The sequence below is a fragment of the Loxodonta africana genome, chromosome 18 (assembly GCF_030014295.1).
Source record: "Loxodonta africana isolate mLoxAfr1 chromosome 18, mLoxAfr1.hap2, whole genome shotgun sequence".
NCBI classification, from domain to species: Eukaryota; Metazoa; Chordata; class Mammalia; order Proboscidea; family Elephantidae; genus Loxodonta; species Loxodonta africana.
This window is the reverse complement of record NC_087359.1, coordinates 25,038,989-25,109,585: the sequence shown is the minus strand read 5'-3', so window position 1 is coordinate 25,109,585 and position 70,597 is coordinate 25,038,989. Positions and strand designations below refer to the sequence as shown.

The 70,597-nt window shown below is 49.1% G+C and overlaps 1 protein-coding gene across 4 annotated transcripts; it reads left to right on the top strand.

Moving 5' to 3' along the window:
• The first annotated feature begins 28,294 nt into the window (after window positions 1-28,294).
• On the top strand, window positions 28,295-60,657 carry AXIN2 (axin 2). 4 transcript variants are annotated; one of them, XM_064270856.1, is made up of 11 exons: window positions 28,295-28,378; window positions 30,391-31,316; window positions 39,458-39,598; window positions 47,968-48,070; window positions 50,876-51,016; window positions 51,162-51,667; window positions 51,906-52,100; window positions 52,424-52,657; window positions 53,817-53,912; window positions 54,969-55,136; window positions 59,334-60,657. In XM_064270856.1, exons 2-11 carry the CDS (start codon window positions 30,502-30,504, stop codon window positions 59,458-59,460), a joined length of 2,526 nt encoding a protein of 841 aa, XP_064126926.1. In that variant the 5' UTR covers window positions 28,295-28,378; window positions 30,391-30,501; the 3' UTR covers window positions 59,461-60,657. The 4 variants fall into 4 exon arrangements, with proteins under 4 accessions (XP_064126926.1, XP_064126927.1, XP_064126925.1 ...); XM_064270857.1 differs by lacking the exon at window positions 28,295-28,378 and adding an exon at window positions 29,037-29,202; XM_064270855.1 differs by lacking the exon at window positions 28,295-28,378 and having other exon boundaries at window positions 29,661-31,316.
• The last annotated feature ends 9,940 nt before the right edge of the window (window positions 60,658-70,597 follow it).

Below are 70,597 nucleotides of genomic sequence, written 5' to 3'. Positions count from 1 at the left end.
TGCTTTCAAATTGATTCCACCTCATAGCGACCCTATAGGACAGAGTAGAACTGCACCATTTGATTTACAAGGAGCGACTGATGGATTCGAACTGCTGATCTTTTGGTTAGCAGCAAAGATCTTAACCACAGGTGAGGTTAGGATTTACAACACATATTTGGGGAGGGACACAAATCAATCCATAACGAGTACCGTGGAGGCTGGCCTGGCCCTGGATGGTGGGGGCGGGACTCAGGGCTGACATGCTGGGTGTACCTGGGTGGCACAGAACTGGATGGGGAGCTGGTTCTGGGCCTGGTTAAAGGCCTGTTGTAGTCTCATTGATTGTTCTCTTTTTATCCTCAAGTCTGAAGAGGTAACTCAAGTGCGCTGTGACTAACTGCATTTTGGGTGGAGATTGCATGCCTTAGTGTTATCTGTGGATAGGCAGATGAATCAAGGTCTCTGGCAGATGAATCAAGGTCTCTGGCAGATGAATCAAGGTCTCTGTCAGTATCCCGCCTTGAGGTTCAAAGTTCCTCATGTGCAGGAAGCCTGCAAGGGCAGCCGCTGGCGTGTAGAGCACGTTCAGTGCGTGGAACTTTCCTCTCTGCTCACCCCTATCTAGCATTACTCACCATTTCGGAAGTGGAGTCTACTTGGTATTTACAACATGCCTTGAGCGTTCTTGGAGAACTTTCCCAGGCTGGAAATCCATTTTTAGACTCATAACAACCCTCAGAGATGGGTAGGGCAGGTAGAAGCATCCTGATTGTGGAGATAAGGGCGCTGAGTCACCTTGGGGACTTCACCTTCCCCCACATTGCCAAAGCAAGTCAGTGGCAGCACCTGGACAGGCTCTGGGCCCCAGATTCTTGCTCCAAAGCCCTGCTGTAGCCATGGATGTGGTTGAATGCCGATTCATGGCATAGGGCCTTCTAGGCTGTCATCTTAACGGAAGCAGATTGCCGGGCCTTTCTCCCATGGTACCCCAAGCAGGTTCAAACCACCAACCTTTAGGTTAGCAGTCAAGTGCAAACTGTTAGGTCCCTATAATCCTGGAAATGGAGCTGATACTGCCCTGTTTGGGGCTTCCCTTGACATTCTGGATTCTTTCTGAGAACTAATTCTTAGCTGGGCCAGGCAGAGACCCTCCAACCTGTACACCCTGGGGCCTGACTTCAGCATGTTTTCACTTCCAGCTTTCTCCCCTGCCTCTCTTGTGGAGGCTGCTAGAACATGCTGTGCCTGCCAGCTCGGGGAACAGGAAGTGTTAGCCTCACCCAGTACCCCCCATCAGCACTGACAAGTGCTGGGACATAAACATTCCAGCTCCCTTGCCTCCAAGCCAGGGTGACACCGAGGGGTGGTCTACACTGTCTCCAGATTCCCCTCTAGGTTGAACTAAAGTTACCCTCTGTGGGATGGTGCTTGATGTCATGCCCTTACTTGGCTTCCTACAGTTTCCCCGAGAATGTTGTCGTTAGCTGCCATCAAGTCAGTCGCCAAGTCATGCCAGCCCGTGCACAACGGAACAAAATGCTGCCCAGCTCTGTGCCATCTCCATGATCAGCTGCAGATCAGTTATTGTGATCCACAGGGTTTTCATTGGCTGACTTTCAGAAGCAGATCACCAGGCCTTTCTTCTTAGTCTATCTTAGTCTGGAAGCTCCGCTGAAACCTGTTTTGCATCATAGCAGCATACAAGCCTCCACAGACAGACGGGTGGTGGCTGTGTATGAGGTACACTGGCCGGGAGTAGAACCCCGTGTGCAAGGAAGGTGAGAATCTACCACTGAACCACCACTGGCCCCTCGCTTGACTATTACCATATCACTGTTACACTGTGTCTTCTTACATATCTCTTCCCCACAGCCAGGGCTCCTGGAGAATAAAGCGTGTCTGGCCATCTCCGGACACTGCCCCTGAGCCTGGGGCACCTGTAGATGTGGGTCCATTTGACCCAGTGACGCCCCTGAGGAGAGCTGTGAAACACGGGTACTGTGAACCCAAGTATGTACATTTCTGAGTGAATGCCAAAACACCTACACTGGAATCCTGGGCCGAGACCTGCCAAAAGTATAAACAACCACGGGAGAAAGAATTGAGGCATTCCTGATTGTCAGTTTTATCTGCTTGTAAAGGCAGTGTCAGTTGCTCACCCAAAGGTTGGAGGTTCACATCTGCCCAGAGAGCCTTGGTAGAAAGGCCTGGCGATCTACTTCTGCAAAACCAGCCATCGAAAACCCTGTGGAGCACAGTTCTACTCTGACACGCATGGGTTCACCATAAGTCAGAATTAACTTCATGGCAACTGGTTTGGGTTTTGGTTTTTAATGACAAGGTTACCATTAGCCAACTTGATCCAGGTTAGTCCAGGACTCAGTGGGCTGGGCCATTAGCCCCTAAGCCTGACCTGTAAGCCTCTGGAGCAGAGCCCTGGGACCACCCTGATGCAGGTAGCAGGTGCAGGCCTCAGTGGCTGTCTAAGCACCCCAGGCTCCATGGGCCAGGCCGAATATCAGACTGATGAATGCGCTCACTCCGTGTGTGTCCACCTTATTTTTAAACTTTGTGTATTATTTGCTTGTCATCCGTGGGACTGAGAGGGAAGGAGGTATCTTCAATGCCAAAACTCAGGTTTCACTTGGGGCTGACAGCAGGGAGGCCGCCCCAGGGGGAGTCATCCTGACCAGGTCGAGGCACATGGACGTTCACGTCACCTTCTGAAGCCCAAAGTAACCCCCATTCCTGGTCATTTCTCTGGGGGTCAGCAAGCGAGTTGGGTGCCCACTTTCACTGTCTTCAGTGGGGAGATGGGATGAAAAGCGGCTCCAGCCCTTGGCCTGCTCCCATCTGCACCCTCTCCCGGGGCGCAGTGCTCAGAGCCTCCCGGGGCCTGTGAACTCCCAGTGGCACCACCCGCTGGCCCGCCTCCCAGCACCGGCACATTGGCCTTGGCCTTTCCACCTCTGCCAGCAGCCAGGGCTGCCTTTGCCAGGGACTTTTAACTGGGGTCCCGTGGCCAAGGCTTTGTAGACTCCTCAGGAAGAAGGAGAGAGAGGCTCGTAGCTTCCTCTCCTGCCATCCAGGCTGGTGGGGCTCCCTCCTTTTGGGTTACCATCCTTCAAGAAACAGACAGTCCTTCTCTGGTGCTCCTCGCAGGGGGGGTCCCCCAGGGCCATGGGGAAGGGCTTAGAGGGGCAGAGACCCAGCGCACAGGAAACTTCCTCAGCCTTCCATGCTGAAAGACTTTGGGACTGGGGCACGAGAAGAGTTAAGTTCTGGGCTGAGGCTTCAGTGTTCAATTCCTCTATTTCCTGTTGATGACATTATTGCCTTCCTACAACCATTGACACATGTTGCTTTCATCTGTTTCATTTCAAGACATGAGTACACTTGCTGGAAACTATGCTTAATAGCTAAACTCAAAACATTTGGATTTCCTTTCCTCCTGTGACTCTTTGCTGGTATGCTGCATTCTCTGGTGGGTTGGTTTTTTGGGTGGTGGTGTTTGTTTTTCTTTTTTTCAGCCACCATTTTTAACCCAGCAAAGAGAAGTCAGTGGCTCCCAGGCCAACGGTCTCAGGCCCAAATGCTCCATATGGGATATTTTACTTCCCAGGGTCAGGTCAATGGCTCATCCAACCCACGTTGTGGTGGTTGACAGCATCCCTCAGCCCTCGTCCTTACCAGCTCCTTCCACTGCCTCTCAGGGAGAGGACTGGCCTTGCTTAGCTACGGGTTGGGCAGATGGGTTCTCCCGGATGTGGCTATGTCCTTGAGCCTGAACCTACCCTTCCTAACCTTCTCTGGCGCCGCCCATGACTCATGGTTTGGACTTTCTGAAAGGAGCCTCTGGAGGAGAGAGGTGAGCTTGTCAGTCTGGACCCAAGGACTCTGGGGAACAAACAGGCCTGGCTGCTTGTGGAGGGACCTGGGCCAAGCTCCCCATGGCCAGGGCTCTGATGGAAACCGGCCGTGGGATGCAGGCCAGCCTCATCTGGTTAGAATTGGGCTTGACGTGTGTTTCCAAACCTGGTTGCAGAACCGTGGTCGCAGCCACTCACTTTTCCCTGGGCCAGGACAACAGCGCCTGTTGACACAGTCTGCAAAGTGAGCCATCCATTTGCTCATGGAAGAGTCAGAAAGGTGGCCGCCCACCTGAGGTGACCGCCCTGCGCTCCGGAGTGTCCAGCCCCCACCAGGCTCCCCAGAGGATCTTGGGCATTTTCCTGTGAAGAGTCCAGAGAGAGGAAGCGGAGGGCAGCCACAGCCTGGTTCCCCAAGGTGAAAGGAGGTGGACATTTAGAGGACACTGGTAGCACAGTGGTTAAGAGCTCAGCTACTAACCAAAAGGTTGGCAGTTCGAATCCACCAGCCACTCCTTGGAAACCATATAGGGCAGTTCTACCCTGTGCTGTAGGGTCGCTATGAGCTGGAATCGACTCGACAGCAATGGTTTTTTTTTTTTTTTTTTTTTTCACTGCGTTCATAGGAGTCCCTGGGTGGTGCAAACAGTTAAGTGCTTGGCACTGACTGAAAGGTTGGTGGTTCAGGCCAACCCAGAGGGCCTGGCAATCTACTTTCAAAAAAATCACAGCCATTAAAAACCCTATGGAGCACAGTTCTACTCTGATACACATGTGGTCACCATGACTCAGAATTGACTCTGTGGCAACTGGCTTCTTTGTTTTGTTTTGTTTTTTTACTGTATGCACGGATCTTTAGGTACACTTTCTCATTTTACCCACACCTTGTCGTTATGGTCCATCGATTCAATTCCAACCCATAACGACCCTATAGGACAGGGAAGAACGGCCCCACAGGGTTTCCAAGGCTGTAATCTTGATGGGAGCAGGTGGCCAGGTAAAAGGGAGGAAATTGAGGTGCAGGAAAGGTGAAAAAAAATTGTCCACTTTCACACAGCTTCTGAGTGGTGAGATTGGGGTACGAGCCTGGGTTTGAGGTCTCCAGAGACAGGTGCCCCACACCTGTCTTCCTCCTGGAAGCCTGGTGGCTCTGAGGAAGAGTCCACACTCTCTCCACCCCCCACCCCCCACTGGCCCACCCTGCAATCCATCCGTGTGTCAAGCAGCTAGGAAGAAAGTTCACAAATGCTGAGAGAGAGTTAAGCGTGGTTGTGTGTGTTTCATCCGTGAGGAAGGAACGTTGGAGGCCACTCAGCCGCCTCTTTCAAGTTGGCAGATCTGGCCAAGTGTCTGCGATAGCAGGAAGTGTGGAGAACAAACACTTCAAGGGGAAAAGCCAGTGTGGGCAATGGAAATGCTAAGGGGACCGCTGGGCCAGGAAATGTATCACTCTTATCTGTGCAGACCCGGTAACAAAAGGCCCCTGGCTGAGGAAATGAACTTCAAATCTATAGAACTAATTATGTATTTTCTTGCCTGCTATTTTCAGGTGGCTCATTCTCTGGGGTGTGTGTGTGTGTGTGTTTGACAGTCTGTGGGAAGCAGTACAGAGACGCATATCTGAGTTCAGACTCACCCACCTTTGTCAAGAATGTGGCCGTGTGACACAAATGATGCCCCACTGCTTTTCAAGGGGAGCCCTGGTGGCGCCATCTGCTTAACCCATGCTATTGAGTTGATTCTGACTCATAGTGTCCCTATAAAGACTCCTGTATAGACTGCAGCCTTAGGAAGAGTTTCTACTCTGTCCTAAAGAGTTGTTATGAGTTGGAATCAACTTTACAGCAACAGGTTTGGTTTGGTTTTGGCCTTTCAAAGATGACGTTTCTGAGGAGGAGAAAGCCCTGTCAGCCTGTTGGGTTGCCTCCCACAGGCCCTGGCTGGGAGCCACAGATGCTGATGCCCTAAATGGAAAGCCTGGGTTGCCTGGCATCCAAATTGCCTTGAATTGCAGCTCTTCTCTAGCTTCATTAATAAGATCCAAGACCATGCTCATTTAGAATACTTGACAAGGGTATGAGAAGGCATTCCAAAATGACCCTATCACTTGAGATTGCAGTGGGTTCCCCGCTTTGGTAGTTCTTTTTTATTAAAAGTAATGTAAAAACCAAACCAGCTGTCATCGAGTCGACTCCTACTCATGGCGACCCCGTGTGTGTCAGAGTAGAACTGTGCTCCACAGAGTTTTCAATGAATGATTTTTCAGGAGTAGATTGCCAAGCCTTCCTTTGAAGGTGCGTCAGGGCGGACTCAAACTGCCAACCTTTTGATTAGCAGCCAAGCACTTAACTGTTTACACCACCCAGGGATTCCAAAAGTAACATAAAGTCATAGAAATTTTGGAAACTGCAAGATGCAAAGACCAAAGACTCATTTAGTCATTCAGTTGACCTCAAGAGAAAATGGGGGTGTGCTGTGAGAACACAAGTATCTGGGAGGGAGGGACAGCTGGAAGCCCACAGAGGCAGCTGCCCACAGCTTCTCTCTCCTTTGTAGTGTGGCTCTTTCCTCTGCTTCCTGCTTCCTCAGCTTGCCTCTGGTCCCTGCTTCCTCATAACTTCAACAAGCCCCTGACACATGGCGGCCATTGCCCAGTCTCACTCCAGTCCCCTTCTACAACTTCAGCTCCCATGGAGCGTATTTCTTCTTCTTTTTTTAATACTTCATTGTGCTTTTGGTGAAAGTTTACATAGGAATTAGATTCTCTATACATTTTGTTCAGTGACATTGGTTACATTCTTCAAAATGTATCAACATTCTCATTATTTCCATTTTGGTTATTCTGTTTCCATTAATCTAGCTTTCCTGTCCTCCCCTGCCTTCTCATCTTTGTTCTAAGGTAAATGTTAACCATTTGGTTTCATCTAGACAATTATTTTGAGGAGCACAGCACTCACGGGGGATATTATTTTATGGGCCACATTTGTGGAGCACATTTCTTTTCAGTTCAAATTTCTGAGCTCAAGAGAAAAGCAGAATGATCCAGCTCATCTTTCTCAGCCCACTACTCAAGTCATGCTGCTGGCCAGCCTGTGATTGGCTGCCCATGAATGACAAGACCAAACTTAGTCCAATCAGCTCCTCTGATTGGGTAAGCTAGTGTGGTTTAAAATACAGATATCCAGGCCCGCCCTTTAGAAAAGGATGGGGATGGAACACAACCCAAGCATGCTAACCCAAGTATGAAAAGCAAGAAAATGTATCCATAATCCCACCACCTGCTACCAGTTGTCATCAAGTCAATGCTGATCCATGGCAACCTGATGTGTGCAAATTAGAACTGTACTCCATACGGTTTTCAATGGCGGTGACCTTTCCTAAGCAAATGGCCAGACATTTCTTCTGAAGTACCTCTAGGTGGATTCGAACCGCCAACCTTTAAGTTAGTAGCTGAGCACTTAACTATTTGCACCACCCAGGGCTCCTCACCATCTGTTAGTCAAGTCTTGTTTTCTGCACATTTTACCTGGTTGAGAGCATCTTATATATAATTTTGCATCTTGCTTTTTGGAGTTAACATAGATCATAAGCATCTCCAATGTCATTTACAACTCTACCTCCTAAATGACAATACAATATTCTAATGTATTGCCTAGGTATTGTATGTGATTTACTTAATTAACCAACCTTGCTGGGAGGACAGTGAGAACTTCTAGTCCCTTGTAAGTGATCAACTGTTCTCTGTTTTTAGGACCTCTGAACCAGTATAGGGAGTCCCTGGCTGACATAAACGCTTAAGCACTGGGCTACTAACTGAAAGGTTGGTGGTTCGAACCCAGAGGGGCCTTGGAAGACAGGCCTGGAGATCTGCCTCTGAAAGACCACAGCCTTGAAAACCCTATGGAGCACAGTTCTACTCTGACACACATGGGGTGGCCATGAGTCAGCTGACTTGATGGCAACTAACAGCAACAAATGTAGGAGTCACGGAGGCAGAGACACTTGCACCCAAGCCTTTCGTTGTTCGGTTGAGGACCTCGGGCAGTCCAGAGTGGCCAGGTCACAGAGCGAGTTGGAGTCAGGGCCAGAGCTGGGATGCAGCCTCTGGGCTCCGTCTGGGTGCTCCCCACCGAGCCCTGGTTGTGCATTCAGTTAGTAAGGACGCGTCACTGTACACCTAGCCAACTGGACAATGAGTAAACTGGCTCTTTAGTTTGATGATTCTGGTCCTTAACGATAGCGGCGCAGACTAGATGCCCTCAGATGTTTAGGCATGTGAGCACTGACGTCTGTCACTCAGAAATGGCTAATTCTGAAGCAGGGCTTTTGCAAGATGCTACCCACGGAAGAGAGGGCACAAGATGGGCAGGCGGAGTCCACATACCCATCCTGTAGGGATGCTTATGGTGGTGGCAGCTCCCTCCAGTCCTAGCCCCTTTTGCCACCCCAGGAAGATGTCAGAGCGAGCGGAGGTTGACATCTTCCAAGACCCACCTCAAACTCCCTGCCTTATCAGGAGGGAATCGACCTCTCAGGAAGCTGATCTTGGCCTGTTTCTTGCCTGAGCCTTCTCTTGTGGCTGCTGGTAGCACTGCCCATCTTGCAGAATGGCTGGGACGAGTGGAGACCAACCCAAGGCCTTGTTTCCCACTATGCTGTGTTCATGCCCGGGCTGTATCGGTACTTACTGCAGTGTGACCTTGGTCAGGTGACTCCACCTCTTCAAGCACAGCCAGCTTCGCGGGCGTGCAACCTGTGTAGTCATCAAACCAAAAAACCCACTGCCATGGAGTTGATTCCCACTCAGAGACCCCGTAAGACAGAGTAGATGTGCCCCTTAGGGTTTCCAAGGCTGTAAATCTCTGCAGAAGCAGACTGCCACATCTTTCTCCCACAGAGCAGTTGGTGGGTTCCAGCCACTGACCTTTTGGTTAGCAGCTGAGTGCTTTAACCACCACGCCACCAAGGCAGGGCCTGAATTTGGTTGAATGCTCTGCTGTTGCTGCCTTGGCATTCCTCATAGTGGAAGAACAAGGGGCCCACATTTGCGTTTTGTACTGGGATCCTGGAATTATGCCTCCAGGCCGTTTCTTGTAAAATAGGTGGGTAATAGTGATGCCTCCCTCCAGGAGGAGGAGCCCTGGTGGCACAGTGGTTAAAGTGCTCCTGGTAGAAAGATGTGAGTCGGCTTCGGTAAAGATTTACAGCCTTGGAAACCCTACCGGGCAGTTCTACTCTGTACTGTAGGTTCATGATGAGTCAGAATCAACTTGAGGGCAACGGGCTTCCCTCCAGGAGGGGGAGTTAGTGAGAGGGTTTACCCTCTGTAGAGGGCCTGGCCCATGGGAAGTGCCATTAATTGTCACCTGGACCCTCCCGCAACTTCTTGCCCTCTGCAGGTGCACCTTCCAGCTCTTTCTGTCCTCTCTGACTGTTCCTCTTCCTTGGCCTTCTTCCCTCTTCGGACTCTGAACCAAGGATTCAGGGCACAAAGACCCAGACTTGGAAATCAGAGCTGTCTCCTCAGAACCCTTGAAGCCCTTATCAGAAAGGAAACTGCTAATGACTCTGTCTCTGGTTTATGGTGGCTTCTCCCTTTATGGCCCTTTTACTGCCCCTCAGCCCTGGGGGTTCAGACAGCATTGGTCTCTGTGAGGGAAGATGGCGCCAAGGACGGGATAAGTACAGCACTATTGCTGGTGGATGTGGCCATGGCCCCAGGTCTACACTCCTTCCTGGGGCTGGGCAGGTCAGCCTAGAAGGACCAGCCACCATGCCTCATTTAGCCCCAGAGCCCACACTTACACGATGGCGTTTGATTACCTTGCCCCGTCCTACATCTGCTTCTTGGGATCTGATAAACCCCTGAGGAAGATAATGACAATAGCAATCACCATTTTCTCCTTCTTTCTGTGCTGGCAACTGCTGTAGGCACTTTGCATACATTATCTGATACTCGTCACATCCTGGGCTTGTTATGTAGGCTGCACTGGCAAGTGGGAAATAGATAAGAAAGGACTACTTAAAATTATTTCAGTTATAAACAACGCTTAAGAAGTAGGTATTTATCCTTAAACTCCATCCCACCCAGTCTATTCCTACTCATAGCAACCTTCTAGGACAGAGGTGAACTGCCCAGTAGGGATTCCAAGGAGCAGCTAGTAGATTCATACTACCAGCCTTTTTGTTAGCAGCCTGTGCTCTTAACAACTGTGTCAGCAGGACTCCAAAACCAAACCCGTTGCCACCAAGTCAATTCTGACTCATACTGATCCTATAGGACCCAGTAATAGTGAATTCCCCATAGGGTCTCCAAGGAGCAGCTGGTGAATTCAAACTTCTGCCCTTTTGAGTAGCAGCCATAGCTGTTAACCATTGTGCCACAAGGACTCCATTTTTTTTTTTTTCTTGTGCTTTAGGTGAAAGTTTACGGTTCAAGTTAGTTTCTCATATAAAAATTTATACACACATTGTTACGTGACCCTAGTTGCTATCCCTATAATGTGACCACACATTCCTCCTTTCCACCTCATATCTCACCTGTCCATCCAAGCAGCTTCTGTCCCCTTCTGCCTTCTTATCTTGTCCCCGGACAGGAGCTGCCCATTTAGTCTCATGTATCTACTTGAACTAAGATGCACACTCTTCACAAGTATCATTTTATGTCTTATAGTCCAATCTATTCTTTGTCTGAAGAGTTGGCTTCAGGAATGGTTTTAGTTCTGGGTTAACAGAGTCCAGGGGCCATGTCTTCTGGGGTTCCTACAGTCTCAGACCATTAAGTCTGGTCTTTTTACTAGAATTTGAGTTCTTTACCCCACTTTTCTCTTGCTCCTTCAGGGACTCTCTGTTGTGTTCCCTGTCAGGGTGGTCATTGGTGGTAGCTGGGCACCATGTAGTTCTTCTGGTCTCAGGCTGATGGAGTCTCTGGTTTATATGGCCCCTTTTGTCTCTTGGGCTAATATTTTCCTTGTGCCTTTGGTGTTCTTTATTCTCCTTTGCTTCAGGGGGGTTGGGACCAACTGATGTATCTTAGATGGCCGCTCACTAGCTTTTAAGACCCCAGACACCACTCACCAACGGGGATGCAGAACATTTTCTTAATAAACTTTGTTATGCCAATTGACCTAGATGTCCCTTGAAACCATGGTTCCCAGATGCCCACTCCTGCTACACTGTCCCTCAAAGTGTTTGGTTGCGGTCAGGAAACTTCTTAGCTTTTCATTTAGTTCAGTGGTGCTGACTTCCCCTGTATTGTGTGTTGCCCTTCCCTTCACCTAAGATAATTCTTATCTACTATCTACTTAGTGAATTCCCCTCTCCCTCCCTCCACACCCTCGTAACCATCAAAGAATGTTCTCTTCTATGTTTAAACCTTTTCTTGAGTTACAAGGGCTCCGTTTTATGGATGGGGATGTTCAGGCTTAAAGACGATACACAGCTTTCACGAGGTCATGGCTAGTCCAAAGCGTGCTGCTGCTCTGTGTGCATTAACTCCTTTGCTCGTTTCTCCATTACACTAGGTTGGATACAAAAGAAATGTAAGGCTCGTCCCAGCACCTCTGATGGCTTAGTATCAGTTAAGTTGTCCAGACAGGCATCTCTGGAAAAATCTACCAGTTGCCTTCAAATTGATCCTGATTCATGGTGACCCCATGTGTGTCAAAGTAGAACTTGCTCCGTAGGGTTTTCAGTGGCTGGTTTTCCAGAAGTAGATCACCAGGTCTTTCTTCCAAGGTGCCTCTACGTGGACTCGAATATCCTTTAGGTTAGTGGCCGAGTACATTAACCGTTTGCACCACATAAGGACTCCTGGAAAAACCCTCCACTACAAAAACATTGCTGTGGAGTCAATTCTGACTTACAGGAGAGAGTAGAACTGCCCCATAGGATTTCCAAGGCTGTAGCCCTGGTGGTACAGTGGTTAAGGGTTTGGCTGCTAACCAAAAGGTTGGCAGTTCGAATCCACCAGGTGCTCCTTAGAAACCCTATGGGGCAGTTCTGCTCTGCCGTATATGCTCGCTGTGAGTTGGAATTTACTCCACAGCAACTGGTTTGGTTTAGTCTTTATGGAAGCAAACTGCGACATCTTTCTCCCACTGAGTGACTGGTGGGTTTGAACCACCAACCCTTCGTTTAGCGTCCAAGTGCTTAATCACTGTGCTACCAGGGCTCCTTTGGAAAAACCTAGTACCTTTATACATGCAATATAAGACATGTGCAGAAGTGAGAAGAAAATTCTCCTGGGTGTTGGACGTCAGCCTCCTGCCTCCACTTGTCTTCCTGCGTTCCCTCTCCCCTCAGCCCTGGATGCACCTGAGGAAGACCCAGCTCAATAAAATAATTTAATAAAGGGGACAACTCCAAATTGGGGCTCTGAGATGTTTGGGGGCTAATAAACAGCACCCCTTTCCTCTGCCCAAGGGCAGAACAAACTGAGAGCAGACACAAGATTCAGGCTGATGGAGAAGAAAACATCAACTCTGTTGCTGAGTAAGCATTGGAGAAATGGCTGGGGTGTGCGCAGTCAGGGGCAGTAATTGCCTCTTTCACGTTGGATCCCAATTTAGGTGTGCTTACCTACGTATGAGTCGGAAGCAACTCCACGGCAGTGGGTTTGGTTTTTTGGTTTACCTACTTGTCGGGGTTTAAAGGGGCAACCCCGGGTCTTCCCAGCAGGGCCTACCCTATGAAAGGCTGTGGGGCTGGGAGGAGCAGAGGAGAAAAGGTGTTTACCTCAGGCCAACCTCAAAACACGTGAGGGGCAGAGCTACGCACACCCTGCTTAGTCTCTGAACTCACCACTATCCTAGGATAGCTCACTCCTCCTCTTCCAGGCCAGGGCCCCTCTTTCACGTGGAAGCTAGATGACAAGGGGTGGGTAGGGGTCAAGCATTCCCCCACCCAGGGCGAGTGGATAGGGACGCACCCCTGGCTGGCCAGTGAAGGATGGCGTGGTCTGCTTCCCTGAGGGTGGCTGAAGATGCTGTCATTGCAGGGACCATCTGCACTCCATACCATAAGCCCTTGGGAGGCTCTGAGACTCTGCACTTCACTGAAGTGGGCAAGGCCAAGCACGGAAGGTCTGGCTGGCAAAGTTTCCTGTGCTCTCCCCTGCTCGTGAGCGTTTGTTAGTGTAAGGGAGGCAGGACTAGGAACCCCTGTGCTTCTTGCTCCACACACCTAGGGAGGCCATCTGCCTCCTCACCACTCTCCCTCCACTAGCCCGGTCAGAGAGGGATGGCTTGAGAGGTTTTCTTGAAATGGCCATCAGTCACTGCAAATGCGGCCAAACACATTGTCAGTTTCAAACAGAATGAACAAACCCACTTCTCTCTCCACACTGAGCGTCCACCCTGGACGGTGCCCACAGTTAATGTGCTCAGCTGCCTACCAAAAGGTTGACAGTTAGAGTCCACCTAGAGGTGCCTCAGAAGAAAGGCCTGGCAATCTACTGCTGAAAAATCAGCCATTGAAAACCCCATGGGGCACAGTTCTGCTCTGACACACATGGAGTCGCCATGAGTTGGAGTCGATTCCATGACAGCTAGTTTGGGTTTTTTTGGTCCGCCCTGTCAGGAGCTGTGCTGCCTTCAAAGCAGTGGACATACAGATGTATGAGCACACTCCTCGATTGCCCTTTGATGAGGCTCTGCCAAGAGCGTCCTGGCAGCCAGGGCGAGGAACCTCCAGAAGGTGTAGACCTGCACCAGACACATGGGGCAAGAGGACAGCCCAGGCAGGGGCAAAGAGCCAGGGAGCAACCAGGGCATCAGAGGAAACGAGTCAATCATCCCATGTGCAGAGAGGCTGGAGAGATGCCAGGAGAGGCTGGACTCTGAAGTCAGGCTCCTGTCTGCATCTTCGAAACCTCTCATCCACTTCAGAGAGTGGCCCTGTTGCCACCACAGTCAACCATCTCTCAGAAGCACTCAGAGGCCGTGTTCCTGGATGAGACCCCGCCCAGCCTTGGGGAGCCGTTCCTGGATCTTGCACCCCATGGCTCTGTAGGAGCCCTGGGCCAGCCGCAGAACATGCACCCTGGCAGGAAGGTTTGAAATGTCTCTGGCCACCCTAACATTCACCCTGAGAATTCTTTTTGAACGAGTCTTCTTCTGATGCAGAGTATGAATGAGTAATGGGATCTATACTGGGAAGAATCGATGCAACCCGGCGTCTTGCAGGATTTACGAAGGGAGGTACAAATGTGCGGGAAGAAGGCATCATAAACTTGGTAATAATCCCCGCCATCATTAAAAATATCTTTCAAAGAGAACCGACGCACTGCGGCATGTGTCTGTTGCCAATTTTGCAACACTCTGTGGACGGTGTGTGAGCGGGGGGAACAGGCCCTGCCGTGAGTTCTGAGGGGTAACGGCCCAGGATGGGCACTCTGGCTTCCCTAACCTCACCCCATAAGGCCCGATCTTAGAGCTCTGAGAATTATACAAGTCAGCGCTGCTAATACTGGAGCAGGTGAAAAGGTCTGGAGGGCAGGGAGGTGGTGGTGATGGGGGAAACCAGTCCAGCTGAGGGTACCAATGATGTACATGGCTTCAAAAGTCCTAAAAACAGAACATTGACCATTTGCAAGGACCTAGAAGTCCTCACTGTCCTCCCAGCAAGACTTGGGGGGTGGGCGTGCATTCTGAGGGAGACTCACAGTGATGTCAGGCTGGTGGTGACCCCCTACCTCTAACCCTCAGCTGAAGACTGATAGTGAGCAAAGAAAAGATTAAATATAGGCCAGGTCTTGGCTGCCCTTTGAGCCAAAGAGCTGAGCACTCACGTCTTTCTGAATTTGAGTTTACTATTTCTATTCTAACCCCACCTTAAATATGCCCATTATTTTACTCCCCCTTTAGAGCAAAGGAGCCATTGTGGCACAGTGTTTAAGAGCTCAGCTGCTAACCAAAAGGTGAGCAGTTCAAATCTACCAGCCTCTCCTTGGGAACCCAATGGGGCAGTTCTACTCTGTCCTATAGGGTCACTATGAGTTGGAATTAACTCGACTGCAATGGGTTTGGCTTTAGGGTTTTAGAGCAAAGGGAAAGGACTCTCAAAAGCCCCAGCGACTTGCAGGTGGTCCTCAGCAAGGGAGCCAGGCCCGGAGCCCCGGTTGTTCGCTTCAGTTTTTAGCTAAGACATGAAGTGTCCTTACCAAGTTCTCACAAGTACCTGGTGGGGTTCTACCCACTTTAGACGTATTACCTTATTTAATCTTCACAACAGCCCCTGAGGCAGGCATTGCCATTCTTCTCATTTTACAGTTGAGGAAACTGAGGCGTAGAGAGGCAACAGATTCTTGTTGGGGGCCAGGCCAGGGCACAGAGCCTCCACATTTAACCACTGAGCCACACTCCCCTGGCTCATAACTATGTTGTTAGGTGCCATAGAATCGACTCCAAATCTTGGCAATCCTATGTATAACAGAACAAAAAGCTGCCTGGTTTTGCACCATCCTCACTGTAGTATGTTTGAACCCATCGTTGCAGCCACTATGTCAGTCTACCTCACTGAGGGTCTTCCTCTTTTTCAGGGACTTTCTACTTTACCAAGCATGATGTCCTTCTCCAGGGACTGGTCCCTCTTGATAACATGACTGTACTTCCTCCAAGTCAGATTTGTTCATAAATATAGTTGAGGATAAAGAAAAAAAAACCTACCCATGGCCCCCAAGGCTCTGCCAAGCCGGCCTCAGCAGGTCCTCCCCACCTCCCACTCTCCCTGGCTCAGTTTCTGTGCATTTCTGGGAAGAGCAGAGCCTCCTCCTGCCTGGGGCCTTTGCAGATCCAGTTCCCAGTAGCCTACAGCCCCAGCCCACCCCCTAGGCTGTGCCCTTACACCAATTCCAGCTTAGAGCACTGATTCCAGGTTTTTCCTCCGACCTTGCTTTTTGACCCCCAGGTGATCGGAGCCCCATCCTCCTTCTAGTCCATTTCACTCTCCTTCCAGTGGATGGCTACAAAAAAAAGTATTAAAATTGCCACCGCAGAACTGTTTGGTGTCTTCCTCCCCACCCCTACAGTGGAAGCTGCCTGAGGGCAGGCACTCTGCCCTTCCATTCCACTTTGGGGCCCTGGAGCCCAGTCCAGGCTGTGGCACACAGTGGGCTGCAAGAAAGCTGGGGAGCCAGCCAGCAGCGTTCCCCTGCCGGTGTGGAGGAAAAGCAGGGAAAAACCCAACATCGGATGCCCTGCCTTCCTCCCCACTAGGGAAAAAAAAGTTTCCAAGGAAAAAGGCTCCAGGAAAAAGCCCAGGCCCTGTCCCAGGAAACACACGGGACCCTCCATTGTCTTGTAGAGTTTAAAGTTGACACTTTTTCAGAGGGAAATTTGGATGGGGACCCCCTGGAGATGGTTGCAGAGGGAAAGGATGGCAGCCTTTGTGGGGGTAGAAGAGGTCAAAACTCAAGGGGTGGGGGATGGGAAGCTCAGGTCAGTTAAACATGAGCCAAGTTCGGGTGAAGCAGCTGCTCGACCCTATACAAGGTGGGTGGCCGCCTGGGAAAGCGGAAGCGGGCAAACGGCCTCCTTGCCATCCCACACCCCTGCCCCCCTCCTGGGTGGCGGCCTCCTTGCCATCCCACACCCCTGCCCCCCTCCTGGGTGGCGGAGCTCACGAGGCCTTTCTTGGTCTTGAACTCTGCAGCTGGGGCTTCCCCAGGGAGCCCTCTGGCCTCCACCACCCTGACGCCATCTTTCCCCCTCCAGGCAGGCTGCAGTCTCTCACCTGCTCCTTATACCTTCTACATCTCTCCTTCCCATTGCCACGACCGCATTATCTAACCCCCGAGTCAGCCCTCCAAGTCTTGACCATTTTCTGATTTGTGAATTAACTGATGCAAGTTTCACAAAGGTAGGCAGTTTTAAACAAAGCAAACACATTGATCTTCTTGATAATAATTACATTCTGCAAAAAGAAAGACTCAATTGCGGGGGAGGAGGAACAGCCATCGACTAAAAAGATTTGCCTTCTTGTCCTTGTCATTGTTGAAGTTAGCAAATTGCCCCAGTCCTCCTTGTCTGGAGAGCTTGGCTGCTTGGCTAGTCGATAATTGCTTATTCCACTTTACTTTTTTCCCAAACATCCCCTAAGTGTCTGGGCGATTCATTGAGATTATCGAGACAGATTTTGCGGTTTCAATAGTTATTTTATCTTTTCCTGTGCTTAGACTTTATTGGCAAACGTATTTATCAAGACACCCTTAGTACCAGGAAATGAGAGTTGATCCACACATTTTAATCTGTGTTTGAGATCCTGATGCTTTTGCTAAGAAAACCATTATGTTCAACCATATCTAATCTGCAGACAATTCCTCCTTGTTCCTTCAGGGGATATACTTCTACCACACCCCGTCATTAAAATGGTCATCGGGTAACAAAATGGGAAGAACAGTTTTCCAAAGGCTTTCAGTGTCTTCCCACTGGGGAATTTTTTCCCTCCATATAAATTTGTGGGCGGAGACTTTGCCTTCCAAAGATTATCACTCAAAGAATTAACCCCAAGCCCTCATTACTTTTGGTACCACATCCAAATCTAATGATACTCTAGTAGCATTTTTCTTCCAGGTTCTCCAACACTGCAAAGGGAAGCTCCATTTCCTGTTTCTAAACTTGGTTGCAAAAGGTAATATTATTCACATTTGCGTTTTAGACCAATAGGTTTTGTCTCTGTTTAGAAAAAAAAGCAGGCTTGGATAAAGGTGATAGCAAAGCAAATACTGTTTTTGCATACAAATATCTCTGTACTATAATTCAGTAAAGTCTCAAAATGATTTTGGTTTTCCTTTCATAACCTATTTGGAGAAATGTTTTAGCGACTTGGTTTTTAGCTTTAGCAATATTAGCTGACAGGCAGAAGTCTTACTGTCTCAGTTTCTTAGTACTGTTACAACAGAAATACCACAAGTGGGTGGCTTTAGCAAACAGAAATTTATTTTCTCACAGTTTAGGAGGCTAGAAGTCTGAATTCAGGGAGCTGGCTCTAGGGGAAGGCTTTCTCTGTGTCAGCTCTGAGGAAAGGTCCTTGTCTCTTTTCAGCTTCTGTTCTTGGCTCCTTGGTAATCTTCAAGTGGCATGGCATCTATCTTCCCCTATCTCTGCTTGCCTCTTTGTGCCTAATCTGCTCTTTTTATATTTCAAAGGTAATTGGCTTAAAATATACCCTACACTGGTATGGTCTCTTAACGTAACAAAGAAAACCCATTCCCAAATGGGATTATAACCACAGGTATAGGGGTTAGGATTTGCAACACATATTTTGGGGGGACACAATTCAATCCATAACACTTATCTACAGGTCTGTTTTATCCACTCCCCTCCTCAAAGGATGCATTGCCATCTATGGGTCTGGAATCTGGAAGGGCTCAGCTGGGTGCCTCTGGCTTTAAGTCTTTCAGGAGTTTGTAGCCAAGCTATTGGCAGGGGCTGCTGCTAACTAAAGGCTCAACTGGCTAGTCAATAACTACTGATTCTACTTACTTTGGAAGGGGTCAGCTTCCAAGGTCACTCACTCGGTTGTTGGCAGGCCTTGGTGCCTCACCACATGGGCCTTTCTACAAGGCTGCCTCACAATCCTGGAGAAAGGGCACACAATGGAATTTGTGGTCTTTTTATAACCTAATCTCAGAAGGCACATCCCATCACATCTACCATATTCACCTCATTTGAAGCAAGTCAGTAAGTCCTGCCCACGCCCAAGGGGAGGAAATTACAGAAGGGCATGAACGCCTGGAGGGGGGTCACTGGGGACCAACTAAAATGCAGCTTCCCTGGTGCAGGGGCACGCCAGAGGCTTGGTGCAGGCAGCGCACGCCAAGACCCTGCTCTGTGTTGAGGATGGTGTTGGTTTTGATTAGCCAGTGCACGTATTTTACCAGTTGTTAAGTATTTCAAATGTCATCCTTGTCCACAACCCTGCTCAACCGTTTATTGAGTCCCTACCTTGTGCCAGGTACTTGGCTAAGGGACACAAGTGCATTTGATGCTCTTTATTTGTGGATTCCATATTTCTGAATTTGCCTACACACTAAAATTTATTTGTAACCCCAAAATCCACACTCACTGTACTTTTTGCAGTCATTCATGGACATGTGTATGCAACCGAGTGGTGAAAAATTTGAGTTCTCTGCCTTCTGGTTTCAGTTCTCATATTGTAAACAAGTGTCTTTTTTGTGGTGTATTTAATGCCACATTTTTCACATTTTTGAGCTTTTTGTTGGTGATTTTGCTTTTTAAAAAGGCCTTCAAGTGTAGTGCTGAAGGGCCATCTAGCATTGCTAAGCACAAGAAGACCGCCATGTGCCTTACAGAACATACATGTGGTGGATATGCTTCATCAGGCTTGAGTTGTAGTGTTGTCGGCCACCAGTTTAGTGTTAATGAATCAATGATGCATTTTATTTTATTTTTATTGTGCTTTAAAGTTTACAGAGCCAGTTAGTTTCGATAGTTTGCACATAAAGCGTTCCATGACATTGTTTTCGTTCCCCACAATGTGTCAGCACTCTCTCCATTTCTGCCCTGGTTTTCCTGCTTCCTTTTGCCCTGATTTTCTCCCCCTTCCCGCCTTCTCATCTTTGCTTTTGGGCAAATGTTGCCCTTTTGATCTTGTAGAATTGATTATTCTAAGGAACACATTCATCTCAGGTGTTATTGTTTATTGTATGGACCTGTCTATGGTTTGGCTGAAATGTGGTCTCCTGGAATGGCTTCAGTTACAGGCCAGAAGGGTTTCTTAGAGACACAGTCTCAGGGGTTCCTTATGTCTCTGTCGGACCAGTAAGTCCGCTCTTTTTTGTGGATTTGATTTTTTGTTCTACTTTTTTTTTCTCCTGCTCTGTTCAGGACTCTATGTTGTGATCCCAGTCAGAGTGGTCGGTAATGGTAGCCAGGTACCATCTAATTCTTCTGGTCTCAGGATCGCGTAGGTTGTGGTTCATGAGGTCCATTAGTCCTTTGGACTAACCACTCCCTTGGATCTTTGGTTTTCTTCCCTCTCCTTTGTTCCAGACGGGAAAAGACCAATAGATGTATCTTAGATGGCTGCTCACAAGCTTTTAAGACCCCAGATGTTACTTACCAAAGTAGGATGCAGAGCATTGTCTCTGTGAACTGTGTTGAACTGATTGACGTAGATGTCCCCTGAATCTATGATCCTTCACCTTTGAGCCTAGGAACTTTGTTCCATGAGGTGTTTGGTTATGTCTAAAAAGTTTCCATGACTGTACCCCTCATGTGCCCTATTGCCTATATTAATATACATGCAGCATCTACAATTACGTATGCAGAAATATCCACAACCAAACCTATATCTGCAGGTGGGTGTGCTCCCTTACACCCTCTCACACCTCTTCAGCATACCTACCTACCTATGTATCCTTTCATAGATCATTGTTTGTTAATACTATTGTTGCAGGATTGCTTCTTATAGTAATTACCGTAGTTGCCCTTTATTCTTTCGTTCCTCTCAGTGTCTTCCTTTGCATTAGTCATGTTGCCCCGACTTCCCCATATTCAACAATGTATTTTTAATAAGGCGTTTTTAGACAGAAACACACATAAAACAAAGTTATGTATGTATTTTTATTTGTCTTTAGACAGAAACACACATAAAACAAAGTTATGTATTGATAGGTTGATGAAAATGTTGTGACTAGAGGCTCGAAGGAACCTAAACCTGTATTTCCCCTAGGAGCAATGGTTCAGTATTCGCTAACTCAGTGTTCACAGCAATTTTATAGACCATAGCTGCAGTGAATAACGAGAATAACCCGTTGCCTAGAGTCAATTCTGATTCATAGTGACCCTGTATGACAGAGTAGAACTGCCCCATAGGGTTTCCAGGGCTGTAATATTTACAGAAGTTGACTGCTACATTTTTCTCCCATGGAGTGGCTGGTGAGTTTGAACTGCTGACCTTTTGCTTAGGAGTTGTGCGCTTAACCACTGAGCTGCCGGAGTTCCTTAACAAGAATAGACTGCATCATAAAACAGGGTTTCATTCTCAGAGGGTCCATGGTTGAGAGGGTGGGACACACAAGTAGATCAACCTAATTCTTTTGCTAGAGGTGAGGCCCAGGTGCCATGGGAGTATGGAGGGAGTTGCCTATTCCAGTCCATGGGGGACAAGGCAGGCTTCACCGAGGGGGACAGGAACTAACAGGAGTGAGGAAGTTAAGGACAAAGGCACAGAGGAACTGGAAGATGGGAGCCACCAAGCAGAGATGCACCTTGCAGGGGGAGGAGGTGGCAGCAAAAGAGAACTGGAGATCAGCCCAGGCCTACCACCTTTTGTTACATTTGAGGCACCTGTGGCCAGCCCATTACTGTGTGAAGATGATGAACAATGATTATGAAAGACTCGAGGGCTATAGCTTTGGGAGGTTCTGGTCTCTAGAGGGAATCCCTGGGTGGGGAGTCCCCACGTGGTGCAAATTTTTAAGTGCTTGGCTGTTGTTCTTGTTGTGTGCCATCAAGTGGGTTTTGACTCATAGTGACCCTACAGGACAGAGTAGAACTGCCCCATAGAGTTTCCAAGGCTATAATCTTTTCAGAAGCAGATTGCCAGGTCTTTTCTCCCTCAGAGCCACTGGTAGTTTTGAACTGCCTACTTATTGGTTAGCAGCCGAGCACGTAACCATCACGCCACCAGGACTCTTTAAGTGTATGGTGCTTGACTACTAACCAAAAGGTTAGTGGTTCGAGTCCACCCAGAGGTGCCTCAGAAGAAAGACCTGGCAATCTACTTCTGAAAGATCACAGCCATTGAAAACCCTATGGAACACAGCTCTACTCTGAAATACATGGGGTTGCCATGAGTTGGAGCTGACTTGACCATAACTGTTTTGTTTGTTTGTTTGTTTTTGTTTTTGGTCTCTAGAGAGTAAAGCTTGAAATGATGGGCGGGGGGGGGGGGGAGCAGAAGATTGCCCAGAAAACAGTTCAGAAGGAAGAAAACCAGGGAAAGAACAACACTTGAGGGATGGGAGGAGGGGAGGCAAGGCAATGATTAGGAGAAAGTCTTGTCAAATAAGTTGGGGAGAGAGAGACTTTAAGAAGGAGAAGATAAGCCAATCAGCCAAGCAACATACAGATGAAAATGGGCCTGTTTGACTTAGTAATTGTTGTTATTAGTTGCTGTCTCGTTGGCTCTGACTCATGGCAACCCCATGTACAACAGAACACCCTACCCCATCTTCATACTCGTCTATATGCTCCAGTCGATTATTGTGGTCACTGTGTCTTCCAGCCTAGGGGTTCATCTTCTAGCACTATGTCTATTGAACAATATTCTGCTGTGATCCATAGGGCTTTCACTGAGTGATTTTCAGAAGTAGATCACCAGGCCTGTCTTCCTAGTCCATCTTAGTCTGTCAGCACCACTGAAACCTGTCCACTATGGGTGACCCTGCTGGTATTTGAAATACTGGTAGCATAGCTTCCAGCATCATAGCAACACAGAAGCCACTACAGTAGGACAAACTGACGGATGGGTGGTGGGACTTGGCAATTAAGATGTCTTTTACCTAGCTGTGAATGGCTTCCCTGGAGTTGTGGAAGAGAAAGAGAGACTGCAATGGGTGGAGAAGACAAGGAGAGGAGAGGAAATATAAATAGCAAGTGTGGACTCCTCTTGAAAGAAGTTTGCCAGCCACTACCTGATCGCTCTGAATCCAATAAGGTCAGGGATGGGGGCATTGCTACTGCACTGGCAGGTTATCTGATAAAGTGGCACATTGAGGACTTGATGTAGGGAAGGTTCTGTAACATGGAGCAAAATCCAGAACCTCCCCAGATGTTCTGAGGGCATCTCACCCCACTGTGGCAAACCCTTTACAGCCTGGGAAAGCAATCAGTTAGCGTGCGGAAATGTTCAAGGCAAATCAAAACCCGAATTGACATGGAAGAATAAAGAAACTTATTTCGAGTTCAGCAAAACTTTGCTTTCCAGAAGTTGGTTAAAATGAGCAAAATGAAACATCAGGAGCAGAACGTGCCTATGGGGATGGCTTAGAAACACAGACCTAAATATTAGCAATGCTTCACATGTCACCAGTTGGAGTGATGAGTATAGGGATTTTTTTCCTACCTATTTTTCAGTTCCTTTTCTGAAAATCATCTTATTGAGTGGGTGTGCTTGACACTATGAACAAGCTAACTTTGGAAAACAGAACCTCTTTCTGGATTTGCTTTGATACTGATGGTGTCTTCTGGTTATAAGCTCAGGCCCACTCTTAGCTGCCGAGATGAAGAAAGGGGGGATTCAAAAAATCCAGCAGTTTGGAGCTCCATTTATCATAAATATTAAAAACATTTGAAAGTAAATCAAATTACCCAAATTTTAGGAAGATTTAAATTATGATTTAATTAGCTGTGTTTTAAAGTTAATATACCAAAGATGATACTGTTATTAACAAAAGGAGTTTTCCCAGCATTTCTAGTAGGAGGATTTCTTAGTGAAACCTTACTTTGCTCTTGTGGAGTCAAAATTTCTACGTTGGCATTTCCGATCCTTTTTCTGCTAAAGGGAGAAGAGGCAGGGAGAGAGAGCGGCAGGAAGTTGGCTCCCGTCCTGTCCTTTACTCCTCTCAGGCTCTGTTAAAGTCACCTCTCTCTTAGGCTGGATCAGCCTCACTGAGATGCCCATGGAAACAGCTGCCATCATTCAAGGACTGGGGAGCCGCCCAGGATCAGGCTGCGGGTAGCCCAGTTCTAGGGGTCAAAACTTTAGGGGTTGAATGAGGCACGCTTCTGTGTAATTTGAGGCTGAAGCTCTGTTCTGATTCTTTGAGGAAAACATCCCAAATCCTATTTATTAGTCCTTCCGTGGAAGTCAAGGACTCAAGATGCTCAGGCCCACCTCTTAACAGCCTTGCTCTTGGTCTCCTCACCTTGATGTGGTGGAAAAAGGAGAGGATGGACCAAGAATCAGGACCTCTGGGAGGTTCTAGCTCAGCTCTGACATGGGCAAAATGATCTTGGGAAAATCCCTTCACCCTCTCTCTGCTTGATGTCCCTCCTCTGTTAAATGATGGTATTGAATTAGATAGCATGTTAAGGACCCCTTGGGTTGGGATATTCTGATATTACTTTTTGGGCACTGGATATGGGACTGTCTTTGAAAGAGGGCAGAAAGGCACAGTCCCATTTGTTCCCCCAGCCCCAGCCCCTCTGTGCAGGGATGACAGCTAGGCTTTTGAGGACCTCTTTGGTCAGGTTCCAGGCCCCTACCCCAGGAGTATGGCTCCTAATTTGGAAGGTGTCTTTGCTCTGTAGATGGGCAGTTTCTTCCAGAACAGGTAACAGGTTATAGGTTATTGAGGAGACAGGGCAGCTACACAGAAATAACCACCATGTTTTGAGTGCCTACTATGTGTCAAGCACCTTGCTGGGCATTTTCTTTATGGCTCATCCCTACCACAGCCTTTTGAGGGGGCGGTTTTTCCACTCTATAGGTGAACAAAGGGAGACTCCCAGTGGTTGGGTCACCTACAGTCTTGGGAAAGGGTACCTGTGTCTCTCTCCACCTCCCTCCCTAAACAAAGCTACATTGTCTAAGGCGGCACTTTTCCAAAGAAATTAAAGGCAACGTTTCTGAATCTTAGCGAGCCACGTCTTGGGTCTGAGTTCCCCTGGAGCCCCAGCGATGTGACTTTCCTTCCAGAGTGGCTTTTGTGGGGCTCACTAAAGGTCAGCGATCTGGCCAGATGCCTCTCAGGCAGCCCGGAGTCCTGGTTTTCTGGGATTCTAGGATTTCAGTCCAGTACATAATTCCAGAAGAGAATCACCAACCACCCCCCCTCCAGCTTTATTAAACTTGTCTGCACTTGGGCAAAGTGGCCTGTTTATTCTCTGTAGGGTTTTTCTTTAAAGGGGGGCGGGGAGTGAGCATGTGCAGAAATCCATCACCTTGCTTTCTAGTTTCCAGGCAACCATGCAGGATTACAACAAGTCACATGATAGTGCTGCTGCCAGGGAGAAGGGGAAAATGGAACATGGTGCTATCTTGAGAAAGGGGCTGAGTAAAAGCAAAGGACTTTGGCTTTTTCTCTAGAAATATTATCAACAAGTAGTGAAATACACAGAGGCTAGAGAGAGCTTCTGGCTTCTCAGCACTTTGCCCTATCTCCTGCTGGGTGGAAAATGTACCACAGAGAAGTAGGGGGGAGAGGGGAGCAGGGCAGGGGTGAGATGGGGGGGCAGTCATGGGCCTGAGGTGACCAAGCACCTGTTGTGGTAGCCAGGCTCCCTCTCCAAAGGGCTGTTCCTGAGAAGATCCAAAGTGAGCCAGGCCTTGCTCCTGCTTCCCACGGTCAGCCCCTCCTTCCTGCCACTGCAGCACTGGGATAATGAGGGCACTGAAGGGGTGTCCTTTGGTTAAAGGGATCCTATGATGATGAGGGCTGGGTGGGGGGCCGTGAAGGGTCAGCCGGGACAGCAGGGAGGGGAGGAAAGCCACCCATGAAGACCAAGTTTCCACTTCCTGTTTTGAACCTTCCTCTTTCTGAATGCTGTTTATTTTGATTTTGATGTTTTGATATTTCCACCTCCCCTCCCCCACATTGTGTGTGTGTGTGTGTGTGTGTGTGTGTGTGTGTGTGTGCGTGCGCACGTGCACGCTGTTGTTTATACTGTAGATGCTTCTATGGCAATTCATTCCATTCCTCTCTGTATACATTTTTGTTCCTTAATAACACCCTCTGTGGCCTAAAGACTCCCTGGAGGCACAGGTTCTAACCCAAGGGACAGCTTTGTTCTTTGCTCTCCTGGAGTGGGGTGGGTGTGCCCTTGGCCCTGGGTCCCATACACCAGCTCAGAGCTCACACCCACAAGCCACATGAGAGGGGCCGGCAGCCATTCACCCTTGGGATTCCAGGAGGCTGGGCCAGGAGACGGAGCCAACCTGAGACAGACTGGCTTCCAGTGTCCTCACACCCAACAGTGACCCAAAGATGACTCATCAGGCCACACTCTCTCTGACCTTCCTGGTTTGCCCTGAGGTGGCTGTATTTCATAGCCTGGACTGCTGGCTTTAAGCCAGCCCCGCCACCTGGGGAGGTGTTGCCCAGAGGGGCAAATGTGGACACAGAGAGGCAGGTCTCCTGGAGGGAGATGCTGCCCTCCTTGGCACCCAGGAGCTGGAGACTATGGCAGCATGGGTGCAAAGGCTGTATAGTCCCTTGTCCCACCGTTCTATGCTGAGGGCAGTGGAATGCTGTCCCTGAGGTTTGCCCTTTTCCAGCATACCATGGGTGGCATATCTTCTTTGTCTTTTCCTGTGGAAACCTAAACAGCCTGATGAGGGGTTAGAGGCACCTCTACATTTAAAAGAGCTTGTCAGACATAAAGGTCCCTGGGTAGAACAAACGGTTTGCAATCAGCTGCTAACTGAAAGGTTGGTGGTTCAAGCCCACCCAGCAAGAAAGGCCTCGTGATCTCTTTCCGTAAAGATTCCAGCTGTGAAAACCCTATGGGGCAGCTGTACTCCTTAACACGTGGGGTGGCCGTGAGTTGGAATCTACTCTACAGCACCAGGGTTGCTTGGTTTTAGTCAGACATGAAATTAAAGAAGAAAGAAAATGAAGAAAAAGTGAGTGGAAGTGGAGAGCCAAATCCCAGGCTTAGCTCTGATGAGGCTGGGGGCTCTGCCCAGCAGTTCCTGACGCTCCTTGGTTTATACTCTGAATGCTTTTTAAGAGGAAAAGTTAACTTTTTAGGTCATCACATGAGAGATCATTCTCAAGCAATAGATGAACAAACATATAATGTTCCGGGATGTGTGGTATATTTTCTTACTGTCCTAGGGGAAAAGAGAAGGTTGTGTCCCATGAACATTATTGGGGGAAGGTGGGACCGTGGCAGTGCGATGAGGTGCTTTCAATACGTTAAAACCGCGGTGTCTAGGGGGAAAGAAGACAGCCCATGTCAGCTTAATACGTAACATGTGCGAGGACGGAGGACGCTTGGAAGAGAATGACGGGTGTGCAGCTGCTACAGAGAGATGGTCAATGTGCGTGCAGTGAAGGATCCGCTGGGCCAGGCCAGGTTGGGAGTTGGGATTAAATCTTCGGGAAATTTAGGAATGCTTCCTAACGAGGTGTCAGGGAGCGTCTCCAAGCTCTCAGGCCTGTGCTAGTAGATTCACGCCCTCATCTTCCCACTTCCACATACGCACCTTAGCCCTGTATTTACCCAAACTCAGATCGCGCGCACATGCACGCACACGCCTGCGCCCGAGCCCGCGGACGCTCTATGACACTTGGCCTGTCGATCCCAGGGCTAGAAATCCCTTTACAAGGATCTCCAAGACCAAATTCCCAGAGAAACTTTAATAGGAGGTAGAAAAGTGTTTGATGATAGGGGGAAAAAAAATCTGCTTGCTTGCAGTTCTGGCGATCGCCAGAATGCTACAATAAACTGTTGCATTCCAGAGCTGGGGAGGGCGAGGGAAGGCAGGGGAGGAGGCGAGAGCAAAGAGACCAGAGAACTTGGAAGACGAAATCAGAAACTCGGGCTGCGAAAGCCGCTGGGGCCGCGGGGGGCTGGCAAGGGGCGGAGGAGGCCGGGGAAGGGTTAACGCGGGCGCAGAGCGTGCTGCGGGGGCGGGTCGGGAGCGGGTGCTGTCCCTTTAAGGCGGGCGGCGCGGGCCAGCCGAGCGCGGCTGTGATAGGCGCGGCGGGATCACTGGCTCCTGAAGCCGGGCCCGGGGGAGTCGGCTGGAGCCGGCTGCGCTTTGATAAGGTCCTGGCAACTCAGTAACGACCCGAGCGCCTGGAAATAAAAATACCCCCCAATAGCCTAGGCTTTTGGGGCGGCCCGGCGTCGGAGCCGCCCGTCTCCCCCGCAGAAAACTCTGGTGTAAAAGGTGGGGGTGCAGGCCTGGGCCCCGAAGAGCTGCTTCCGAGGAAGCCCCCTCTTGGCCCTGGGACGAGGTCGCGCCAAGCCCCATCGCGGGCTCGGGGGGAGGGGGGCCCGGTGGGGCCGAGGCCGGGCTGGGGAGGGGGCCGCGGGCCCGACGGCCCACAGGAGGGGTGCTGGGGGTGCGGGGGGCGGCCTGGTGCGCGGCGGGCGCGTACCTCCCTTTCAGGACCGTGCGCTCGGCTCGCGCCTTTGAAGTGCACAGTTAAATCCACAGCGCAGTTTTTGTTGGAAGCGCCCGGAGGACATTTGGTGCGCGGAGTAACTGCTGGAAACAGGACCTGTGTTGAAAGCCGGCCGGGCGGGGGCCGAGGGGCCGGGGGCGGCCGCGGCGGGGCGGTGGGGGCGGAGGCCCGGGCGAATCTTTTGCATAAAAGGGGCGGTGGGGCGAGCTGCGCGACCCTCCCTAGCCGGTGGATTGCGCTCTAATCCGAGCTTGTTGTTCCACCGCCCCCTCCCCGCCGCGCGACTCCCCATGCTCCCCGCCGCCGGGGACGGCCCGGGGGGGCCCGGGGCTGCCGCCGCGAGCCGAGCCGGGGGCCGGGGCCGGGGCCCTGCCCAGGGCGCCAACGAGATTTCGCCGCGGAGCGCGCGCGCGGATCAATGGTGAGTGCCAGGCAGAGTCGGCGGGGCGGCCCGCGCGCTTTGATGTACCGGGCGGCCCTTTGAAGTTCTGGCGAGCTATTTCGGGGCGCGCTCCGCGCCGGCGTGCAGTGGAGCAGCGGGCCCGGCGCCCAGCACTCTGGGGGCTCTGCCTGGACGCCCTGAACCGAAGCCCCCTCCCCAGCGCTGGCCGGGATGGCTGGGGGCCTGGCCAGGAGACTTGGCCAAGTGACGGCGGCGGCGGAGAGGGGCAGGTTCCCCCAGGGGTCGCGCCGCTATTGCTGTTATGGATGGGAGTCAGAGTGTGAGTGTGCGCGGGAGTGCTTTTGGAAGGTGGGATGAAAGGGTGGTGGCTCCCCGCCCTCCCCGCGCGCCCTCCCTCAGCCCTCTCCCCCACCCAGCTCCTCTCCCTCCCCCTCCCTTTCACCCCTCCCTGCGCTAAGGGGCCCGGAGCGCCTGCCCTGGCTCAGTCTGCGCGCAGGATCGGCCCGAGCCCGGGCGCCCGCGTGCCGTCTCCCCGCCCGGGCCCCGCGCCCCTGGCCGCATCGGCCCCGGTTGCGGAGCGGCGGAGACTCCGCGCGTCGCCATTTCTGGACTTGGCCTCTGCTTTCCGTGGTTTTTCTGCGGGCGCCTCGGCGAGCGTGGAGCGGGGGACCGGCCCGGTTCGGTCCCGGGGCACTACCCTCACCCCCCGGGGCTCCGGGCCCGCGCTCGACAGCACTCTCGGCGAGGCTTAGGACGCGTTTGGTTTGCTTTGGGCTGGGAGGCCGGTGCGGAGGGGCTTGGCAGAGATGAGAGCCCGGCCTCGGTCCGCCTTCGTCTGCCAGGTAACGGGGCCGCCCCACCTCCCCTCCCCCGGGTACCGTGGGCGGCTGCCAGGGGCCCCTCCATTCCGTCAGCTGCGGTGCCCTGCCCGGCCGCGGAGGCCCCAGGCGGGGGCCGCGCGCACCCAACCCTGGTCGGGGAGCCCCGGCGCCTCGCCGGGGGTCGCGCCGTATCCCTGGCCCCCCCGCCCTCCTTATTTTGATCCTTCCCTTGCTAGGGAAAGAGGCTTCTTTACTGGTTAGATAAGACTTTTTTTTTTTTTAAGGCTTCAGATCGGTAGAGTTTGGGATTCTTGGTACAGGCAGTGGTAGCGTGAGACGGTTTCTGATCCGGTTTTGTAGGGTTCGCTCCCGGAGGTGGGCGGGAGGGGGGAACCGGGGCGGCGGGTCCCGAGGCTTCTCTGTTCTCTTGCAAAGTTTGAAGATCAAAGGCTAGGCTGAGTGAGTTGGTTCTGGTTTGGGGGAGACCGAGGTGGAGATGGAGTCGGATTCTTGGCTGGGGGAGGGCGCAGCGGACATTTACATCTAGGTTGGGGTGGGGGTGTTTGCCTGCTGGATCTCGGCGTCCGAGAGCCCATTCCGCCCTGTGCTGGGCGGGCTTCTGAATTTTTAAGGAGTGGAAGGGGGAGCGCAGAAGGAAGGGGGTGGAAGGGGGAATGGGAACCAGATGCCGAGGAAGGGCACGTTTGGAGCTCGAGTTATCTGTGCGGAGAGCTGAGTTGGGAAACTTACCGAAATTGGTTTCACCTGTACGCAGCCCCGCGCCTCGGAGTGGGTCGTTTGGAGTTGATGCTATCGGGGGAGGGGGAAGGAGTGGGGAGGCGTGGGCCGCGCTGCCCTGCGTGCGTGGATGCATGGGCAGAGCGGGTTTTTGGAAGGTTCTGTCTCCCACAGTCCCTACCCTCCTTCTGTCCCCCTTGCTCGCATCTCCGTTCTTCCCCATCTCCACTTCCCCGCCCCTCTCCACCCACCCCCTCCCCCCCAAAAATACTGGGAGCTCAGATTTCGCCTTTGAAAAAGCAGCGTCTGATACTTCAGATGCGCACCTCACAGATAGCTGGGTTGCTTGATTTGAATTTGAGGAGTTGAAAAGCCTGTTTACTTTCTTGCTTTGATGTTGGGTAGATCTGGTTTTGATTAGATCAATGCCCTTTTCTCTCTTCCCACCTCCCCCCTTCCTTTTCTTTCCAGAGAGGAGGCTCAGATGAGCCCCTGCTGACTTGAGAGAGAAAGAGAGACCACGCTGATTGCTGAGAGGAACTGGAAGGAAAAAAGCCCAAACTCAGTGAGAACTCCCTCACCATGAGTAGCGCTGCGTTGGTGACTCGCCTCCCGGACCCAAGCAGTAGCTTCCGCGAGGATGCCCCACGGCCCCCAGTCCCTGGGGAGGAAGGGGAGACCCCGCCGTGCCAAGCTGGCCTGGGCAAGGGCCAGGTCACCAAACCCATGCCTGTGTCCTCCAATACTAGGCGGAACGAGGATGGGCTGGGGGAACCAGAGGGGCGGGCTTCCCCGGATTCTCCTCTGACCAGGTGGACCAAGTCTTTGCACTCCTTGTTGGGTGATCAAGACGGGGCTTATCTCTTCCGGACTTTCTTGGAAAGGGAGAAATGCGTGGATACCTTAGACTTCTGGTTTGCCTGCAATGGATTCAGGCAGATGAACCTGAAGGATACCAAAACTTTACGAGTAGCCAAAGCGATCTACAAAAGGTACATTGAGAACAACAGCATTGTCTCCAAGCAGCTGAAACCTGCCACCAAGACCTACATCCGCGATGGCATCAAGAAGCAGCAGATTGACTCCATCATGTTTGACCAGGCACAGACTGAGATCCAGTCAGTGATGGAGGAAAATGCCTACCAGATGTTTTTGACTTCTGATATATACCTCGAATATGTGAGGAGTGGGGGAGAAAACACAGCGTACATGAGCAGTGGGGGACTAGGGAGCCTGAAGGTCGTGTGTGGCTATCTCCCCACCTTGAATGAAGAAGAAGAGTGGACGTGTGCCGACTTCAAATGCAAACTCTCGCCAACGGTGGTTGGCTTGTCCAGCAAAACTCTGAGGGCCACAGCGAACGTGAGGTCCACGGAAGCAGTTGAAAATGGATACAGGTAAGACTGGCAGATGCTGGGGGCGGGGTGTATTAGAAGATGATATGGATTTTGCAGATGTTTTGAGTTAAATAGGATGGATGGGTGAGTGGGTGGCTGGATGGATGAGTGGATGGATGGATGGATGGATGTGTTGCTGAGGCTGACGAAGGTCTCTTGAGAGCTAGGACCGCTGGCCTTGAACCCTTTGATCTTGCTTTTGGTTGTTTAAAAGGGGAAAAGTGATGCACACAAAGCTAAATACCTGCAGTCTTCCAGTGCTGCCTTCAAACAGTGGCATGCAGTGTTCATTAATGTGAGTTACTTATTATCCTGGACTAGAGTCTTAGAAGGGGTTGAGAAAGAGAGAGAGAGAAAGAGAGGACAGCAGCTTTTGATGCCTCTGAGTCACCAGCTCCCTAAGCACCGTTTTTGGAAGGGGTCATGTCACCATGTATCAACAGAGAGTGGAATTCATGTGGTCTGTGGTGGAAGCACAGGAAGTAATGTTTGCACCCATTGCATGTAGGGGTAAGTGGGATTTTTTGAACTTTTATGTTAAGATAAGAGCCAGCAATTGGCTTAACAACTGAGCTGGTGTTTCTCTTTGTAGAATTAGATATTTACCCAGCAAGAAAAACTTCTACCAGGGGAGACCTGTGACTTTCTTGAATGAAGGACCCTTAGCTTTATATTCTGGTGGTGTAGTAACTCAGTTTTGAAGTGCCTGCGAATCTGAGGGTCAGGCCTCAGTTGATTATCTTGTTGCTTAGTGCTGACAGAGAGAAGAGATCTTGGCCCAGGAAAACTGGGGCCCTGGAATACTTTCTGAGATTTCAAAGACAAACAGTTCTTTACAGAATGGCCAAGTCTTAAGATTCTTGACCTTTGGAGGCAACTTCTGACCTCCTGTTAGAATGAGTTTTTCCTCCTCTCTCTCCTTCTAAATATCCAAAAAGAGAATGAGCCTCTTAATTCTAGGTTATTGGTTTATGATACATAGAAGTGGTGGGTGGCTTGTTTGCTATCTGAATGGTTTATCTAGCAATCCATCCTGGACTCCTGCATGGGCCTGGGGACCCAGGAGTCCTTCCAGTAGCTGCTTATGGTGTGGCTTCTAGGGCCGGCAGGCACCAGGTGGTTGATTGTGAGCATCGTGGGTTGCCAGCCTGAACTCCCTAGCAGGCCATGGTTTAGGGGTGGCCAGGAGGGTTGACTGCTCTTGGGAAGGGGAAAGGGCTTGATCTCTACCCACCAGGGGGCGCTCTTACAGCCTCGGGAGCCAGTCTACCCACACTCAGCTGTCTGGCCCACACCTGAGTGGAAATGGGTTGGCTTTTACAAGGAAACATAGGATCCTGTGAGGAAGTTGTTTCAGCATCTTAAAGCTTATGGTTTCAGATTGTTTTGGAGGAAGATACTGGATCTGCTCTAAAGAGGCAAGGCCTCTGGGGCTGTCCTCTATTGTGTGAACATTTGGGTAAACTCTGTGCTAACCTCCTTGCCCTCCAGCTTGGTAGCTGGAGCAGACACTACTTAAGGCCTGTGGTAAGGCTGCTTCCCCAAGACCCTTCTGACAGTGGGGCTCCTGCCCCCAGTGTCAGGACCCAGCATCACCTATGTAAAAAGCACAGTGTGTGGTTTTGGATGACATCAGTAAGTAAGAGCTCTCCAGGCAGGGCCCTGATGTGACCTCTCCTCTTTTGTGGGTGCCCCTCCCCCTTCCAAAGGCTTCGGCTGGGACAGTACCAGGATTAATTAAATTTGCTGGATTTTACTCTTGGAAAACTTTTGGGTTCCCGGAGGCAGGTGCAAAAGGTCCAGAGTGTTTCTAGTGCTGCCTTCTTGGTTGTAAACTGTGGGCATCCTAGATCACAACTTTTCATTGGCCTCTTAAATTTCCATACTGGATTTTTGTTGGTTTTCTCTAACTGAAATGAAGACTTTTTCCTGGACTACGTGAAGCCCATATGCTTTAACCGTGGATATTATCAGAGAGAGTTAAGACATAGCCAAATTACCTAATTTCATCTTAATATGCAGATATTGAAGCGTATGTATAGTGTGTTGGGTATGCCTTGAGGTTCACAGGTCTGGATTCTATGTGTCCCACCACTTACTACCCGAGTCAAAGCCTTTCTGAACCCCATGTGCCCATCTGTAAAATGGGTTAGCACCATCCTCTCTGTTATAGGGTTATTATTAGGAGGAAAATAGTAAACACGAAAGCCCTTTGTAAATGGAAATGCTTTGAACAGAGATAAAGGGTCATAATTAGTATAATGAATAATGATAGTAATTGGATGTGTGAAAAGGGCAACCAGGTTAGGGTATCACTGTCAAAGAGTGACTCTTTGGTTTTAGTCCACATTTCATAAGGTTTTAGGGTATCCTCTTCTCTCGCCCTCCCTACCTTCCAGCCTTCAACTTTCTGTACTTGTCAAACTTAAGTCTGTCTTTCCAGCTAGGTTGCTGGACCTTGGAATGTAGGGATCATACCTAATGCTTAGGTTAACTCTCCCCTGCCCTTACACCCACCCACCCACACACACACACACTTGTAGTGCAAAGTACCTGGCAAATGGGACAGGCTTAATAAGTTAGTAAATGAATGGAACAGACAACTCGGGTCCTGCTGAGGCTTTCCCTCCATCAAGCTATTGAAGAGCAGGCTTGGCAGCCAGGTGCCCAGGGGACTGACCAGCCTTCCAGGGCTGTGTTTACCTTGGGCACTCAAAAGAGCCTCATTTTTAATGACTTGTTTGTCCTTACTGATTTGGTGTCAGGTTTAATATAAATAGTTGGGACGGAAGAGCAGGAATTATCCTTGGAGGGAAGGACTCTGGTTTGAGTGGTTGAGTGGGATGCCTGGGCTTTTTGATGGTTTCTATAAATAACCTAGAGCAGAAGCAACCTGTTGGGAGAAGCACGTGTCAAAAACCAACACACACACAGTGTCGAGGTGTGTGCTGAGGGGTGTATGGGGTTAGAAGCTCAGGCCAGCATTTATATTGGGAAGGAGAATACAGTGCCGGGGGCACGCAGCTCCCTGCACCCTTGCCTGTCTGCCCTGGCCCTTGCGTGTTCCAGTCCAAGGCAGCTCTCCTCTGCCTCCCACGGGGCCTCTGCTCTGGCCTCACTTAAAGTGGGGCCCAACAGATGGCCCTCTGCTGGCCCCAAGTGCTTCCTGCCCTCTCCAAGAACTCGCTGATGAGCCCCGTTTTGGGGCAAAACCATTGGAGTCAAGCTTGGCTTCAGTTATGAAACAAAATGATGCCATAGGTAAGATCTGCTGGAAGCAGGAGCCCGCAGTTAGAGGATGGAACCTCTGATGAACACAGTTTGCTAAAACACATTTGTAAAAGTTTGCCTATTTTCAAAAGACCTGGTTGCCCAGTGCTGTTTGGGGCCCATGCCCCTCACTGAGTGTCATGTGGTTTTGCCTTAGAAGATGCTGGTTGGGCAGAGCGTTCCCTTCTGGGCAGTGACCTTGGGGAGGGGATTATCAGAGGGCTCTTGGAAAGCACTAACCACAGGGTCTTAGAAGCCAATACTTCTAAGTTGCCTTGTTTTTAGAGGGGACCTAGGAGGAGGCCCTAAAGGTCAGCTCTATTGTGCTTGTGTGTGTGGCCTCTGTGCCCTGCTATTTGGGAAGAGAGCAGGGGCCACAGAATCTCACCAAGATAAGAGATAAGAATACTGTGGGAAAAAAACCCAGCCAACATTATTCTTCCCATTAGGTCCCTGGAGCCACTGCCACCTGACAGCTGAAAGCCCTTTGCATATTGAAGTTGGGAACTGGGTTTCTGGGAGCATGCCCAGTGCAACATCTCTACCATAGGCCTCTGCTCTCCGTAGGAATTTAAAATCCTTGCTGTCACTGGGAGCAAAACAGTACGGAAGAAGTAATCAAAGCATCTGGCTACAATTACCGTAGCATGGTCAAGTTTCTTTCCTTTTTTTTTTTTTTAAGTAATCACAAGAAAACAGCTCTAATCCCTTTTCTTAAAATTATGTGGCGATTTCAACCAAGTTATGGGTTCTTAAAAATTGAGTTCCTCTCTCTCCCCACAACCCATCCCCCTTCCTTTGCCACATCTTGTTATGCTTGTAGGAAAATCCAAGTACTTTATTGCAGTCAACAGAGTTAAGAGCAGTATATTCCATTTTTAATTACCGGTCACACAGTAGTCTTCTATTTTGGAAGTCAAGAGAGACCAGTTTATTTTGGGATCCATGTGCTAAAAAACAAGTGCAAAGCTGTGCAAGCACCCGCGGGATTTGAGTTAGGTGTCTTTTTTGTTGGGGAGGAAGGAATTTCTTTTGAGTCATTTTCTTGTTATAGAGGCTGAAGCATAACTCTTACTTTTCGGACATTGTTGATGCGTTAATATGACAAAGATAGCGATACTTAAGGGGTGGAAAGAGCGTTTGAGTACTATTTAAGGCTGGTTTAGCTTTTCGGATCTTATACTATTGTCTCTTAACCTAAAAAAACTTGACAGTGACCCATTTGATGGGCCTAGGTCTTTTAAGGAGTTCAGCCAGGTTTTGCACTCCTGTCACGTGTCATGGACTGCTTTCAGTGCCGCGGGGACATCTGAAAAGAAGACAGATCTGACCCTTGCCTTCATGGAGCTTACAGTCTAGTTGCACAGGACAGGCATATTCAGTATGTAAACACACACACAGTGTGTAGTTATAAGGCACGGTCAATGCTACAAAAGATATTACAAAGGCCGCTGAGAGAACAGGAGCTCTCTGTGCGGTTGGCTTTTTTTTCCACCTCAAATTGACAGTGCCCTCGTAGGACCCTTCAGAGGATGGGAGGTCTTCATGTAGGTGGCTGTTTGAACTACCGATTTTTCAGATGAATACCTCAAGTCCTGGGGGGAAGTGACTGTGACTTGCCCATGGTCCCCTAGCTGGCCAGCAGCTGAGCCAGCACCAGCTCTTGGCCTCTTGACTTTTGGTCCCTATCAAAAGTCTACAGAGCTTACTTATCACTAGGTTCCTTTACGGAGGAAGAGGCCCCGGAGAAGTTGTCTTGCCCATCCTGCTTTGAGGCAGAAGCCTGTCTAAGCACCCCAGATACCTGGGGACTTGGGCTGTTTTAGAGACTTGGGTGATTCCATTACCTGGCCCCCATCCACTCCATGAGTCCACTCCAGTCATTTAGAAGTGCTTTCTTCTTTCTGACTTTTAAAGCCCATTTCTTCTTGTTCTGCCTTTAACGGTGATGCCAGAGAGCTGTCCTCCTTGTGAGTTCCCCTTATCAGTTATGAAACTGTTCTACTGAGTTGTCCCTCAGCCTTCTCTTCTCCAGAAGAATCAACAGCCTTTCCTTTGTTCTCACTACTTTTAACTATCCTTGGTGTCGGGGAATCCTAGGTTGAGGACCTAGAAACTAGTTCTAAATCATGAAAGATCTTTTTCTCATTCAATCTTCACAAAAATTCCTGGGAGGTAGTGAGTCTTCTCATTCTCTACAGATCCAGAAATGGGGCCAGAGAGGCCAAGTGACAGTTCAGGGCCACTCGATTGAAGGTGTTTAACACATGGATTCATGTGAGATACTCTTGGTTTGCACCTTTGGCCAATTCTGTGCCTACATAACGTTCTAAGATCTGGCTTTACTAAAATTTCAGACTAGTGCAGTAGAACAGAATCAAGGTCCCCGCTAAAGTTGAGCTCTTCTAGGAGTTGAGGTGTGGGGTATATCTGGCCAGTAACCAGCGGGTTGGTCCCCAACAAGGCTCTTGGTCTTGTGTGGGCCTCAGTTGTGAGGATGAAAGGATATGATTGGGCAGTAGATATTTATTGGGCACCTACTGTGTGTGGCACTGGTCTTGGTGCTGGGGGTACAGCAATGAAGATAACAAAGACCCCTCCCCTGTAGAGCTGACAGTGTGGTTATGGCACGTGTCTACTTAGGAACGCGCCTAGCCATAGTAGGTGCTCAATCAACGGTAGCTCCTGGCTTTTATTAACGTTTCTAAACCAAGGGGGTTGGATTTAGATAATTTCTAGGTTCATTCTGGCCCCAGCATTTTATGATTCTAACGGTAACATTTCTTATTTTCTCCAACCAGAGTGCAAGCTCTTTTCTACCTTCTTTTTCATTCCCACTGCCCTCCAAATGTGGCAACAACTTCCCACTGGGTTCCCTGTCTGCCCCACCCCTCCTTATAGTCTAACCTGGTGGCATACTTTGGATCATACATGCTGCTGGAGATTTCCCCCTTCCCCCCAGTTAAGGCAGAACTCCTTGGCCCTACACTAAAGAGCTACTTCTCATCTTCTCCAGGCCTTCTTAACCTAACTAGTTAGACCCTCACTTTCCTAATCTGGGGAGGGCTTTTCACTGCCTTTCCCTTCCTTCAGTCCTGGGTGTCCTCTATTTGACACCTTGCTTCCACCTCTCTCAGGAAGCCATCCCCAACCATTCTAGCTAGAAACATCCTCGCCATCTTCTGGATTTCCTAAACCAAGTCACTCATAATCTACCTCTTTTTCTAGAAGAACTTTCAAAATATGTTGAAGGCAGCCTTTGTATTAGAAGGTAGAAAGAAAGGTTGAGTGAGAGCCAGATGAATCAATTCCATGCCCACCAGTTCCACCTGTGTGGTCTGGGGTAGGCTGCTGTACTTTGGAGGCCATGAAGAGCCTCATCTGTGAAATGGGCACAGTGTTCCTTCTCCTTCTCTCTAAAGGCGTGCCCTCCTTGTGTATCTGCCCATGGTACACTGTATATACCTTCCTCATGGTACCCCCGACACATACATTGTAGTGACCTGCCACCACAGCCATGGGTACCAGGAGACCAGAGACTGTGCCTGTATATACCCAGAGTCCAGCACAGTGCTGGACACATAGTAAGTGAATGGCAGGTTGGTGAACATGTGCGGATGAATGGTGACCTTTCATTTGCCAGCCCTAAAGCCATCTTTATGGACCAGCTGTAGGAACCTGACAGAATATGTTCTCTCCTGAGCCTTCCCTTCGCCTCTAATTGATTTCTTTGCTGTTGGCTTAGGTTTGGTGGGCCCGGTAGAGTATGCCACGGTCTTTGTACATGAGACGTCTTGCAGCTTCAGGCTTTAACAGACTTTTGCTACAGCCCACTGACCCACTGTGGCCCCTTCCCCTGGAAGAGGCCATCCCTTTGCCCCCCCACCCCATCCTTGATGGTGACAGAGAAGAATGTGGCCCAGCAGGAGACGGGCATGCTGGTTGTTATGGGAGGAGATCAAGAGGGCGAAAGTGGGGAGCCAGAGGCCCCTGAAACAAAAGGGCTGGAGACATGGAGAGGAGGGGCCTGGGCCTTCCTTTGAAACAGCTGTGCTGCTCACTTTAATCCCACTGGCTTTAGCCAGCTCTGGAAGAAGGAGGCCCTGGGTGGGGAGGGGCAGGTTGGAGGCTCAACTCACAGGTGGGATGGGAGTCTAAACATCTTGAACTTTTGTGTCCTGTCTGCCCTACCCATCCTGTGTTGAAGTAACAATGCCACACCAGTCCTCTAGGGTGTTCTCGTCTCTGAACTCCACTAACAGGCCCCAGACAGGAGTTTGGATGCTCAACAGGTCTTGGGGCCCTGAAATTGTCTTCCTGAATTCACTTGTGGACATACCTTCTCTCCAAAGTAGTGTCTGGTGTTGAATCCTTTGCAGGTGGATGGCTTTGATTTTTGGAGGCAAACTGAGTCATTGGGGGTAGGGGTGGGAGTGATCTGATGAGGTCAGCAGGCCATCAGTGCAGGCTTGGGTGTGAGGACAGGGAGGGGAAAGCCACTTTCTCTTTACCACCATGCTTGGCTCGCTCACTCCATAACCCCCTCCCAGAAGCAGAGTCATTCCTCTGTGTAAATGTGTATTTAGGAGTTGGTCAGATGCCCTGGGGTACTCTGTCCCCTGGCAGGCCTGTCTTACGGTTACAGAGGAACTCGGCCTGCTTTCTCCCCATCCTTTGTATGGCTGAGTTAGTGGTTCAACGAGCTCCACTTCTGGGGCCCCTGCTTTCTGCCCAGATGGACACCTGGACCTGGCATCAGATTGGCATTGAGCAGAATGGGGGTTGATGCACTCACTTGTCCTGGGGTCACCTGCTAACCTGGGTTTCTGGTGAGGCTCAATGACCACTCTGCTCTTTTACTTTTCCCGTAGGTCCTTCAAGAGGAGCGATTCCGTTAATCCATACCACGTAGGTTCTGGCTATGTCTTTGCGCCTGCCACCAGTGCAAATGACAGTGAGATCTCCAGTGATGCACTGACTGATGATTCCATGTCCATGACGGACAGTAGCGTGTAAGTATTCTGGGATCCCCACCACGTACATGGTTGGGCATGAGAACCACCACCAGCCATGCAGAATCCTCAGCCATCCTCACCTGGTTGTGCAAACCCCAGCTGTGTATCTGTGAACATTTGTTTGGAGGGAGAGGAATTTTCCAGTTGTGTTCGGGTGGTTAAAGGGGGTGGCATGGTAGTCTGGGTAGTGTTAAGCTTACAGCCTTGAAATGAAAGTTGGATGATTCCTTAACAGAAGAAGACTAACTTAACAGAAGAAAACTACTACTTAAGGTAGAAGATTAAGACGATTATCAATTCCTTGAGTTAATAAATGTATATATATTGGTTGTTTTTGCTTGCTTTCCTTATGGCCAGAATTGCTTGGCTGGTCTTGAACTCACATATTTCATAGGTGCAGAACCAACAGGTGGGAGCCAGGGTGGCATTAGAAGGATTTATGTTGAGGAGTTCATTGATTTTGGAGGAAAAGTCATATTGAAGGTAGGGGTCAAGAAGCCAGAGCTCTCTACAGGGTGACTAAGTGTGTGTGATGTTCCCACATAGATACCTTGAGATGGACATTGTTTAATTCAGTTGATGGGTGCCTACTATATCAGGCATTGGGGGCCCAAAGTAGGGCTTCCTGCTTATAGTTGCACTCCTTGACACACCTTCTCTCAAAGGAGTGTCTGGTCTTGGATCTTTTGCAGATGGATGGATTTAATTTTTGGAGGCAATCTAAGTCCTTTGTGTGTGGAGGGGGCGGTCTCAGGTCTGCGGGCCGTCAGGTGGGGTCATGCTCTGAGTTTGGGTCACTTGAAGTCAAACTGTCCCAATCTTTTAATGGGTGGAGAGCAGCAGTTTTCTGTGGAGGATGGCTTGGGCGTACCTTTCTCTTGCCATCCTTTGAGATTCTGATTCTGCAGAGCTGGAGTTGGACATGGGCAAAACTCCCCAAGGGCTTCTTACACAACACCCAGTTGAGAATCACTATTCTAGAAATGGTCTTTGAGGGTTTTTCCACAAATGTTTTGAAGTAGGAACTTCAACTCTTATGGGGACGATTTTGAAAGGGAAGCCCATTGACCTGTGTCAAGTTTTGGTATTCTTATTTAGAGTTTGTTCTTTTCCCTTTCTAAAATGGGGCCATCTATTCTTCCAGTTTGTTGGAAATTATCAGGTTTCTGTTGACCAATGTCCTATTGCTTGGTCTGTGGCATGGAACCAGTTGGAAGGAAAATCCATGAGGTTTGGGACTCTCAATTTTCCATAGGACCTTTATTGTGTTACCTCAAATTCCCCTCTTAATAAAGGGAGAGAGAGCCTTAAAGTGAAAAGGGTCAGTTTTAATAAAGCATTTTGGCATTAGCGAAAACAGAGTAAGAGTACACATCTTTCATCCACTACAGAAAAGGAAGCGTTTCACAGAAGTGAGTTTTCAATGTTGATTGAACTCTATTTAAATATCCATACTTTGACATATTTCTTAAAATAATATGTGTGGCTCTGTTTTAATTAAATACCAGTATGCAAGGCATAATTTATTTCTTGGTGATCCAAGCAATATCAAGATCTGTTTTCATACTGTACTGTAGTATTGTCCCATAGGCTACAAGGTTACATAGGACTATTTGTCTCTATACATATTGGCGTCCCTCCCTTTTTAAAATAGTTTTTCTTTTTCCTTTGTGTCATTCTGCCCCCTGTCATTTTTTGCTACTGTCTGTGCTTGCCTAGCAACATCACTCATTTAGCTTTTATTTATTTGTGGATTGCGTGCAAGTCTTAGCATTATGTATAAAGTAGGGGTAAGTTGGATTTGAATGAGAGCATTGAGTGAAGCTCCTAAATGTAGTTTACTTAAGACTGCAGGGCTTCTGTTTAATTTTCTTAGAGACTATTGTTGGCTTGCTTCCTGGCCCTTGGCTGTATTTTAGTCCCCATCATGGAGGTGTTATTCTGGGTTCATGATGAGAAAATTTGGGTATAGTCCCCATACATGTTCTTGTTTGAGACTCGCAAGACGTAATTAGAAAGCTAGGCAGTTATTGGTGATTTTTTTACAGATGAGGAAGTAAGGCCCAATGGTTGCATAGCTATCCATGCCAGACAGAACCCAAACCCAGGTCCCCTGCATTCTAGATCAGGCTAGACATGGTCCCCTGCCCTTTGCCTGGTACTCTCCCAAGCTTGGACATTTTCAACGTGAGATATGCTCATAGGAGCAGTTGGTAATGAGACCTTTGTGCCATTGGGGATTTCTTTTATTTTTATTGACTAGTGATCAGATTGCTTTCTTCTTCAAGAAAAGGGCTGGGAGGAGAGTTCACTTGCCCCCATTACCTTCTCTCCCTCCATGGCTGAAGGACTTTGGACTTTTGAAGCCCTGGGAAGCCACTTGGATGGAGGGCTCAGAAAAGTTACCTTTGCAAGTGAGCTGTTTTAGGTAGCAACGGTTTGAGTGTGTGCCAGTAAGGTCCACTTTGATACAGAGACAGAAAAGGACAAATCCCTCAGTTAGCAACTTTGTGGCTAGAAAGATACCTTTGCGTCCCAAGGTGCCAGAGCCTCTGGTTGTTGTGAGCCACTCCATGGAGTAGCTGCTTTGGATTGAGGACCTGAGTGCTCATGGTGTTCTACCTCAGGCATAGCCAGTCTTCCCAACAGCGTTGGGTGGCTCTGAGCCCTCTCCCAGCCAAGTGGGCAGATGTGGGTTCCCCGGTTGTACCCACCTGGGCATGTCGATGCCTCCTTGGAGTCCATTTCTCATCAGTGTGCCATCATGCTTTCTTGGCAGCTGGTTGCCCAGGTCTGTTTGCCACATGCGGCCTGTAGTGGAGGACAGGAGTCTCGGAAGGAGAGCGTACCGACTGCAGTGTGCACTTGGGCCCGGATGTCCCTGTGGGCCTCAGGCCGCCATCTGGGGATGGGCACAGGGAGTCCTCAGCACCCACTACTCTCTCACCCAACATACTTGGCATAAGCTAAAAGCCCGGTGTCGTGCGAGGTGCTTTCTAGCCGGCTGGCCCTGAGTGTGTATGATCTGCCCTGTGTCAGGCGGGTCACCTGGGATTCCCAGGGCTGGGATTAGACCCTCTCTTCAGAGCACTGCCAACTGTGGGCCTTGCACAGATGAGCACATGGAGCGAGAAAGAAAGTGTGTGGGGGATGAAAAGCCCAGCTGAATCGCTTTCAGCCCATTGTTCATCCGGGGAGCTTAGAGGGGATAAGAGGGTAGCAGGCCCCTTTGAAATTTCCTTGAACAAGTGAATAGGAGCGCCCCATAAAGCATGAAAAGACCCTGGCTGTTTCTCCTCTGTCACAATGGGCTGAGGGCTGGGAGGGGGGCTGGGAGGGGCTGGGGAGTGAGGCTGCTGGGGGCTGGGGAAGAGGGGCGGGAGAGGGGGTCACAGGCGGCCTTCAATAGACTCCAGAAGGTTTGAGTTCATTAGACACAAGCCCAGGGAAGCAATCATCTCATTGGCGACACAACCAATTAAGTCTCAGGGGCCTTCACAAGAGGCCTGGTAGAAGTTGAGGCAGGACCGACTTGCACTTGGCTCTCCTTCAGCAGGGCCTGGATGTGCAGACGGGCAGGGGTTTAAGGAAATCCTTTCCTTCTCCCAAAGCCCACTGCCGACTTCTGTTTCTCTGTGAAGCAACAGGCTCTGTTAGAGATGGCTGGGGATTTGGGCCTCCATGTTGCTGGCCTCAGACAAGGCGGTTTTACAAGCCTGGTACTCTGCAACCAGCATTCTCGGCAGGAATGGCTTTTTAAAATTTTTTTTAAAGTTAACTTTCAGACTCCCAGCAAAGCCTTAAATCCCAGCCCTTGGAGTGCTGGGGGCAGCGGGATTGCAGGGCATTGCAGGGCCTCGGGCTTAGGAGGATAAAGCCAGGCAGCTGAAAACATCAGAAGTGAGTCTTTGCCGCCCAAGTGTAGCTTTGCTGGTTAAAGGTGGCCAGAACCACAAAAGAGAAGTTCATGGTGTGCAGAGGCTGCCCCCCTGTTTTCTCTCTGCGCCGAGTTGTGCTTTTTTTAATCTTGTAGTTTTCAAAACAGCTTTGTTGAGGTATCATTGACGTACAATAAAGTGCACACATTTAAAGAGTACAGTCTGAGATGTATGTACCATGACACCATCACCACAAGCAAGATAATAACTAGATCCATCACCTCCAAAAGTTTTCTACCCCTTTGTGATTTCCTCCCCTCCAACCACTGTTCCACTTTCTGTCACTACCAAGTAGCTCTTATACTCAGAAGCAGCTCGGTGTGTGGGTGGCTTCTGCTCTGGGCGTCCCCAAATCAGCACAAGGTCATCGCCTTGTGTTTCATTCAGGCAGGCGGCCCAGGCAGTTTTATTTATTTGTTTTTATTGCCTCAGTCTCATTTATGGATCTACTATGGACACCAGGGAAGGCATCCGAGTGAACTTCAAATATCACCTTATCTTACAAACCCAGCTTTTGATGTCGATGTGATCTGTGGTTGCCACATGAAGGTGCTAGTGGCCGTGCGTGTACATGGGGCTGGGATTTTCAAAGCCTGTGGAAAACGGCACTCAGGTTAGGTCAGGCACAGCGAAGTCAAAAGGCTAAGCTAATTGGCTCGGCCTAAATGGCGGCTAACTGGAGTCCGCACTTCAAAATCAGCGCTCCCCAGAAACAGCTGGGCCGGCAGTGGGCTTGTTAGTTAAATGTTTATAATTAAAGGGGACTGTGTAGGGACAGAGATGCTGGCACTCTTCAGCCCACAGTTTTGAGCAGCCAAGAAACTGATCCTAGACCTTGAGAGCTTGACTAAAAGAGGATGGCCCTCTCTGGAATGAAGGGCTATTTTGGAAGAAGATTCCTGGCTTGGGGAATTAAAGCTACTTTTCTTGAAGGCGCCCACGGAGCCTTCTGGAACCTCTATGAGTTGACATCTCCCTCTTCTGCTTTGGTGACAAGTTAACCTGCAGTTGGGTCCTTCCCCTGCCCTGATATCGTAGTGTGTTGGGGAAGGGTGCTCATAAAACCATTTGCTCCTCTTGTCTTCAGTCTGGCAGGACCGCTTGACCATCCATTGATGTCCATCTGGAGGAAAGGAAGGCAAAAAAGAGCCAAGGCTACTGGTGGGAAACTCTAGGAGGAAGTCTTAGAGGGGATGGATGGCAGACTCTGCTGGGACTTTTGAAGCCCTGTGTTTGTTTCATGGTGGGGTCCATTGGGTACTTGACTCCTGTCCCCCAGGATTGTCAAGAGGAGGCCTAGAAGGAGAGCTGCCTGTTCTCTTATTAAGCCAGGAGAAGGCATTGAGCATTGTCTTGCAGCCCTGGGGCAGCAGAAGTTGGTTAGGCCGACTTGAGAACCAAATCTTTGGAAACCCTCACCCCTACCCCACAAGAGATTCCAGGTGAGAGATAGGGGGACATTCTCTGTGCCTTCGGAACTATATGGAATGCCCCATAGCCAGAGTGCTAAGTGGCAGTGGAGGACTTTTCAGAACCATCCCTCAAATTTCCCGTTTGTTCCTTCAAAGTGTCAGGTGACTCCTTGGGGCTTTGGAAGTGTTACTCCAAGTTTATCAGGAAGCCTGGCTCTAGCTGGGCTGGGAGGGGGTGTGGTAGAATGAGTGGGCATCTTCAGACAATGAGAGTTATGAGTGTAGTTTGTGGGTGTTGTAAAGATACTGGTTCTAGAGTCTGACATTGGTCTGGATTTGAATCCTGGATCCAACCACTACTGACTGTGTCTTCAGGCAAGTTAACGAGCTTCTCTGGTCATCTGTAAAATGTAGTTAATTAGGATGGATGCTTATGATATTACATCAAGGCCTAGGCCAGTGCCTGAGCCACAGCAGGAACTTGGTAAATGGGAACTGCAGTTCCTCGGTCTCCTTCACCTCAGGTGGGATTTGCTGCTAGTCACGTGAGAGCCTAGTTGAGGCCATTTTCTCCTATGATGGCTAAACCATCCCATGATGGGTATATTGAGTTTCAATAAATAAACTTCATGTGGCTCAGCAACTTGCCAGGACCTAGAACCTTTTATCCTACTGCATCGTCAAAGGCCAGGGCAAGTGCCAGGTCTCTGTGACCAGGAACCTGACTAGCAGAATTGTTTCTTAGGCCAGCTGGTCAACCTCTAACCCTTCCCACAGGATATACTGTCTCCACTCTCTACTCTGACTTCCCTGGGGTAGGACCTCATGCTTTATATGCAAGTTCTTGCTTTAGATATTGATCTGCTCTATCCCCCGCACCTCTCAATAGCATTGTCTTTTACATGTTTCTTAGTCAAGATTTCGCCTGGCTAACCTAGGTTGGTTGGTTGATCTGCTGTGATTGGCATTCTTCCTGCCATGGTCCTCTCTCTGGCTTAGGCCAGCAGACTTCCAGAAATTGTAGTCAGAATTCTAGAGCATCATAGGTAAGGAGCTAGAGGTCAACCAGTTACCTGGGTATTTTTAGGTACTGCTAATCTTCACCTACTGCTGATGAACAAAAAGTGTTTCTCTTCCTCCCACTCTCTTTCCCATATAACTCCCACACAGAAAACTGGGAAAGGGGGACTAGCCAAACACCTGATGTCAGCATTGTCAGACTTGGAGTATGATTCCTTATGGACACGTTGTGACTATAATGGCCCTTGGAAATGAGGTTTTTGTAAATAAGTGGCCCACAGGAGGGACATCCATGAGAAGATAGTCAACACCTTTGGCCATTTGACTGCTTTCAAAAATGAAGTTCTTAAAAAAGAAAAATCATGACAACTCCAGATCACACTTCTGGTAAAGACTAGGTGAAATGGTGGCTTTTTTTTTTAACCTCTTTCATTTTTGCGAATTTTTATTTTTCATAAAAATGAAGGACGTAGGAGCCCATGCTTCCTTCAGGCTTTTTTTCAGTGAGGATGTCGCTGATCACCGGGTTTAAAATTGCACCCCACCCCCCCTGTGGTTCTTCCCCCTGCCCCGGCTGTGTATTTTGTCAGAGTACTTATTACCACCCTCTGATGTACAGCAAGAAGCCCAGGTGGCACAACAGTTAAGCACTCCACTGCTAACCAAAAGATTAGCGGTGGTTCCGTGGGATAAAGACCCGACGGTCTACTTCTGTAAAGATTACAACCTAGAAAACTATGGGGCAGGTCTGCTCTGTCACACGGGGTTGCTATGAGTCAAAATTGACTTAATGGCACCTAACAACAACAACAAAACATACTGTATATTTTGCTTATTGCCAATGTCACCCCTTAGAATGTAAGCTTCATGAGGGTCTATTTCTGCCCCTTTCCCCCATTTATTCCCTGCTCTCTGGCCTAGTCCCTACGCAAGGTGTGGCACTCACTAAAAACCAAACCAAACCCGCTGCCCTCAAGTTGATTCTAACTCACAGTGACCCTACAGGACAGAGTGGAACCGCCCCTTAGGGTTTCCAAGGAGCGGCTGGTGGATTTGAACTGCTGACCTTTTGGTTAGCAGCCCAGCTCTTAACCACTGGGCCGCCAGGGCTCTGAATGAATTGTACAGAGTGCAGGTGGTGGGGAACATGGGTCTTTGAGAATTCGATGGTTGGAGGTGGTAGCTGAGAGAAGGAAGAAGCCAAGAGATACCCTTGTGGTGACTTATAAAAGGAAACGTGGAAATGACTTGAAGGCTGATGATTGGAGAAATCCACATACCTGGTTTAGCCCTCTGGGTTTGGTCTCGAACCCTACAACATTTTGCACTGGTACTCTCTGTGAGGCCCTGATTCCCCAATTTGGGGGAGTACATCAGTAGTGGTAACAGTGTTGGTAGAACTAAAAAGGCCTTAGAATCTCCTGCTTGGGGAGCCATTTACCCTGTCTAGGTCTCTGGGTAGTACAAATGGTTTGCACTCAACTACTAACCTAAAGGTTGGCAATTCAGACCCACCCAGCAATGCCACGTAAGAAAGGCCTGGCAATCTGCTTCTGTAAGATTACAGCCAAGAAAACCCTACAGAGCACAGTTCTACTGTGCACACTTGGGGTCACCATTAGTGGGAATCAACTTCACGGCCATAGATTTGGTTTATTTTTTTGGTTTTTACTCTGTCTGGGCTGGTTGGACTGTAACCCAGTTCTGAGACCAGGGTGTGGGGAGATGAGCTTACCAGCTCTTTCCAAGTTGACTCTCCTGCATCTGAGAGGGAGCCATGTTTTTGGAGATGACTGACAGGTTTAAATTTGGTTTGGCAGTTTGCCCTTGGATGGCGCACTCCCAGTGGAAAGGGTGATGGCATCTGGTGATGTGCAGTGTGCTGCTTCCATGGAAGCATAGCCCACCCATGGCAGGGTCTCAGGAGGGCCCGTGTGTCTGCCGGTTGCTGAAAGCTCCTGAGTGAGCCTGTGGATTCTCTTCTCTTTTCCCTTAGAGATGGAATCCCTCCGTACCGCGTGGGGAGTAAGAAACAGCTCCAGAGAGAAATGCATCGCAGTGTGAAGGCCAATGGCCAAGTGTCTCTACCTCATTTCCCGGTGAGTATCAGGCTGGTGGGGAGGTGATTGTGGCCATGTTGAGTCAGGAAGAAAAGGAGGTGGGAAGGGGGAGGTCCCGGGAAGGTAGGAGAAGTGAACAGTATGAGGGTCCCCTAGGAAAAGGGAGGGAAGGATAGGACTGGGCAAAAGGTATTAATGGTTGGTCGGGGCATGAATTTGAACAGAGTCATGGGGTTATAAGGCTCAGGATGACCTGTTCCATGAGAAAGAGACCAAAGCACTCCTTCTTGGAAAACAGGAAATGTTGGGAGATGCGCCATGCTAATGAGCAGGTCTGCTCATTAGTACAGATTTTACTAGAATGGAAGCGCCATGAGGGCAAGGGATTTTGTCTATTTTGTTAACATCTGTATATGTAGAAACAGTGCCTGATACATCATAGGTGTTCAGTGAACACTTATTTGAATGGATGAACAAATGAATGAATGATGAGGCTAGAGAGTCATGTCCTAGGACACCTGCTTCTTGTGTCTGCTACATGGCTTGGTCATTTCAGTTGCCCACTTGCCTATCTACTTGACCATTTCTCCTACTGAACCTAAAAGGCAGCTGCTCCCTCTTATCTGTTTCCATCCCCATAACTTGGCATAGTACCTGCCGTTGAGTCTTAGTTATCTAGTGCTGCTGTAATAGAAATACCAAAGGGGATGACTTTAACAAATGAAAATTAATTTTCTCACAGCTTTAGGAGGCTAGAAGTCCAAAATCAGAGCACTGGCTCAAGGGGGTAGGCTTTCCCTCTCAAGACTCTGGAGGAAGGTCCTTGTCTCTTCAGCTTCTGCTTCCTGATTCTTTGGAGATCTCCATGTGTCTGTGGCATCTGTCTTATCCCATCTCTCCTCTGCTGGCTTGCTTGTTTAGTCTCTATTATATCTCAAGAGAGTGACTCAGGACACACCCTATACTAATCCTGCCTCATTAACATATCAGAGACAACCCATTTCCAAAAGGGATTATAACCACAGGCATGGAGGTTTGGATTTACAACACATGTTTTTGGGAGTTGCAGTTCAGTCCATAACAGTGCCTAATACATGCTGAATGACAGAAGAGTGAAAATGAGGGTCACTTGAGTGGCTTCTGCCAGTGCCTGAGAGGAGAGATGGGCTTACTGGGGGAGGACTTCTGGGACTTCCTTTTTTCTCTCCGTGTCCTCGAGGGCCGTCAGCACGTGGTCCCTGTACCCTAGAACTTCTGTCTACGTGCAGTTTCAGAGCTCTGCTTCCTGCTGGGTCCTGAGATCCAGGCAGCGGGGAAGCTCTCATTCAGAGATGGGGAGAGCCCATCCAGTTTAAAGCAGGCTTCTATGCTTAGGAATCCTCTCTGCCAGCTTCAGAGGACCCAGTTGATCTGTCTAGCACTTAGAAAATGAACACATCAAATCGCTAAAGCCCATATGGCATTAGTTTGTGGTTGCTGCTGGAATAATTCTCTCTGGTTCCTTGCACAGACAAGGATTGACTTATCTGTCTTATTTTTCTTGAATTGAGAAAACTAAGATTGCTTTTCTGGGCCCGCTAGCAGCCTCCCCCAACAAAACGCCCCCCAAAATGCACCAGCATTGATGATTTGTTGAGGTTGGGTTTTTTTTTTTTCTTTTTTTGACTGGGGTGTTTGTGTGTGTACGTGTTTATAAAGAAAACTCCTATTGCCCAAGCTTGTAAATTAGATGATTTTGTTCTGGAGTGTGCAAAACCACTTTCTCCACAAGGCAGCGCTTTGATCAGGGGCTGATCAGCTGGCCTGTGTGCGAAGGCCCGTTTCTGACACCTGCTTGTCCCCTCACACATTTTTGCCGCTACGTGGTTGCCAGGGTGAGCCTGGCTGGGGTAAAGGGTGGCCATGGCAGGTTGGCCTTCTGCGCCCCCACTCCCACCCCAAAGAGTAGGGCCAAGCCAGAGAGGGAACTGAGGAAGAAGGAGGTCACACAACTGAGGAGGTGGAGGCTGGGTGGGGGGAGGGGCGAGATAACAGGAAAAGGACCGAAAGGCAGGCGGCGGGGGTTCTCTCTGTTTGCTGCTTTTGGCAGTCGTGCCCGGTGCCTTTTTATATTCCGTACTTGATTTGGAGATGCTCGCTTTTCCCTTGATAGAGCGGCTTCAGGCAGCCAAGCTCAGCAGTGTTCTGCTACTAGCCTGCAGCGGCTTTCTTCATTTTCTGTACAAAGAGATGGGGAGGAGGGGTGGAGGAGAGCGAGGGAGATCTAGGACAGCACTGAGACAACACCACCTCAAAGGTGCGCAGTGTGCGGCCAGGAAATAAATTACCACTTCTCCTCTGATCCCCAGCCCTCGGACTCTTTTTTTTTTTTCTCCCTTTTCCTCCTCCCCCCACCTCCCTTCCAATCTTTTTTTTTTAATTTCCAACTCCCTTTCTGTTTAGACTCTACTTTTTATTCCTCAAGTTGGTCTCTTGCTCCCCTCCCTACTTTGGAGGGCTGCCTTTTTTTTTGATGTTTGACAACAGTCTTTGAAGATTTTCGTCTTTAGAGTAGCTACTGATGGGCTGGTTGTACTACAGAGAGAACACGCCGGGCCTCTCGGAGTGCGACCAACTGCTCCTGCCCAAGGCGAACGCTGGTGGGGACCATGGCTCTCCATGAGGCCACGGCGCCGCCACATAAAAATCCCGAGCAGCCTCGGCCGCCTCGCCAGCCACCTTCCATCCGGACATGGGGACGCGGCGAGTGGCTCGGGGCCTGGGAAGCTACGGCAAAGCCGCTGCCGCCTCCATGCACCGGGCCCGCTAAACGTGGCTCATCCCTGTCTTCCTCATGTCCTGTAGAGAACCCACCGCCTGCCCAAGGAGATGACCCCCGTGGAACCTGCCATCTTTGCAGCCGAGCTGATCTCCAGGCTGGAGAAGCTGAAGCTAGAGCTGGAGAGTCGTCACAGCCTGGAGGAGCGGCTGCAGCAGATCAGAGAGGTAGTGCTGGGCCGCCACCTCCACCCTTGGGCCGGGGCGCGTGAGGAGAGTATCCACCTCCGGACAGGCCACCGGGTGAGGGGTTTCTAGAGCAGAGGGGTGCAGTGGTCCCCTCTTGCTCACCTGTCACTTCCTCCCCTTCCAGGATGAAGAGAAGGAGGGGTCTGAGCTGGCGCTGAGCTCACGGGAGGGGGGCCCCCCACAGCACCCTCTCTCCCTCCTGCCCTCCGGCAGCTATGAGGAGGACCCCCAGACCATTCTCGATGACCACCTGTCAAGGGTCCTCAAGACCCCTGGCTGCCAGTCGCCAGGCATGGGCCGCTACAGCCCCCGCTCCCGCTCCCCTGACCACCACCACCACCACCAGCACCACTCCCTCCTCCCACCTGGGAGCAAGCTACCCCCCTCAGCAGCGATGCTGGCCAGCTGCCCCCTGCTGGGGGGCAAGGGCTTTGTGGCCAAGCAGATGACAAAGCATGTCCATCACCACTACATCCACCACCACGCCGGGCCTAAGACCAAGGAGGAGATCGAGGCGGAAGCCGCACAGAGGGTACGCTGCTTCTGCCCTGGGGGCACTGAGTATTACTGCTACGCCAAGTGCAAGAGCCACCCCAAGATGCCGGAGTCGATGCCGGGGGAGCCATTTGGGTGAGTGTTGGCAGATCCTGCTGCCCCAGTTTGGGCTTCTCCCAGCCAGTGCCCTGGGCAGGTCTGAGATGGGGTCAGTGGTCACAAGCATTTAGCTTCCAGGAGGGAGGCAGAGGGCAGGTGGGAGGGGGGGTGGGCAGCAGGTGCATCCTGCCACCACCCCCACCGAGCATCCCATTTGAGGAGTTGCAAGATTTAATGGGGTCTCTGGGTTGGTGTGGTTCTTGGTTCCCTACAGCAGCAGCAGAGGCAGTACCTTGCCCAAACGGAGTGGGAAAGGCACGGAGCCAGGCCTGGCCCTGCCCATCAGGGAAGGAGGGGCCCCAGGTGGGGCTGGGGCGCCGCAGCTTCCTGGGGAGGAAGGAGACAGGTCGCAGGATGTCTGGCAGTGGATGCTGGAGAGCGAGCGGCAGAGCAAGGCCAAGCCCCATAGGTAAACACCCACCCGTCCGTCCACCCGCCGTGGCCACCGCGTGGGTCAGCACAGTCAATATTGAGGTATCATGGGGACGGCTATTTCTGCAGCTGGCTGAAAACAAATGGGACTGTTTGCCCCTGCCGTCTTAATATTAGACGTTGAACGGAGAAGACCACAAAAATGTCATGTTTTGGCAACAGCCCTTGGTCGTGTGATGGTAGAGTTGTTTTTTTTTTCTCTCAGAGCAGGATAGAGAAGTTTCTATTGAAGTCACATTTTCCAGTTTTGCTAACCCAATTTCTTTCTTTCTGCTTTCTCTGTCTTCATTCCTTGTTCAGTGCCCAAAGCACCAAAAAAGCCTACTCTGGGGAGTCTGCCCGAGTAGCTTCCAGTGAGCGAGCCGGCCGGCACCATCTGTGGGGGGCCAGCAATGGGCACCCCCGCACTGTCCCCCGAGCCCACCCGTTCACCCAGGACCCTGCCATGCCTCCCCTGACCCCACCCAACACCCTGGCACAGCTGGAGGAGGCCTGCCGCAGGCTGGCTGAGGTGTCGAAGCCCTCAAAACAGCGGTAAGTGGATGGGGGATGGTCCAAGTCTGAATTCAGAGTTTAAGGTGGTGGCTGGGTTTGGAGGTGGAGACCTGGCCTATTGTTAATGGGACCAAACCATACACCATCGAGTCGAATTGGACTTACGGCAACCCCATGTGTTACAGAGTAAAACTTCTCCGTAGGGTTTTTTTGGCTATAATTTTTACAGAAGCAGATTGCCAGGCCTCTCTTACATGGTGCCACTGGGTGTGTTTAAACCATCAGCCTTTAGGTTAGTAGTGGAGTGCACCACCAGAGGGCTGAATTGTGCTCTGTAAGGTTTTCAAATGGCTAATTTTTCAGACGTAGATCACCAAGCCTTTCTTCCAAGGTGCCTCTGAGTGGACTGTCACCCCCAACCTTTTGGTTAGCAGCTGAGCGTGTTAACCGTTTGCACCACTCAGAGACTCCTACTTGGAAGGACTCTTCTTTTATGCCTGGACCCCTAACGCTTGTTGGGGAGGAGTTGCCCAAAATTCTCCCTTCCAGTCTCTAGACATTGTTCACCTTAGTTGTGTTTGTTCCATTGGAGTGAACCGGAATCCATTTAGGCAGGGCATACCTAGAAATAAGAGAATAAATGTTGCCAATTTTTTACCAAGTTTTCTTCCTGTCCCAATCATTTAAAGCCATTAGATGCGTGTATGAGGAAGCCATACCTGGTGGGGAGTGATGACCCTTTAGCATTTGTGTAGGCTGGGAACATCCTGTCTGGGTGCCCAAAGGTGGCTTATGATGGCCATTCCCAAGATGTCTTCCATGGTTGACATGGAAGACCATGTTGATGGGTGCTGTCAAATCAATTCTGACTCAAGCGGACCCCATTGACAGAGTAGAACTGCCCCATAGAATTTCCTAGGCTGGAATGTTTATGGGGGCAGATGGCCAGGTTTTCTCCTACAGAGATGCTGGGTGGGTTCAAACCAGTGGTTAGGTTAGCAGTTGAGTGCTTAACTATTGTGCTACCAGGGCTCTTCCAGGCCTCCTGGAACATGTTAACACAAGGCCTTGACTGGGTCCCATTAAGGTCGGAAGTCAAGTCTCTATGTCTTCAGGACCCCAAAAAGAACTATTTTCTGTCTGCTCCTTGATTGCCTCGGGGGGACCGCTAAACCCCTCGCCCTGGCTGTGTGCTTAGGTGCTGCGTAGCCAGTCAGCAGAGGGACAGAAACCACCCGGCCCCTGGGCAGGCAGGAACTACGCCCTTCTCCACCCCAGCCCTGGCTCCTGAAGAGTGAGTATCCTTACCTGGCTTTCCCGAGATCCACCGAGCAGGTTGCATTCCAGGACACGAAACATCTGGAGCTATGTTCCTTTCAAACTTTTTTCGTTTGGTCTATAAAACCACCTCTTCATGTTAACATGAGTGACAAAGAACAGGAATGCAGATGTTGCCGTAAATAATAATCATTAGAAACACGCATTACGCATCATGTCTTACGTTGGGTTGTGAAGCCCTTAGCGGATGGGCAGAGGGGGGCCTAAGCAAGGATGCAAGTCAGCGGTCCTGGAAACCTATTGTGCACACCTGAGCGAGAAGGCAATTTCTTTGCAGACACAGGGAGGACACACTTTGTTTTGTCCTTGGAGAAGAAGGGCTATCCTCCCTAATCGTGCCGTGTTTCTCTGTGGAGACTTACACTCTGGCAGAGCGGACAGAGAAGACCGGCTTCATTTAATTACAGGACGGTGTATTTAAACAGAAATCTGCAACAGAGATCTAAAATGGTCTAAATAATTAAAGTTTTCTTTCCTTTGCCTCTTCATCTTGAGCAATGAGCAGTGTTTGAAGTCCTGACTAAGCCGCCTCCCTGGACCCTTTTATTTTAATTTTAATTGGTTGACCTTAAGTCCACCAGCTGTCTTGGCCAGCAGTTTTTTTCTTTTTTTTTTTTTTGGAAGCCACCCTACAAAAACGTGAACAAATGGGGAAGTGGAAATAACTGTGGAGTAACCCCAGTGAGGTCTGGGCATTCCAATTTCTTGGACCCAGGAGGTGCTCTGGGCTCGTCCCTACATTATTCCCGTTTTGGGGTGTGCTCCCCATTTGTGCTAATGTGAAAGGCTGCTCTGGGCCCCTACTTGGTGGTAGGTGGTATTGATTTGTATAACCAAAAGGGGGTTGTTCTGTCCTGCACAGCCCATGCAGTTGACATTAGGGTGGGCTATGTGTGCCTGCCAGAATGGCTGCCTCAGTTTCTCTGAGCGTCAGATGCCTGCCCCTTTCTTATGTGTGTGCTTGCTTGCAGCTTTAAGATGCTGAGCTTGTTGCCTGTCGTTTTATTTCCAGTCACAAAGAGCCAAAGAAGCTGGCGGGTGTCCACCCGCTGCAGGCCAGTGAACTGGTTGTCACTTACTTTTTCTGTGGAGAAGAAATTCCATACAGGAGGATGCTGAAGGCCCAGAGCTTGACCCTGGGCCACTTCAAAGAGCAGCTCAGCAAAAAGGGAAATTATAGGTAAGAGTCTGTGGCTTCTTTCTTCTCCAGAGTGTGTTTGCTCAGGACCAAAAGCCAGAGTAAAGAACACCTCCCCTGACCTGACTGGACCTGGGAGTGGCCTGGGCGGGGCAAGGGGGCCTGGGGAGGATGCTGGAGTGGGCTGCTTGGCAGCTTTTCCCATTTCCTCTCTCCCCTCCCCACTGACAGAAATAAGGAGGCTGCTGGTGTCAGGAGGGTGGCTTCTGTAGGGCCCCGGCCTGGACTTTTCCACAGGTGTACACGACTTTGAGGAAAAAGAGAGCAGTCCGCTTTGTCAGAAGAGCTGGGCTTCGGCCATTTTTTGGGAGCGCTTCCTAAAAGAAGAGGGAAAGTGTGTTTGTCTGTGTGTGAAAGAGAGAGGTGGACAGACAGACAGATGGACTGCTTAGGAGGGAGGAGCCGAAAGCACTGCTCTCTTCCTGGCCGAGGCCTAGAGAGACTCTCCGCACATAAGGTGCCGGGAAGGGCAGAGGCCAATCCCAGGAAACCTGGGCAGTGCTCCCTTGCTCAGCCTTTCTGCCTGAAGGACCACCTCGCTCTGTTTGGCTCTGTTGACGGGTCATTTGAAGCAGAGATGCTCTTTTATCCTTAACAAAGGAGGGGCAGGACCTGAGGGTGGGCACGGGTTGAATAGGGCTGGCCACTCTCCCAGCCTGGGCCCCACTGCCTTCCCCTCCCTGCTGGGGCCGGGGGTAGAGGGCTCCTTCCCTCCCCTGTGGAGCACAGACACCCACACTCACTTGCAGGCCCAGTGAGAGGAGCTGACCAGAGAAGGCCCAGCCCTGGCCAGTTCTCCTCCTCTTTCCCCTTAGTGAGGGGAAGGTGATCTCAGTCCATCAAGAGTCCATCTGCTCCTTCTCAATGGCCTTCATCCCATGCGAAAATGTGGATTCTGCCCCAGTGCAGTCTCAGGTGCAGGGCTAGGGCTAGGGTGAGACCAGTGGGGCACCCAAAAAGAAAACCCAAACCCATTGCCATCGAGTCAGTGACCCCATATGCTATAGAGTAGGACCGCTCCATGGGGTTTTCTTGGCTGTAATCTTTGCAGAAGCAGATTGCCAGGCCTTTCTTATATGGTGCTGTTGGGTGGGTTGGAACTGCCAACCTTTAGGTTAGTAGTGGAGCTCAAACTGTTTGCACCCCAGGGACCTTAGTGAGTGCCCAGGGCACACAATTCAAGGTAGCACTCACTCTTAGGCTCCTGCAAGTGCCAGTCGGCACCCAAGACCGAGGGTCTTCTTAAACTGTGCCCTGGGTGCCCCCCTAGCCTCACCCTTGTCTGGCCTGTGCAGAACCGCAGTACATGCCCAAAAGGGTGCCCAGCCATTCCTGCCTCCAGAGCTGGGGGTGGTGTGTGTGTTCCCATGTATGCACATGCTCGCAAACTCCTGAATGCATGGAGCAACTGGTCAGGTGGCAGGTGGGCTCCAGCTCCCTCCAGGACACAGGCCCTGAGACCCTGTCTCTTCCAGGGCTGGCCCTTTGCAGTCTTCCTGGCTGCCTTCATCTTGGAGTTTATTTGGGCCAGGGCCAAAAGCCCTGACTGCAGTGGAGGAGGGCTGGGGCTGGAGGCCAGGCCCTGTCAGTGGTCAACAGGCAGGGTGTGGCACTGGGCTCAGATCTTTCCCTTCTACACCTGGGCAGAGAGGATTCCCAGACGTATCAGAGAGACTGGGGAGCAGGCCTGGCTGCTTTTTATCTGAACAGACACAAGGTAACACTCATTACCCACGTGTAGCCCTCCAGGGGTTCATTTCTCTCAGCTATGACTTGCCGGACTCTGATTGGAACTGCAGGTGACCTTCAGGGGAGAAGGCCACGGAGCAGAGGGACCTGGAGGTTGTAGGGACAGTGCCTTGCCCAGCAGCCCCGGCCACATCTGGCTCTGGGTTTTTTTTTTTTTTTTTTTTTTTAAGGCTCACTTTATGAGCCCGGCTTTGAAGCCCCGGCCTCCCATTTAACGCACAAAGACTTGCACAAATGGTAGACTCTCAAATTCTTCCCTGATTGGATCAGGCTGTGGCCGAGGCCCTGCCAGCCACCTTATCTTTGCTCTGTGGGATCGGAGCTAGACTCCGGGCACTCCTGAGGACGAGGGGGTTCAGGGCGCTAGGCTCACCCTCAGAGCAGGGGTGGTGCTCAGACATCTAAACTCGCCCCCGCCTCCCGCCACCATTAAAAAGCCCCTCATGTGGAGCTGGGGGGATCCTGGGCCATGTTGAGTAATCTCAACATGGCAGAGGTTCAAACAGCGAACATTTGCTCCAGACGTGCCAGACGCTATTGGTGCCAGATGTCAGAAGAAAGCAAAGTTTGCCACATAAAGCACGTTGCAGTGGAAAAGCCAGTTTCTTGGAGAAAAAGGGCAGCACAGAGCGTTTGAAGTCCTGGGGGTGGGGCCGAGGGAAAGCTGTGGCTCTGCTCTCTGAAAGGAGGCTGCAGTTAAGTAAAAGGTCATTGCCTGTTTGCTCCACGGTGCTGTAAAAGACCACATTGGTTCAGCCCCAGAGGGGTTGGAGTTGAGGGCTCAAGGGCATGGCTGAGGGCGGGGTCAGGATTTGAGCCTCTTCTTTGGAAAATAACTTTTTTCTCTGTCCCGGCCCTCCTGTGCCACAGCGCCCCTCCCCAATTCTTTACCGTTTCGGGTTCCCCCAAGTGTTTTGATCCCCTTAATATGAAATGTTTTCATCACTGGCTCATAAGAGCTGCGATGTTGTCCATCCCTGGTGCCTTCATTCAGCTGGGAATGCTAAAAGCAAAGTACCTTGACTAAACCCAGCTGTTCCGCTTTATTTAGCCTTATCTCCTGTGAAGGAATTTGGCTTGCTTTCATTAAAGAGGAAAAAAATTTAGCTCTAACCAAGGAGAATTAATTTTTCTTTTTTGTTTTTAAAAGAGAAAAGACAAAAACAAAAAACAAGTCTAACCCCAAGACACAATTCAATTTTTTAGCGATATTCTTGTCCCGGGGACTTGGACCTTTACCTGTGAGCGGCCTTTAGTGCCTGAAAATGACTGCTTGCAAGAGCGATTAAACCCCATCTGAGGGATCTCCCTTGCTGGAGATGGAGAAGGAAAGGGCTCTCACTTCATTTCTTTGGGAGGCAGATGGGAGTGGGCTTGGCCCGAGAGGACAGCAGTGACTCCTGAGACACTGGTCATTTGTGCCCATGCAATTAAATAGCCTTAGAAGAAAGGACGCTGGAGTGGGATAACAGGAACCTTTAATCAAGGAGCATAAATAGATGGGCCCTTGGTGTTTGGCCCTCGAGGGATAGGATGGGAGAGGCTGGAGGGAAACGGGAAGGGGGGTGCTGTCTGCTCAACCCTGAGCAACAGAATTGGGCTGGCCTGGCTCTGACGGTGGCCCCAAAGGAGGCGACCTGTCCCATGGCTGTGCCAGAGACATTAGGAAGTATTGCAGCTAGGCACTGGAGAGTGGGAAGGATGAGAGATGGTCCCCTGCAGACTGATACACTAGCTCAAAGTCTGGCTGAACCTATAGCCCTGAGTCTGCCTCTCCCCCCGCCCCCATCCCGGCTGCTGCTGCAAGTGAACAGAGGCATGCTTGGGACTTCCTTTCCAATACCTCCATCCTGTTGTTGTTGGGTGCCTTCAAGTCTGACCCCTAGCAACCCCATGTAGCAGAGTGGAACTGCCCCATAAGGCTTTCTGGGCTGTGATCTTTACAGGAGCAGATCTGCAGGTCTTTCTCCTGTGGAGTCACTGGGTGGGCTTGAACTTACAGCCTCTCAGTTATCAGCCAAGTGCTTAATCATTGCACCACTAGGGCGCCTTACCCCCATCCTGTCCCTGCAAAAGGAAAGACAGCTCTACTCTGCAAAACGTACTTTCCACAATGTAGGTACGTCAGGTGGCAGCAGAAATTCCGGGCTGAAGGCTGCAGACTCAGAGTTGTTTGTAGTCAGGAGGCCTGTGACGGGCTGCTTCGTCCCAGCGGGCCTTGCTGTTCTCCCGAGCGCATAGGACCTTCCTGCTCTGTGCTGCTAGGCTGGCCCCAGTTGCCATCTTCAGTCAAATATGAGCAGAGGTTCACAAACACGTGCCGCTGCAGATTCTCAAGATGTCTCAGTCTTCAATGTTGGCATACTTTTCTTTTAAACAATGCAGATCCTGCAATTTTACCCAGAAAGCGCTTTTGGTTTTTCTTTTAAGGTATTATTTCAAAAAAGCAAGCGACGAGTTTGCCTGCGGAGCGGTGTTTGAGGAGATCTGGGATGATGATACAATGCTCCCCATGTATGAAGGGAGGATCCTGGGAAAGGTGGAGAGGATCGATTGAGCCCCTCGGGTCTGGCTTCGGGGAACTGTCAAATCGGAGCCCACATGGCCCATCTTGAACATGAGCTACAGCGACAAAACAGTTTGAAGGAAAATTAAACCAATGAAGAAGACAAAGTCTGGGGAAGAATTGGCCGCTGGGCCTTTGGGAGGGTGGGGGGCAGTTGATTTTCTTTATTCATGAGCTGGGTACTGAGATAAGAAAAGCCTGAACTATTTATTAAAAACATGACCACTCTTGGCTATTGAACATGCTGACTGTATTTGAGAGACTTCCATACATAATATATGACTTCCTAGGGATCTGAAATCCATAAACTAAGAGAAACTGTGTATAGCTTACCTGAACAGGAATCCTTACTGATATTTATTGAACAATTGATTCCCCCCACCCCCAGTTTATGGATATGCTGCTTAAAACACGGAAGGGGGAGAAAGTTTTAATTGTTTTATCTATACTGAGGAGTTGAGCTAGGAGTGCATTAATAGTTTTGCCATTCAAAGAGGAGCTATGCTTTGCCCTGCATTTTCTCTAAGTGAAGATAGACTTTAAAAATGGTGTCCTGCCATTTACCCACAGAAATTGGTGCATATTTTTTCTGTGCTGCTCTATTTTGTCATAAAGGTCTTGAGGGTTGGCTGTGTTACAACATCAGCGCCATTTTGGGATGTCATATTTGATGGGACAATCCATTGTGATGGGGACGGGGGACTTATTGTTGGCTCCCTAGATTTACCCAGTTTCTGGGGCTCCACATCTTATCGCTCACCCAAGGCCTGATGCCTGAGGCTAGCTGGAACCACTGCCTTGTGGTTCCATTTTGTGCTTTTATTGAAATACCAGTTCCTTGTTTTTGTTTTTTTTTTTTTAATTTGTTTTTGGACCACAGCCATTCAGGAAACTAGCCTCCTCCCCAGCAAAGAAGTGAACAATTGTGAGAAGACCTTAGCAGCACCCTTTCCTCCACCCCCAACACCTTCATTTCGACGTTCGGGTTTTTGTGTTAAATTAATCTGTACATTCTGTTTGCCATTGTTATCTTGTACTATACGTCTGTATATATCGTACGGCAAAAGAGTATTAATCCACTGTCTCTAGTGCTTGACTTTAAATCAGTACAGTACCTGTACCTGCACGGTGGTCCACACCGTGAGTCGCCCTATATTGAGGGCTCAAGCTTCCCTTGTTTTTTGAAAGGGGTTTATGTATAAATATATTTTATGCCTTTTTATTATAAGTCTTGTACTCAATGACTTTTGCCATGGCATTTTGTTCTACTTATACTGTAAATTATGCATTATAAAGAGTTCATTTAAGGAAAATTACTTGGTACAATAATTATTGTAATTAAGAGATGTAGCCTTTATTAAAATTTTATATTTTTCAAAAAAAACAAAAAAACAACCTTGTCTCATCTTTAAATCCTGGGGGTAGAAGCAGGGCAAGATGACCCTTCACATGTGTGAACACTTGTGTTTCGTTTCCCACTCTACTTGGGCCTATTTCTAACTGTCCTTGAGTCCTATCTGATCTGGGCCTGCCCCGAGCTTTCCTAAAACTATTGTTTCGGAATCACCTGACTACTGATGGAGGACTTTTGTGACAGAGCAGACTCTATTCAACAATTCCATTTCCTCCTCCCTCTGCTACTTCAGCCTCTACTTCCCAGGAGAGGTGTCTTATGCCGGGTTCTCTAGAGAAGCAAAAGCAGTGAAGCGTATATATATAGAAAGAGAGAGAGACAGAGATTTATCTCAAGGAAATGGTTCACACGATTTCAGAGGCTGGCAAGTCCCAAGTCCGTGGGTGAGGCATCAGGCTGGAGGGTTCTACTTACACAGCTGCAGGGGCTGACAAACTCAAGATCTGCAGGCCAGAGTGCAGGTCATTGGCTCATGGGCTGCAGAGGCTGGCAAATCCAAGATTGGCAGGTAAGAATACAGGCTGTTGGCTCAAGTTCCAAGAACCAGAGGTCAGATGACGATGAGCTGGATGCAGGATCCAGAGCAAGGAAGCAAACTTTGCCAGAATATCCATATATAAGATCCAAGCCACACCCCTGACGAAACTCCGCTTACAACTGATTGGCTGATCACATAAGATCACTTGGAGGATTTGACTTCACCATTACACAACTCACATTACATAACTGCCAAACCACTGAGAATCATGGCCTAACTAAGTTGATGCACAACCTTAACCATCATAAGAAGTTTGTAGTCAGGTCAGGTAGGCCACCAGGTGCTAAGGGGCTGAGATGGGATCCTCCCAGGAGTACTCGGATAACTCAGTAGGTATTTCCAAGGTGAAGAGCTCAGAAAACGGGTTTGTAGATGTGGAATGTCCAGGTGGCTCCAATGTTGGGGCATCTCCATAGTCTGGGCTAATCAGCCACCCTCCCCATTCTGGGATCTCACTGACTACTGACCTCATCTGATCTTCAGCGAGGGTCTGGGCTGGTCAAGTGGCATGAGCAAACAGCAGGTAGTTCAGAAAGAGCAGGGAAGGGCAGTCTTCCACATGCTCAGTGGACAAATGTGCTTTGTGGGTCCTGGAAGCCAGTAGGTATGTGAAGTTATTAATCAGTTGTTCACTCGACCAACACGTGCATCCTCTCCGGGGCTGAGCACTGAGAGGTAGCAGGCTGTGTTTCAGATCTGGGGTAGCTGGTCTGTTTTAAGGCCCCCTGTGATGAAACTTCTTTGAAAATAATCTGAGGGCAGTTGGGCTCACATTCTGGTGTGCAGAGTTTTCATAAAGTTGAGTTTTCAGATGCATTGCATCCAGCTGCCTTTTTGTTCCTGCTGCAAACTGGCCTTCAGGCTGTTGGTGGGTAAGGCCAGGGTCTTTACCTGCTGCTCTGAGATGCCCCGTCCTGGTGGCAGGCACTATGGCTGCTGGGGAAGTTCTAAGTTGCACCCCATGAGAAGATGTGGGCACAAGTGAAAGCAACACGGGGCAGGCGGCGCTCTAAGCTTCCTCGGTCTTGGTCTTAATGCTGCTGGTCACTGCCCCCTTCCCCTCCTGGCTGGAATGGGCTAACAGTAGGGGTGTCTCAAATCCACTTTCGAAATTGTAAGGCTGCTTTCCAAACCCACAGCTTGCTTTCCAAACTCTTCAGAGGTGCAGCCTGGTCTGCGTGGTGGCGGCGGTGGTCTGTGGGTCTTTTGATTCATCCATTGAGGAGAATGGTAAGGTATGTACGGCATCGGCAGTGGCCTCAGACAAGCCTGGGCTTGGGTCCCGGTGCCACCCCCCATTGATGACGGGGTAAGACCTTGGCATCTCCTAGACTGCACCTGTGAGACAGAGCTGGACTCTTTGATCCCTAATGCTTCTACTTCTTCTGAGACAGTTTGTTTCTCTGCTTCTCTCTCTTTCTAAGATTTGAAGTTCTTAGCCTGACATGGGTGGGCTTCCGTTATTGGGAGTCCCTGAATTTGTTTGCGGAATCACCTGTGTGCCTTCTGAGGCGAGATTAGATTCTTTAAGGGATCATGCCTGGAAAAAAAAAGGACTACAACTCTTGGCTTGGGCTGTCAGCCCCTTTCCACTCTCACCCCAAACCATTTAACATCCGGCTCTTCCAGAAACCCTTCGCTCCTCCAGCTTCCCCCTCCCCACCCCCATGTGGTCCGAGGACCTGTGGCACTGGCCTCACCTGGGAGCTTTTTTTTTTTTTTAATAATTTGTTTTTGTTGTTGAGAATATACGCAGCAAAACATAACTCAACAGTTTCTATGTGTCTAATTCGGTGACATTGATTACATTTGTCAAGTTGTGCAACTATTCTCACCCTCCTTTTCTGAGTTGTTTCTCCCCCATTCAGATAAACTCACTACCCACTAAAGTTCCTATCTTTTCAGTTGCTGTTGTCAGTTTGATCCCATATACCAAACCAAAACCAAAACCCCTGCTGTCGAGCAGATTCTGACTCACAGCCACCCTATAGGACAGAGTAGAATTGCCCCAGTGGGTTTCCAAGGCTGTAAGTCTTTACAGAAGCAGACTGCCACATCTCTTCTGCAGAGTGGCTGGTGGGTTTGAACCTCCAACTTTGAGGTTAGCACTCAAACATTTAACAATGGCACTACCAGGGCTTTTCTTGGTCCCATATAGATAGATCTTAAAAGAACATAATCTCAAGGGAGACATCCTTTCCTAGTTAAGCTAAGCAATCGTTTGGTTTTAAAAAGACTTTAGAGGATATCTTTGGTTTAAGGTTTAAAGATTTTCTCAGGGCAATAATTTCAGGGATTCATTCAGCCTTCATGGCTCCAAAAATCTGGATGGATTCCATCAGAATTTGAAATTCTATTCTACAGTTTTCCTCTTTTGATTAGGATTATTCTATAGAATCTTTGATCAAAATGTTCCGTAATGGTAGCTGGGCACTGTCTAGTTCTTCTGGTCTCATAGCAAAGGAGGCAGTTGTTCATGGAAGCTGGGAGCTTTTGAGAGAAGCAGAACCCAACCCAGGCCCACTGAATCTGACAGGATCTGGAGTTACCAGCATCTCTGGGTGATTCTTGTGCACACCAACGTTGCACTGCTCTGGCTCCCTTTGATCCTCCCTATTATGGGTTGAATTGTGTCCCCCCAAAAGATAATGTCCATGTACCTGTGTACAGTCCCTGTACCTGTGAATGTGACCTTATTTGGAAACAGGGTCTTTGCAGATATAATCAGGTTAAGATGAGGTCATTAAGGTGGGTCCTAATCCAACATGTCTGGTGTCCTTATAAGAAGAGAAGAGACACAGATACACAGGGAGAATGCCTTGTGACGACAGAGGCAGAGATTGGAATGATGTGTCTACAAGCTAAGAAATGCCAAGAATTGCCAGCAACACCAAAAACTAAGAGGCAGGCATGGCACAGAGTCTTCCCCTAGAGCCTTCAGAGACACCATGGTTCTGCTGACACTTTGATTTCGGACTTCGAACTTCCAGAACTGTGAGAGAATAAATTTGTTATTCTATGCCACCTAGCTTGTAATTTGTTCCAGTGGCCTTAGGAAGCTAATACATCACTCTTTCTAAACTCCTCCAGCTTCAAATCAGATTCGTGTAGTTTGGTCTTCATTTCCTAGGCTTTTCCATGTGCTCTGCCCTTATTGCTCTGATTAATAGTTAGCCAGATAATCAGACTGAGGAGTATAGTCAGTGCATCAGGCACACTGGGGTTTCAACCTGTTGCAAGCCGTCATGTTGGGGAAGATTTAAAAACCCAGAGCTGTGGTTTCCTCATTTCGAAAGTCTCCCCATCTGTTAAGTTGTTGTTAGTGCCATCGAGTCACATCTGACTCATAGCTACCCTATGTACAACAGAATAAAACACTACCTGCACCATACTCACAACCATTGCTATGTTTGAGCCCATTGTTGCAGCCGCTGTGTCAATCCATCTTGTTGAGGGTCTCCCTCTTTTTCACTGACCCTCTACCTTACCAAGCATGATGTCCTTCCCCAGGGACTGGTCCTTCCTGATAACATGTCCAAAGTACGTAAGATGAAGACTTGCCATCCTGGCTTCCAGGGAGTCTTGCAGCTGTACATCTTCCAAGACAAACTTGTTCATTCTTTTGGCAGTTCATGGTATATTCAATATTCTTTGCCAGCACCGTAATTTAAAGGCATCAATTCTTCTTTGGTCTTCCTTATTTATTGTTCAGCTTTTGCATGCATATGAAGTGATTGAAAATATCACAGCTTGGGTCAGGCATACATTAGTCCTCAAAACGACGTCTTTTAAGAGGTCTTTTGCAGCAGATTTGCCCAGTGCAATACAGCGTTTGATTTCTTGACTACTGCTTCCATGGGCATTGATTGTGGATCCAAGTAAAATGAAATCCTTGACAACTTCAACCTTTTCTCCATTTATCATGATGTTGCTCATTGGTCCAGTTGTGAGGAGTTTTGTTTTCTTTATGTTGAGGTGGGATCTATACTGAAGGCTGTGGTCTTTGATCTTCAGCAGTAAGTGCTTCAAGTCATCTCCACTTTCAGCAAGCAAGGTTGTGTCATCTGCATATTGCAGGTTGTTAATGAGTCTTCCTCCAGTCCTGATGGCTTGTTCTTCTTCATATAGTGCAGCTTCTCGGGTTATATGCTCAGCATACAGATTGAATAAATATATTGAAAGGATATAACCCTGACCTATACCTTTCCTGATTTTAAATCATGCAGTCTCCCGATGTTCTTTCTGTTTGAATGATTGCCTCTTGGTCTATGTACAGGTTTCACATGAGCACAATTAAGTGTTCTGGAATCCCCATTCTGTGTCCACCTTCTAGAGTTGTTCTGATGGTGAAGTGAGATGATAATGTGGGTTCCCATCTGCCCAGGCCCTCACTTGGACTAACCACTCCTTCCTCCATACCTGTTGTTATTCCCAGCTCCACAGGTAGGAATCCCACCCTTCACACCCTCACTGCTGTGACATCTGGGGTCTGGCTACCTGCTTCTCTGGCCCCTCTGGCACACACCAGAGGAGGTGGTGGGCAGACGGGTCTGCAGGTTGGAAATGATTTAGAAACAGTGACTTTGAGCTGGAGCTGACCATGGACTCTAAAGCATCTTTGAACTTTTCTTTATCAAGTCCAAGGTCTTACACCAAAAACCCCATTGCTGTCTAGTCGATGCTGACTCATAGCGACCCTATAGGACAGAGTAGAACTGCCCCATAGGGTTTCTAAGACTGTAATCTTTATGGAAGCAGATTGCCACATCTTTCTTCCACAGAGCAACTGGTCGGTTCAAATCTCCAACCTTTCGGTTAGCAACTGAACAATTAACCGCTGGGCCACCAGGGCTCATTAGGCCTTACAAGCATTAAAACTCCTTGCTGTTGAGTCAATTCCAACTCATAGTGACCCTATAGCACAGAGAACGGCCCCATAGGGTTTCCAAGGCGCGGCTGGTGGATTCAAACTGCCGCCTTTTGGTTAGCAGCTGATCTTTTAACCACACCCAAAAACCGATCTTTTAACCACACAGTACTTGGAAATTCTATGTGGACCCCTACTCAGTGGGACACTTTGTGTAGAGGGATTTGCAATGTGAGGTTTTAGAAACCATAACCTATTTTATTCTTCCCCCAGAATGTGTTAGGACCCTAGTCATGCTGTCAGAGAGAAGAAAATTGTAAATTATCCCTAAGAAAATAGTACAGTCTATTGGAATCACTGAGCAAGAGTATTATTATTATCATTTTTGATCAAGAAAAATTTTCTTTTTTTTAACCTTTAGTAAATAATTTCGGTTGTCCTGTAACTCCCGAAATTCCATAAAAGTTTTATAAGTGTAGCTTACATCTTCCTTAGCAATTATTATTTTGCTTTATCAACAAGATCAAGTGAAAATCAGCCAGATTTTCTGTAAGTCTGACATGAGAACACAACTTTACATACTCCTTGGCTTGTCCTGGGAAGTGAGCTGTAGTGAGTTGGTTAAGGAAAAAAAAAAAAGAAAAGAAAGCAAAACAAACAAGAAAGCAGTTTGGTAAAGGTTGGCAGTTAGCAAAATTATCCCAGGGAGCAGCCAGCCTGCTGGGTAAAGGGTCTCTGGGCCCACAAAGGTGGAACTTACACAGAACCTTAGGTCTGGTGGCTGATGGGATGAGTGGGAGCAGGAGTAAGGGGTGGGGTGCTTTAGAAGGGATCTGCCACAGGTAGAACGACTGCCCCCCCCAATCAGGGGCTCCTCCAAATCACTCAATGCCCAGTACTTAAAACATAAATTCCTTGTACTACATCTACAAAAACAAACAAACCTGTTGCCGTCGAGTTGATTCCGACTCCTAGCGACCCTATAGGACAGAGTAGAGCTGCCCCATAGAGTTTTCAAGGAGTGCCTGGTGGATTCAAAATGCCAACCTTCTGGTTACCAGCCATAGCTCTTAACCACTACGCCACCAGGGTTTCCACTGTATCTACGCTGACCTTTTACGGCAGTGGTTTTGGTATGGCCATGTCACCTAAGATAACCAGTGTTAACACTTAGCACTTAACACTTAGCACTTAACACTTAGCAGTAGTCTATAACTTCTCCCAACGACTTGGGAGACTTCGTAGACGTCTGTCTACAAACATTTTCGAGTGGAGAATATAAAGCAATGCATCTTCCATGGCTTTTAGATCTCCTCTGGCTTGGAGGGTGCTTCTGAGAGTCCACACACTGTCTAAATCTCTTCCTTTATGGGGGGGCCTAAGTTCTGCACCCCCCATGCACCTGTCAGTGTGTCGTACTATGGGGGCTTGCATGTTGCTGTGATGATGGAAGCTATACCAAATACCAGAAGGAACACCCATGGGAGACAGGTGTCAGCTGAGCTTCCAAACTAAGACAAACTAGGAAGAAGGATGCGGTGGTCTACTTCTGAAAAGAATTAGCCCAGGAAAACTTTATTAACAGCAGCAGAACATTGTCTGAGATAGTGCTGGAAGTTGAAGCCCTCAGGTTGGAAGGCACTCAAAAAATGACTGGGAAAGAGCTGCCTCCTCAAAGTAGAGTCAACCTTAATGACGTGATTGGAGTCCAGCTTTCGGGACCTCCATATGCTGATGTGGCACAACTCAAAATGAGAAGAAACAGCTGCAAGCATCCATTAATAATCAGAACGTGGAATGTATGAATATAGGAAAATTGGAAATTGTCAAAAATGAAATGGAATGCATAAATATCGATATCCTAGGCATTTTTGCGAACTGAAATGGACTGGTATTGGCCGTTTTGAATCAGACAGTCATAAGGTCTACTATGCCAGGAATGACAACTTGAAGAGGAATATCATTGCATTCATCGTCAAAAAGAACATTTCGAGATCTACCCTGAAGTACAACACTGTCAGTGATAGGATAATATCACAGCTAATAAGACTATTATTCAAATTTATGCACCAACCACTAAGGCCAAAGATGAAGAAATTGAAGATTTCTACCAACTTTTGCAGTCTGAAATTGATTAAACATGCAATCAGGATGTGTTGATAACTGCTGTTGGTTGGAACTCAAAAGTTGGAAACAAAGAAGGATTGGTAGTTGGAAAATATGGTCTTGGTGATAGAAATGATGCTGGAGATCAAATGATAGAGTTTTGCAAGACCAACGACTTCTTCATTGCAAATACCTTTTTTCACCAACATAAACGGCGACTATACATGTGGACCTTGCCAGATAGAATACACAAGAATCAAACTGACTACATTTGTGGAAAGAGACGATGGAAAAGCTCAATATCATCAGTCATAATAAGGCCAGGGGCTGCCTGCGGAATAGACCATTAATTGCTCATATTCAAGTTCGAGTTGAAACTGAAGAAAATTAGAACAATTCCATGAAAGCCAAAGTACAATCTTGAGTATATTCCACCTGGATTTAGAGCCCATCTCAAGAATAGATTTGATGCGTTGAGCACTAATGACCAAAGACCAGACTAGTTGTGGAATGACATCAAGGACGTCATACATGAAGAAACAAGAGGTCTTAAAAAGACAGGAAAGAAAGAAAAGACCGAAATGAATGTCAGAAGAGACCCTGAAACTTGCACTTGAATGACTAGCAGCTAAAGCAAGTAGAAGAAATGATGAAGTAAAAGAGCTGAACAAATTTCAAAGGATGGCCCAAGAAGACAAAGTAAAGTATTATAATGACATGTGCAAAGAGCTGGAGATAGAAAACCAAAAGGGAAGAACACGCTCGGCATTTCTCAAGCTGAAAGAATTGAAGAAAAAATTCAAGCCTCACGTTGCAATACTGAAGGATTCTACAGCGAAAATATTAAATGATGCAGTAAGCATCAAAAGAAGATGGGAAGAATACACAGAGTCACTATTCCAAAAAGAATTGGATGACGTTCAACCATTTCAGGAGGTAGCATATGATCAGGAACCTCTGGTACTGAAGGAAGAAGTCTAAACTCCACTGAAGGCATTGGTGAAAAACAAGGCTCCATGAATTGACGGAATACCATATGAAATGTTTCAACAAACGTGTGCAGCGCTGGAAATGCTCACTTGTCTATGCCAAGAAATTTGGAAAACAGCTACCTGGCCAACCAGTGGAAGAGATCCATATTCTCAAGAAAGGCGACCCAACTGAATGCAGAAATTATCGAACAATATCATTAACGTCACACACAAGTAAAATTTTGCTGAAGGTCATTCGAAAGAAGGCTGTAGCAGTGTATTGGCAGGGAACTCCCAGAAATTCAAGCTGGATTCAGAAGAGGATGTAGAATGAGGAATATCATTGCTGATGTCAGGTGGATCTTGGCTGAAAGCAGAGAATACCAGAAAGATGTTTACCTGTGTTTTATTGACTGCAAAGGCATTCGACTGTGTGGATCATAACAAATTATGGATAACATTGTGAAGAATTGGAATTCCAGAACACTTAATTGTGCTCATGAGGAGCCTGCACATATATCAAGAGGCAGTTGTTGGAACAGAACAAGGGGATACTGTATGGTTTAAAGTCAGGAAAGGTGTGCATCAGGTTTGTATCCTTCCACCATACCCGTTCACCATACCCGTTCAATCTGTGTGCTGAGCAAATAATCTGAGAAGCTGGACTATATGAAGAAGAATGGGGCATCAGGATTGGAGAAGACTCATTAACAACTTGCATTATGCAGATGACACAACCTTTCTTGCCGATAGTGAAGAGGACTTGAAGCATTTACTGATGAAGATCAAAGAACATAGCCTTCGGTATAGATTGCACCTCAGCATAAAGAAAATACAAATCCTCACCACTGGACCAATGAGCAACATCATGATAAATGGAGAAAAGGTTGAAGTTGTCAAGGATTTCATTTTACTTGGATCCACAATCAACGCCCGTGAAAGCAGCAGTGAGGAAATCAAAAGACGCATCGCATTGGGCAAATCTGCTGTAAAAGATCCCTTTAAAGTGTTGAAAAGCAAAGATGGCACCTCGAAGACTAAGGTGGGCCTGACGCAAACCATGGTGTTTTCAATTGCATCGTGTACATGTGAAAGTTGGAGGATGAATAAGGAAGACCGAAAAGAACAGACACCTTTGAATTGTGGTGTTGGTGAAGAATATTGAGTATACCATGAACTGCCAAAAGAAAGAACAAGTCTGTTTTCAAAAAAGTGCAACCAGAGTGATCCTT

Bases quoted from the DNA above. Each gene is read 5' to 3' on its own strand.
- AXIN2 (XM_064270856.1), top strand. From the start codon at position 30,502: ATGAGTAGCGCTGCGTTGGTGACTCGCCTCCCGGACCCAAGCAGTAGC. The intron at 51,017-51,161 runs GTAGTGCTGGGC...CTCCCCTTCCAG, and splicing joins GGCTGCAGCAGATCAGAGAG to GATGAAGAGAAGGAGGGGTC. The intron at 53,913-54,968 runs GTGAGTATCCTT...TTTTATTTCCAG, and splicing joins CCAGCCCTGGCTCCTGAAGA to TCACAAAGAGCCAAAGAAGC.